General features: G+C 40.1%; 3 protein-coding genes and 2 long non-coding RNA genes across 7 annotated transcripts in view; 3 read left to right on the top strand and 2 right to left on the bottom strand.

The window, feature by feature from the left end:
* The window catches only part of LOC111947643 (nuclear factor 7, ovary-like), a 1,681-nt gene extending 416 nt beyond the window's left edge, over positions 1-1,265 (top strand). The window contains exon 1 of the mRNA XM_023956401.1: positions 1-1,265. This exon is cut by the window's left edge and continues 416 nt beyond it. Within this exon, the coding sequence (XP_023812169.1) occupies positions 1-932 (932 nt within the window). The 3' untranslated portion in view covers positions 933-1,265.
* A 9,589-nt stretch (positions 1,266-10,854) lies between these two features.
* LOC105354329 (nuclear factor 7, brain) lies at positions 10,855-13,908 on the top strand. Its single transcript, XM_011476813.2, has 2 exons — positions 10,855-11,183; positions 11,416-13,908. The coding sequence occupies exons 1-2, from the start codon at positions 10,920-10,922 to the stop codon at positions 12,658-12,660; spliced, it is 1,509 nt and encodes a 502-aa protein (XP_011475115.1). The 5' UTR covers positions 10,855-10,919; the 3' UTR covers positions 12,661-13,908.
* Positions 13,909-25,059: 11,151 nt separating this feature from the next.
* On the top strand, positions 25,060-53,224 carry slco4a1 (solute carrier organic anion transporter family member 4A1). Of its 3 annotated transcripts, none has more exons than XM_020704464.1 (12): positions 25,060-25,215; positions 37,024-38,108; positions 40,100-40,190; positions 40,449-40,570; positions 40,655-40,766; positions 42,248-42,402; positions 43,685-43,943; positions 45,337-45,499; positions 46,735-46,910; positions 47,254-47,318; positions 47,403-47,551; positions 49,338-53,224. In XM_020704464.1, exons 2-12 carry the CDS (start codon positions 37,253-37,255, stop codon positions 49,506-49,508), a joined length of 2,319 nt encoding a protein of 772 aa, XP_020560123.1. In that variant the 5' UTR covers positions 25,060-25,215; positions 37,024-37,252; the 3' UTR covers positions 49,509-53,224. The 3 variants fall into 3 exon arrangements, with proteins under 3 accessions (XP_020560123.1, XP_011475116.1, XP_020560122.1); XM_011476814.2 differs by lacking the exon at positions 25,060-25,215 and adding an exon at positions 25,297-25,691; XM_020704463.2 differs by lacking the exon at positions 25,060-25,215 and adding an exon at positions 34,937-35,197.
* On the bottom strand, positions 32,274-40,514 carry LOC111947644. Its single transcript, XR_002873507.1, has 3 exons — positions 40,431-40,514; positions 35,408-35,465; positions 32,274-33,636 (listed from the first exon to the last, which is right to left on the bottom strand). It is a non-coding gene; the product is annotated as an uncharacterized LOC111947644 (long non-coding RNA).
* Positions 47,460-55,814, bottom strand: LOC110015331. The gene is made up of 3 exons (XR_002290511.2): positions 55,739-55,814; positions 55,349-55,415; positions 47,460-47,544 (listed from the first exon to the last, which is right to left on the bottom strand). It is a non-coding gene; the product is annotated as an uncharacterized LOC110015331 (long non-coding RNA).
* Between the last annotated feature and the right edge of the window lie 16,275 nt (positions 55,815-72,089).

A 72,089-nucleotide genomic window follows, 5' to 3' on the forward strand; every position in this document is an offset into this window, starting at 1 on the left:
AGAAATCTCAGAAGCTGATGAGCCAAATCAGCAGCCAGTTTCAGGAGATGCACGAGTTCTTGCAGAAGAGAGAAGCTGAGATAAAGAATGAACTTAGACTTAAAGAGAATGAGGAAGTCGAGAAAATGAACCAGAGCGCCAGTGAAATAGAAAAAGTTTTATCAACTAAGACAGAAATAAAGGAAAAGATTGAATCTGCTCTGGAAGTAACTAACACAGAGAGATTTCTGAAATTGTGCACTGAGGGAGAATCTCTACTTAAAACCAAAGATTCTATTAAAAAGAAAAAGTCAAATCTCCCGGTTGTGAATTCCTGTCTGTCCTTGGGTCCATATGAAAGCCACCTGCAGTTCTTTGTGTGGAAGGAGATGCTTCAGGTCATCAAACCAAAACCAGAGCAGCTGTCTCTCACAAGTCAAAGTGCAGATGCTATTATATCCCAGGATGGACGGAGTCTACGCTCTGCTTGTCAACAATGCAAGAGGTATCAAAGAAACCATCTATCATACAGTTGTACTTTATACAGTTATGGTAATGAACAGCAGAGTGCATATCCACTACAGCATTCGTACAGTCCAAGACCCGTAACTGCACTCAGCAAAGATCTGTTCACCTCAGGGCAGCATTACTGGGAGGTCGATGTTGGACAGAATAATTCCTGGCAACTGGGCCTCCAAGGTAATTTCATGAAATATACTGGTGGCAAATACACTATTTCCACAAACAATGTTGAGAAGAACATTAAACTCACAGGACAAATTAAGAAATTAGGAAGTTATTTGAACTGCTTCACAAAAAAGCTTTCCTTTTATGATGCAAACCACGTGAAGCTCATAGAGACCATCACCTACCAAAGCTCAAAACCAGGTGCTGCATATTTTCATATTGAGGATACAGGAGATCAGTTTCCTCTGACAGTGTGCTGGTACTGAACAGGGAAGGCCCTGAATGAAACCTGCGGGGATTTTCTTTTGTGATGTTAGGACATAAAAACCAAGTTTTCAAAATAATAAGTTCTACTCTGACTCTGTTGTAATGTAACTACTTGGTGATTTTCTGGAACGTTGGGGAGTTTTTTGATCATATTTGTGTTTTTTGCTGTTCTTTTTGTGTATGTTTAAATTTAAAATATTTGTTTCTTTCAGTTGCATGCAGTTTGTTGCTTCAACACTTAATTTGTCATTAGAAAAAATCACTAACATATCTGTGAAATTGATTTGTTTCAAACCTAAAAACAGTACATCTTTTGAATATTGTGAAAAATAAAGACTGTAATTATATAACATTTTGTAAAAAGAGGAATAAAGTGTTTTTTTTGTTTTTTTACTCTGAATTTTTCTTTTTTACATTTTGTGGCACTGAATGTCAAAATTTGCATGATGTGGGATTGTATCTCTATTGTTTGTACATTATCATACAATTATCCTTGTAATAAAGGCTAATTAATGAGATTTTCTTTTCCTCTTCTAAAAGTAAAACTCTATGATGATAATGAAGCAGAATTTGACATTACTTGTTATTAGTCATTATTTGATGTTGAATAATGCAGAAAATGCATCCAACTCTGTCAGATGATGTTGAATCTGTATCATCTAACACAGTGTTTTTCAACCAGTGTGCTGCGGCACACTAGTGAATAGACCTTTTTCGCAAAAACCGGAAGTACGTCATCAACGTGTAAACCTAGTTCCGGTTTGTGCTTCGCTGGCGGAGGAATGGCAGAGCCTAGAGTGTTTTCGAAGAGCCTGAGCTGTGTTCCGAAGTTCACCAGCACCGATGTGATGAAGAGTGTGAAGATGCAATCGTCCACTAAAGGAAACAAATTGGACATGGGATATAAATTCGTCCACGAAGAGTTTATCCACCATTACCAAGGTAAGCTTCAGCTAGCTTTAGCCATAGCCGCATCACCGGTAACTCTGCGTGTTTACGTCAACTGTAAATCCTGGTGTTATTAATTTGTAATATAAGGCATCGCAGTGAATATGTTGTGTGTATGTTTAAGTGAAAAGGCATGAGATTAACATAACACCCAAAAATTTGGTGAAGCTGTAAATAAGAAATGTTAAGTTGCCCGTATGCGTGTTCATTTTGCTGCGGTTGCGGCACTTTCTTCACTTACTAGTATTATTTTTCTGAAAGTATGGTGAGCAGAAGTCCTCTTTTCCTGGACATGTCCTCTCTTTTGATACTTATATAATAAAATAACATTGAACATAGATGAAATGTAATTATATTTGCTTCATGTATGCAGCTCTGAACACCAATTACTCTCGATGAAATATCTCACAAACTCACTTCACTCCTCTTTTTTACAAACTCAAATCTGGTCACCCTATTGACAGTTATAGTTTCATGTCATTCTGAACATTGATGTAGCAACATAAGTATGTCCTAATTTTAACCTATATAATTTATTGTGTCTAGATATCACTGGACGCAGAAAGTGCCAACCTGAAAGCTTTCGTCTGCAGTTGTGTGGCTGCTAAAGGATTTTGCAATCACATAGTTGCCATCCTGTTCCAGACCGCACATTATTCACAGCTGGGTCTGCAGGCTGCTCCACCCCCCTGGCCTGCACGAGTGGCTTGCAAAGATGGCACAGGTGGGTTTGTGATCATATTGTCATTATTTTTTAAGAACGTATGTGTATCCATAACAACTCTAAATTATTATAAAAACACCCCAAGTAGTTACTACAGACTTTAATTGCTTTCTGCCTTTTACTTATAAGGGAATCCATCCTGAACCGGTTAGTGAGCTGATGGTGCAAAAACCCAAAACAGTTGGCAGGGACGGTCAGAGGTCCACACTGTACAAGGCATATACAGGTAATTAACTTTTTGTTGCTTTGTGAGCAAGTTAAGTTTTTTTTTTTTTAATCTTATGACTAACCAAATTATGGTTACAGCAGATATAATGAATTAAATTGAAATGTAGTTATGCACTTATGTCTAACTTTTGTGTGTTGTGTTTCTCTTGTGTAGGACCACAGCCAGATCCATATGATGGCATCTGGAAGCAGATTATGCCAGGTGCAGCCCCAACCTCTCATGGTTGTGTTGGATGGGTTTCTGAGATGGAATGAAAGAGAACTTGGATATATATTGTGGCAAATGCATGAATGCATACCTTAAATTACACTTATCTTGTCTTTAACAATCAGTTCAGCCTTCTGTCTTACTGTTGATCTGTAATGTTATTTTTTATTGTAAATGTTTGATGTTATTTGCATACCAAAAAATTAAACGAGGCACAATTTTGACCAAAATTGTTTTATTTGTTCATCTAATTTTTTTGTGTAGTCAGTCACATTTCAACAGAAAAACATTACGAATATAACAATTATATTTAATTAGATTTTAAGAATATGTGGAAACACTAAATTTTTCCATACTATTTGCACATTATACATTATTTACATACCAAACATTAATTCACTCTTCAAAACAAAAAAGTCCATGATAATTTGCCAAAACACGGCAGTTAAGCCAGATCTGATTCACACTGCCCATCAGTGTGAGCGGCACAGAGAGTTCCTGATGTGAAAGGACTTTATCCTACTGATCACTCTTTCCACCATAATTCTGAGGCGGGTGATGGCTGCGGTTTGTTCTGTTTCCTCCTTGCTGAATTGAGTTGAAAGCTTAAAAGGTGGAATGATGATCTTAGATCCAATGTCAGTTAGGAGGTCTTGAACGAGGAACTTTTGTCCGCCATGACATCGTCTCCTGGCTCCAGCAAAGGAACTTGGCTTCTAAGTCATGGATGTAATCCAAAGCCTCATCCAGAGCACCTGTGAAGATAAAGAAATTAAAAATCAGTCTTAATATATTAATGCTACCTTTCAACACAACACAGTAATCATGTTTTGAAAAGTATGTTAAGTATTTAATTACAAATACATTTCATTTATTTTTGTTAAGGAAATTACAAAATGACAAAATGCTCAAAAGTGATTAAATACATGTAATTAAAATAGGTGAGAGCATGAACATCTTTTATTATAAATATTAATTTGTTCAGGTAGAAATGCATGTATCCAATAACGGTACACATAGTTGACTAACGTTAACCAAACACATTATGAACAACCTTACCTGCAGGTGGGTGTGTCACGTAGTCGTGATCCATCTTTACTGTCTTAGCTTAGCCACCATGTCGCTAGTATCTTCACAGCTTAGCTGCATAGCCTGACGTTTGAAGTTCTGTCATATTCTGACTCCCTTCTCAAAGGATCAGTAAAGTTGTTCCAAGGGAAAATACTCGGGGCAACACCACTCTTCAGGCGACGAACGACGCAGCCGCACCACAATCCCGGAGCGAAGTTAGTAAGTGCCGACAGCAGAGGGTGCTACCTGTGTTTACATTAAAACTATGCCCTTCATCTCTTCGGATCGCCTATATCCATTTGGGTTTCAGGTTTGGATCCACAGGAAAATAATGAAATGAAAGGTAAGGCTGTTTTTGGTTGGAAGACGAACAGCCTGGAACGCAACAGAGACTGCAACTCTTCGACTCTGCCATTCTTCATATCTGCTGCTACGCTAACAGGAAGTTGTTTTACACGTCATTGACGTATTTCCGGTCGAAAAATGCGGAAGTGTGAAAAAGGTCTATTGCCCTCATTACCTGATCTAAAAGCAATTCCCATCTCCAGGAAATCAGCTCTGTGTTCATCCAAACAGGCCCTGATAAAACACTGAGAAGTTAAGAATATGACATATCATAAAATTATTTTTTCTTTGTGTTTATATGATTCTATTAAAGATATTTTGATAAGAATAACGGGATACCGCGATTTAGCTGCAGCTATAAGTGTGTAAGGAAAAGTCCCGTTGCTTTAACTGTCTCCACCAATCATTCTTGAAGGCTTAATCACATGTCATCAGTCTGACCAATCAGAAGTGGTTAAAGTATTCACTTCCTTGTTTCGATTTAGCGCAAAAAAGTCTCTCTGTTCTAACAAAAATACCAGCTAAAGCTCGTCTTTAGCGGTGTAGCTTTCCACAGAATCTGGTATCAGACTGGAACAAGTGAACAAAACCATGAAGCTCAAAGACGCTGGTCTTTCTGCGGTCGGCTGATTACGGGCACTAAATCTCCCATGATGCAGTAAAGTGACTGTCTTAGCGCACAATGAGTCTCTCCTCTTAACGTCTTAAAACAACGAAAACACATCAAACAGTTTTTGAATCTTTTGACTTAATTTTTAATACATCTTTTAGAAAAAACAGCTGCAGCTTCCAGCGTTTTCTGCAACAATTATCACAAAAATGCATGTGAGATTGCAGAGCGGCTGTAGATCAATACAGACTGAGCTTTGTTTTTTTTTTTTTTTTTTTTTTTTATCTATTTTTTTGGATGCTGGTGTGCCGCGGGATTTTTGTCAAGGTTAAAGTGTGCCGTGGCTCAAAAAAGGTTGAAAAACACTGATCTAATGCATCTTTGACAGTAATCCTCAGTCTCCCATTCTTGCAAAAGAATGTAATTATCCTCAAAGCTGCTCTCCTAATGTTGGCCTTCGTTGTACCCATATTCTCCCTTCACCCACACATTCACACACTGGTTGCAGCTCTGCTGCTGAACACTGGACCAACCTTCCAACAGAGGCAAGGTGGGGTTCAGTGTCTTTGACACATGGGCGGGCTTTCTGAAAATGTGCACTGAGGGAGAATCTCTACTTAAAACCAAAGGTTCTATTCAACAGAAAACCAAAAAGCTCCCAGTTGTGAATTCCTGTCTGTCCTTGGGTCCATATGAAAGCCACCTGCAGTTCTTTGTGTGGAAGGAGATGCTTCAGGTCATCAAACCAAAACCAGAGCAGCTGTCTCTCACAAGTCAAAGTGCAGACGCTATTATATCTCAGGATGGACGGAGTCTACGCTCTGCATGTCAACAATGCAAGATATATCAACAAAACCAATCTCACTTTTTGTGACCCTTTCGGTTATCGTGATAAACAAAGTGTCCACAATATACAACGTTTGGTGTACAATCCACAACAGAGGGCATTCAATCCACAACAGAGTGTGTACAATCCACAACCAGTTACTGCACTCAGCAAAGATCTGTTCACCTCAGGCCAGCATTACTGGGAGGTCGATGTTGGACAGAATAATTCTTGGCAACTGGGCCTCCAAGGTAATTTCATGAAATATAATGGTGGCAAATACACTATTTCCACAAACAATGTTGAGAAGAATGTTAGACTCACAGGACAAATTAAGAAATTAGGCATTTATTTGAACTGCTCCACAAAACAGCTTTCCTTTAACAATGCCGACAACATGAAGCTCATAAGGACCATAACCTACCAAACCTTAAAGCCAGGGGCTGCATATTTTAATATTGGGGATATGGAAGGTCAGTTTCCTCTGACAGTGTGCTGGTACTGAACAGAGAAATCCCTGAATGAAACCTGCAGGGATTTTTTTGTGTTATAACTTAGGACATAAAACATAGTTTGAAAATAATAAGTTCTACTTTTGAGTTTTGATAAACACAAGTTAATATTTTGTTAAATCAGTGGACTGAAGAATGGCTTAGAATTTTCTGGCATCATCAAAATAGTAATTATGCTCACTGAAAAAAAAATTGAATCACAATAGAATAGAAATAGAATAAATTTTGATCAGATTTGGTTTTTTTAGCAGTTATTTTTCTGTATGTTTTAAATTTTGATTATTTGTTTGTTAATCTTTTAAGTGCATGCAGTTTGTTGCCACAACATTTCATTTGTCATAAGTATTCCACTGTAACATATCTGTAAAAATGTATTTGTTTCAAGCCAAAAAAATTGTAACATCTTCTGAATATCATGAATTATAAAGACTGTAATTATATAACATTTTGTAAAAAGAGGAATGGAATCTTTGTTTTTTTCCTCTGATTTTTTCATTTTACATTTTGTGGTACTCAATGTAAAAATCTTTATGATGTGGTTTTTTTATATCTCAATTGTTCATAAATTATAGTTCAACACTAATAATACAATTATTCTTGTAATAGAGAGAAGTTAGTTTTCAGAAGTAAGAGTTCTGTCTCCCCCCCTCCAGAGTTATAGCCACACTACAGCTCCCAGCATCCCCAGCACACACTTCCTGGATGCTTCACGCCTGACTTTCATTCATTCATCAACCACAGCATACTTTTTTTTTTGTCCTGTTCAACAGCTGGGCAGGCAGATGAGAACTGAGGGCCTCCTGTGTTGGACATATTTTACTTTAACAACAGCATACTTAAGCACTGCACTGAGTGAAGATCAGGGTGAAGTATTGTTAATGCTACTATGCATGGCCGGCCCCCCCTATACACCAATTACGCAGCCGCGTAGGGCCCCCGTCACCACCAGGGCCCCGAAGTGGCGAAAAAAAAAAAAAAAAAAAAGACCCAAATCTGGCAACCCATTTCATAGAACTTTCTTACCAACGTGTGCTCTAAATGTTGTGCAAGAGAATGTTGCCTGCACTTTAATGATCCTCACTTCAACACACCTGAACCAATCTGGCAACCCAAATAATGACGTTACGACTCTCTTAGCAACGATTGGTCAAGATCATTGCATCCGAGGCTGGCACAGTGTGCATTTATGAGCGCATTTTCTCACATGGATCAAAGCGACATCAAGAGAACATCATCATGCTAAAGAGACTTTATCCATCAGGCGCTGAAAAAAGATGAAGAACTTAAACATCAATCACAAGGTAAGTTTGGAGGATGTTGGGGCCGTATTTTTTACATTATCCTGCCTTTCTGCAGCTGCGCGATTTACGTAAATACTAATGGATTCGAGGTCAAGTTTGCACATCTGACCCCGTTTGTCGTAATTTCCAATGGAAAACCCGAAAATAATTCTGATACCCAAGTTTCCAAGACGAGGTCGGACATGACCTTCCAAAACGACAGTGGCTCAGGCGGTTGAGCGGGTCGTCCAATGATTGAAGCGTCGGCGGTTCAATCCCCGCTCCCACCAGCCAAATGTCATTGTGTCCTTGGGCAAGACACTTCACCCTCCTTACCTCCACTGTGGCTCCACTGGTGTGTGAATGTGTATGAATGTCCCGGTGATGGTCAGAGGGGCCGTAGGCGCGAACTGGCAGACACGCCTCTGTCAGTCTGCCCCAGGGCAGCTGTGGCTACATCAGTAGCTTAACATCACCAAGTATGAATGAGGAGTGAATGAATAATGGACACAATGTAAGAACTTTGAGTGTCTGGAAAAGCGCAGAAAAATCCAATCCAATATTATTATTATTAAAATGGCTGAGAGCAGAGAAAAGTAAATAATGATGATGGTGTGGTGGCTGATAAATGTTTATCGCATTGTTTTATTGTTTTGCTACACATATTTAGTGCGTTCTGCATTTTCCGGTTTATGTCAGTATAAAAACTGCTGTAACTCTATTATAGACAGTCAGGTAGTCTGGCTTTTTCAACAATGGTCGTCTTAAAAACTTGCATTGGAATATGGAGAATCAAAACTGCCAAATACAAATAGGAAATAAAGGTTCTCATTTATAAATGACAAAATAAATGTACTAATTTAAAAATTATGAGCATACAAAATAATAGATAAAGAAGTGTATAAATCCTTGTATTTCCATTTATACTCAAATTATTGTTCTCATTTAATATTTATAAATGGGTACATTTATTTCTTATTTGTATTTTGCAGTTTTGGTTTTACATAATGATGTTTTGCACGGTTCTTCCTGAGCAGACAGTTTCTTCTGCTCTCAAGAAAGTATTGGAGGTGGAGGAGCGTCCACATCCCAAGATGTTCCTGCCAAAGAATTTAAAATAATTAATCCATGGATCGCAAGTGAGGACGCTGGAAAAGCAACTCAGACAAGACAAGAAGATGCAGCAGCTGAGTTTCCGCAGAAACAAGGCAACCTCGCCTTGTTTCTGTGTTGGAAGATCGACTCAAGGCTGAGCGCAGCAACTTCCAGCAGATGACAATGAAAAGCTGTCCATCCTGCGCTCCTTTTACTGAGACGCAGTGAGTTACGCCTCACTTTTGGACTGTAGGACTTAAACTTGGGCTGATGCGTCTGTTTGTTCTTTGTGGCCGTACGGCAACGAGACAGACTGATGATGAGGAAAGGGAAGCTGGCGTGTTTGATAGAAATGTAGCCCAGCTGTTCATTTCAGATACAGAAGATGAGGACTTTGATGGATTTTTGGATGCTGATTGATGACTGAAAAAATACAAAATAAATCACAACCAACTCAGTTTTGCGGTCACTGCGTTTTTAAAACACACACCAGCATGCATGTTTTACCGGTATGTGTGTTAACGATAAATACAGAAAAAAACACCCATAACTGAAACGCCATCGTTTATCCAGTGCTGTTGTATTGTAAGGAGAGGAGTGTGTTATGGGAAATAATATGGCTATAATAATGTGTTTGTGTGTGTGTCTGGCAGGTCAGTGCGTGGTGTGGCTCTTTGACTATCACATTTAAAAATTTTGTATATCTGGCCCTTTGAGGACAACCACTATGCGGATGTGGCCCTCGGTGAAAATGAGTTTGAACCCCCTGCCTTAAGCGGTTTTCTGAAATATTAACCCCATTTAACCTTGTTGAATTGGTGAACAGCGACTAGTTAGGCCAGATCTCACAAGTCCAAGTTCCTTCACTGTCATGCGTCTTTAGTTCAATTCAATTTTATTTGTATAGCCCAAATTCACAATAATAGTCGTCTCGATGGGCTTTGTAACGGTAATTGAAAAAGTGAAACATAAAGTCAAAAGGATCAACATGATCAACTCATGTTATTTTGATTTTAGGATATGTACACTACTGCTTTCACAGTTTTTTTGGTTTTGTTTTTATTTTTGAAGAAAAAAAAACAGCCATTTTTATTTTTGGCTACAGGAACAACAAAGGCAGACTGAACAAAACTGTGATGTGTCGGTTGAAAACAAAATGTGTCTTATCTCATATTTTGCACTAGAAAATTGAAGACTAGAAAAGATTATCTTCTTTTTTCCGCCTCTGAATTCCCTTCTTCTGCTCATTGGACGAACACACCACCCTCCTCTTCCTCAGCCTGTTCACAGACGCAGCAAGTGAATGAGCAGGATGTCATTTATGTTATAAATGAACCTATGAGATGATCGCACTGTTGGAAAAGTATAAACACAGCCAGAAGTTCATTGCAGTTCTGGCAGACAGTCTCAGGAAATCCAAACGAGCTAAACGCGCGACTGTGGATGCGATAACCTTTGAAGTATATACCAGGCTTTAAAACAAATGACAAGATCTGGCTTCTTCCTGGGAACCTTTTTTTTTAACTGTCTTTCTTACTTATTTTTCTCTTCAAGCTCAGAAATGGTCAATGTGAATGGCTGAGGGGGGGGGGGGGGGGGGGGGGTTGGAGAAAGCGTGTTACACGCACAGCAGTGTAGCAGCGGTTGAACAGAGTAGAGCGTCAGGTGCAAACAGGTGCAAAACTAAAAAAGACATCATCAACACAAAAATGTACAGAAATAAGTGACACTGGAAAAAGACGTAAACTCTGGAACTACTTCACTTTAACTGATAATGTGAAAACTGTGAAAAGAGAGTTTAGAGTCTGCAAGAAAACAATTCCATCTAGAACCAGCTCCACAACCAACCTACACCTGAAAACTGAGAGAATTCTCAAAGCTAAGACACTTAGTATTTTTAAATTTACTGTGATGAAAAATCACTTACAGTGGGCGTGCCCTTAACAAGTTTAACTCCGCCCAAGCTGAGGCACGCCTCTGTCTGTCTGCAGACTGCAGCCAGGGGCTTCTCGGAAAAACCATCACTGATGGAAAGATCGGGAAGCTTAAAGGCAGGAAGTGGGAGTGACTTTTCCAGTAAACAGAAAGCTACAGTTTGAGAGCACCAACTCCAGAAGCTCGTCAAGCTCAAAGCGAACAATGGCGTCTTTTTCTTACTCTCAAGATCTGACTTGCTCCGTGTGTCTCAGCCTCTTTACAGATCCGGTGATTCTGCTCTGTGGACATTCTTTCTGCAGAGAATGTATCAGCAGTTTTCTGAGCTCACAGCAGAGCTGTCCACAATGCAGGTCAGACGTTTCTCTGGAGAAAACACCTCTGACTACCAACCACGCTCTGAAGAGTCTCGCTGAAAGAGCCAAAGAGAACGAGAGGATCAAGAAAGAATGTGGAACAGACAGTCAGGTACGTTGTTGACCATTCTTTTAGGTTTTAAACCTGGAAAACCCATGAAGTCAAATTTGGCAGCTTTTTAGAAATCTTTTTTTTCTTTTTTGGTTGCTGTTAATTGTTGCTCAATTGTCAAAGTAACTTAAAGCCCAGAAGAAATGGCTTCTTGGGTTCTCCAGGGTTAAGCAAACATATAGTTGTAGTTGAATTCACTGCTTATCTGACATCCTTTTATCTGGTTTCAAAGGTTAATGAGTCGTTGTGCTCCGAGCAGGAAGAAAAGCTGAAGCTGTTCTGCGTCACGGATCAGCAGTTAGTTTGCATCATATGCAGAGACGGAGAGAAACACGAAGGACACAAGTTCAAACCAGTGAAAGAAGCAGCTGAGTCTATGAAAAAGGACTATCAGGCTTTTCTGCAAACCATTTCTGCTGAAATATCTGCTGCAGAGGAAAGAGCCAAAACACAAAATGAGGAAATGACTAAAACTAAAGAGAAATCTCAGAAGCTGATGAGCCAAATCAGCAGCCAGTTTCAGGAGATGCACGAGTTCTTGCAGAAGAGAGAAGCTGAGATAAAGAATGAGCTTAGACTTAAAGAGAACGAGGAAGTCGAGAAAATGAACCAGAGCGCCAGTGAAATAGAAAAAGTTTTATCAACTAAGACAGAAATGAAGGAAAAGACTGAATCTGTTCTGGAAATAACTGACACAGTGGGATTTCTGAAAATGTGCACTGAGGGAGAATCTCTACTTAAAACCAAAGGTTCTATTCAACAGAAAACCAAAAAGCTCCCAGTTGTGAATTCCTGTCTGTCCTTGGGTCCATATGAAAGCCACCTGCAGTTCTTTGTGTGGAAGGAGATGCTTCAGGTCATCAATCCAAAACCAGAGCAGCTGTCTCTCACAAGTCAAAGTGCAGATGCTATTATATCCCAGGATGGACGGAGTCTACGCTCTGCATGTCAACAATGCAAGATATATCAACAAAACCAATTATTCATGCATTACATATACAGTTCTTTTGATCACAGACAACAGACAATGTACAATCCACAACATAGTGTTTACAATCCACAACAGAGGGCATTCAATCCACAACAGAGGGCATTCAATCCACAACAGAGTGTATACAATCCACAACCAGTTACTGCACTCAGCAAAGATCTGTTCACCTCAGGCCAGCATTACTGGGAGGTCGATGTTGGACAGAATAATTCCTGGCAACTGGGCCTCCAAGGTAATTTCATGAAATATAATGGTGGCAAATACACTATTTCCACAAACAATGTTGAGAAGAATGTTAGTCTTACAGGACAAATTAAGAAATTTGGCATTTATTTGAACTGCTCCGCAAAAGAGCTTTCCTTTTACGACGCTGACTACATGAAGCTCATAAGGACCATAACCTACCGAAACTCAAAGCCAGGGGCTGCATATTTTAATATTGGGGATATGGAAGGTCAGTTTTCTCTGACAGTGTGCTGGTACTGAACAGGGACGTCCCTGAATCCTGCAGGAAATTTCTTTTGTTCGAATCTAGGACATAAAAAAATGGTTTGAAATAATAATTTCTATTCTTGAGTCTTGAGAAACACAAGTTAATATTTTGTTGAATCAGTGGACTGAAGAATGGCTTAGAATTTTCTGGAATCAACTTTCAAAATAGTGATGATGCTCACTGAAAAAAAATTAAAATACAAAAAATAATCAGAACAGAATAGAAATAGAATAGAGCAGAGCAAAAATAATTTGAATATTCTTACAGAGAAGTGAATTAGTCTCTTAATTTGTTAATTTGCCCTTAAAATAAAAATAAAACTATGATGATGATGATGAAACAGACTTGGACATTACATTTGTTATTAGCCATCATATGACGTTAAATGATGCAGAAAATGCTTGTTTCCTTTTGATCACTTCTCACATCTTTCCAACTCTGTCAGATGATGGTGAATCTTTATCATCTACTGCATCTTTGACAGTACTCAGCAGTGGAGTCTGCCTTTCTTGCAGAAGAATGTAATTGACCTCTAAGCTGCTCTCCTAATGTTGGCCCTTGTGGTAACCATATTCTAGTTTGGTCTCATTGGCTTTCCAGACGCCGTCTGAGTGGAAGGCCTTTTTTACAATTGCCGTAATGAGTGGATGGGGGCTGTCTGCTGGCAAAAAAACCTAGGGGGCAGACAGGTGACCTGCTGGAAATTGCAAGATTGTAGACCACTTGGTGAACCTGTCGAGTAAAAATGTTATTGGACATTTTTTGTCTTTGGGTATGCTGAGGCCAACAGGTCCTAGTGAACACTCAAGGGTACGTAAGGGCAAATATGCTAACACAAATCTGTACGGCTATTTAGAATTGATATTGCCCTCCATTTTTGCTGCAATGCTAATATTAGCTTGGGGTTGTAAGGGGCTATGAACTACTGCTGCTCTGCAGAAACTTTATATTGCAAACAGGATAATCATAATTTACAGCTTACTGGGAATGCTCTGAAAATGTATAATCATGGGCCAGTTGTTCAAAAAGTTTAATCTGGATCAAAATGATCCGGATTTGGAAATCACATTTTTTCCCATGCAGGATCAGGTAATCCGTCTTACTTTTATGCCGGTTTTTCAAAGCAATATTGGACTGGATCACCCTGATCCAGATACACAGTTTTCAAGATTACCAAATCCAGATTACCTGTGCTCTAAATGGGACAACATATCACAACACGGGCTACCAGCTATGTAAAGAACAGGTAGAAGAGCCAACATGGGGTCACTGTAAGAGTTTGTTATTTTGAGACAAAACACAAAAATAACAAACATCCACTTCCATTCAAAATTTTTGTTATGACCCCTCATCTGAGTCTCAAAAAAATATATATACCGTATTTTCCAGACTATAAGTCGCCCTTTTTTTCATAGTTTGGCAAGGGGTGCAACTTATACTCCGCAGCGACTTATATTATAACTAAATTGAAATAAATACATTGTTAACCCTCCTGTTATGTTCATTTGTGAGGAACAGAGATGATGTTCCTGGGTCAATTTGATGTATGAGGTATGTTAAGTGTTAAGAGTATGTTAAGTCAGTGTTTTTCAACCTTTTTTGAGCCACGGCACACTTTAACCTTGACAAAAATCCCGCGGCACACCAGCATCCAAAAAAAAAAAAAAAACAGAGATTCATGGTCTGTAGTGATCGACAGCCCCCCCGCAATCTCACGTGCATTTTTGTGATAATTGTGGCCGGAAAAGCAGGAAGTTGCGGCTGTTTTTTCTAAGAGATGAAATGAAAGTTAAATTAGAAAATTTAGAAACTGTTTGTTTGTTGTTGTTTCAAGGCGTTTCGCAAGGACAACTCATTGTGCGCTGGGACACTGCGCTGGGACACCTTTAAGCCAATGCATCATGGGAGATGTAGTGTGAAAACTGCCGAAAACTTGCAGAAAGACTCGCGTCTCTGAGCTTCATTGTATTGTCCACTTGTTTCACGGTCTGACACCGGACTCTGTGGAAAGCTACACCGCTAAAGAAGAGCTTTAGCTGGCATTTTTGTTAGAACTGAGCGACTTTATCAGCAGAATTAAGAACAAGGAAGTGAAGACTTTAAGCACTTCTGATTGGTCAGACTGATGACATGTGATTAAGCCTTCAAGAATGATTGGTGGAGACAGTTAAAGGGACTGGACTTTTCCGCAAACTGTCATAGCTGCAGGGAAATCGCGGTAGCGTCATTCTTATCAAAATTTCTTTAATAGAATTAAATAAACACAAAGAAAAAGTAATTTTAAGATATTTTATATTCCTAACTACTCAGTGTTTTATCAGGGCCTGTTTGGATGAACAAAGAGCTGATTTCCTGGAGATGGTAATTGCTTTTAGATCAGTTAATGAGGGCAATTTCTCCACGGCACACTTGACCATCTCCCACGGCACACTAGTGTGCCGCGGCACACTGGTTGAAAAACACTGTGTTAAGTGACTCAGAGAATCATCAAACTTTTTTTTACAGTAAGATCTTGAAGGCTAACAACATAATATTCTATTTTCCAATGATTTCATTTATTCAGAAATGCAATAAAAATGACAACTGTTTCTACAAATACAGGAGGAAAACAGAGTATTAGTTGGCTAATGATGCTTCATGAAAGGAATAAATAAATAAGTAATCGAAAGAATTACTGTGAAATTATGAGATAAACAGTCTGCTATGATTGTGTCATATGAGTTTGTGCAAGTTATTAGTTCATGGTCTCAGATTATGTCAAATAAATTTCCCATCAAAATGCGACTTATAGTCCAGTGCGACTTGTCTGTGTTTTTTTCTACTTTATAATGCATTTATGGGCAGTGGCTAGTTCTAGCTTGGAGCTAGACTAGAATGGAGTAGTAAGGCGTCTCCTTCCCTCCACTAGCCTGGGTGTGCACCTCGGGCAAGTGCTAGTACACCCTTAGCCTCCCTCATCAGGGTAACGATAAATCTTTCAATCCCAGAAATGTCTGCATGGGATCCATCGATTTCTGGTCGGCATCATGTTTCTGTGGCATGTGCCACTGGGCGTATGAACCTCATCCTGAGGTCACCGGCCAACATATTTCTCGCGCCTCCGAGGAAGGTTTTTGAGCCAGAGGCTAGGACACGGACAGTCTGATATAAAACCTACGATCCGTGGACCTCGCTGTCACCGTCCCAGCTTGCTAGGCCACGACAGACGAACCACGGGTGTAAAGGGTGGGGCCAGTACCGCGCACACTGCACTTCACCTTAAAATCCCACTGCGCAGGCTCGAAGGACAAGTCCACGTCCATGTGCCACTTACTCCTCAAGTCCTGTAGCGATGGGAAAGGGGCAAAAACGGCAGGTGGAAGATGCCACTGGCAGCCGCAGCTCCAATCCTGCATGCAGGCGGTTCAGGATACTGGTCGCTTGTTGCTGAAGCAAGGAGATGACGGCAACACTCGGCAACACCCTGAACGACCAAGCAGCCTTTTTTAGGGACGCACTGCTTGCTCCACATGGAGAGGGGCCTAGAAAAGGTGGCCTAAACAAAGCTCATCTCCTCCCATACCCTGTTGGCTAGCCGCGGTCAACGGGCATCTTCGAAGCGGTCGAACATCAAGGAAAAAAAGGTTCCCACCTACCTCAAAAGGTGTAAAAGGTTTAAAAGTGGCATGTTGGAACATCAGAACCATGCTGGATGCAGGCAGTCGTCCCGAACGTCGTTCTGCTCTCATCGCGCATGAGCTATCAAGACTCTCCATCGATATTGCAGCCCTAATGCATTTTTGGGCTGGTGCGACTTATACTCCGGAGCGACTTATAGTCCGGAAAATACGGTATATACATTAACAAATACATTGTGGATATTTTGAAAACGTCTTAAAAAAATGGCTAAATGTCCAATAGTTAACAAAATAAAGAATGTTCAGGGAGTTTTTTAATCTGAGGAGGAGAGACCAGCATTTCCAAGCTCTGCTTTTAGGAGGCGGATCAGTTTTGCTTTGGTTTGCTGCAGTTTGGTCAGCTTGATTTGTGCCTCTGCCAGGAGTATCTGTGCTTCTGCTCTTTCAGTCTCTCGTTTAGAAGTAATTCATGGGCATCATAATTTTTTTTTCGGCAAAGGATGCTTAAAAGGTCTTTTCTGAGCTCCTGTGACTGCTGGCTCTACCAGTGAGGGTCCAGGTTGAATTTCAATAACAGGGCTGAGATCCAGAATGAATGTTTCCTCTGCATTAGAAGGAACAGGCTCACTTTCCTCTACAATCGCAGGCTCACCATCCCCTACAACACCTTGAATCCTGTGTAGAGCTTTAGAGTTCTCACCTCCAATAATGTCCAGAACCACATCTGTGTATTCACCTTTCTTAAAGGGTTTGTTGCCTGTTTTGGGGTTTTTGGCTTCAGCAAGGTCCTTTGTTGTACTGGCCCTCAGATTCTTCCATCTAAATTTCACTTGCTCCAAGGTCCCTTTCTTGCCAGACCCCATTGCATTCACATTCTGGGTGATTTCAACCCAAATGTCTTTCTTCCTTTTGTTAGTCACCAATCCACCCGCAACAGAGCTTCCTACTATTGAGGCATAATGGCACTTAACACCCTCCAGCAGTGCATGGGTTTCTGCAACAGTGAAATTAGGTCCTTTTGAGTCCATGGTTCCACCTCATCTGTTGCAGTGAACGCAGTATTTATAGGCCTGGGGCATGATTGATTTAATTGAACACAAGCCACAGCACGTCAGCCAATTGGTGTGTGGGAAATTGACAGCCATCTTATATTCAGCCTTTCTCAGAGGACTTAGAGAGAGGCACTGACATGGCAGGTATTGTCCATCGCTACCACGGTTTTGATGGAAGAGGATACCATCAAAGGGTGTATGTTGAGCGTGCACAACCACTGGAGCAGTACACCACTGAAGAACTGTATGCTCACTTTCACTTTGGGAATGCTGATATTAAGTACATTGCAGACCTTGTCATGCCAAAACTTCAACGGAGAACCCGAAGGAGTCACAGTCTGTCTTTGGAACAACAGGTCCTCATTGGTCTGCGCTTTTATGCATCTGGGACTTTCTACCAAGCAGTTAGTGACAATATAGGAGTGAACAAATCAACTGTGAGTGATGTAGTGAAAGCTGTGTCAATTGCTTTGGCCAGCCTGGTGAATCCGTTTGTATCATTTCCAAATGATGTCCAGATTGCCCAGACCAAGCACAAGTTCTTTACTCTGGGGAACATGCCCAATACTATTGGGGTTATTGACTGCACTCATGTGCATATCCAAGCACCTCATGAGAGGGATTGGGAGTACATCAACCGAAAGGGCAGGCGCAGCATCAACATCCAACTTGTGGGCGATGCTGACCTCATCATCACAAACTGTGTCGTGAAGTGGCCTGGGTCTGTTCATGATGCACGTATCCTGAGAGAGAGTGCTTTATACAGAGAGCTCCAAACCAACCGACCGGATGGCATAATATTAGGAGACAGTGCCTACCCACTCCTGCCATGGCTGATAACTCCTTTTCTTGCAGCATCCACACCAGCGCAGGCACGCTTCAACACTGCTCATTGCAAAACAATATGTGCAATTGAGCGTTTAAATGGAGTTCTAAAGAGGCGCTTTGCATGCCTTAACTACTTGCGAGTGGAACCACAGGGAGCATGCAACATAATACTAGCATGTATCGTCCTGCACAACATCATTACCAGGCGCAATGTCCCTCTCTGTGATGATGTTTATGATGCACCTGAGCCATTTGAAGAACCAGACCAACGTCTGGCATTCTGTCAGAATGAGGGACTGAGTGGACATATAGTAAGGGATGTATCGTTAGACATTATTTTTGACAGGCTTATCTTTGATGATTGTTTCTTTGAAATTAATATACGGTGATGAATTGAATATATTACTTTTGTTTGTTATTGAAATCTGTTTTGGGGATTATTTAATATTTCGTTGTTTTTACTTTACTGAATAGCTTAATTGGTAGTCTATGTCTACTACATCTACTTCATCACTGTTACAACGGTTACACAAGTCAAGTGCAAAATATGAATAAAAGTATAAACACTAAATGAAACAAATTTATTATTTGACAAATTTTAAAGTTTTTCTACATTTCCCTCCTGGAATCCACGTTTAAATCCTACCCCCTGTCAGGATCAGGATAATCCAGTTTTTTTGGATCAAAGTTATCCAAATCCTACTGACAAGTTTTGAACAACACAAACTGAAGGTTTGATCCAGATTAGAACTAGGATTGGATTCTGTGATCTAATCTGATTTCAGATTCCTTCTTTCCCTTTTGAACAACCCATTTTCAAGATTTGATCCAATCCAATCAGTTTACCTTTGAACAACTGGCCCGAGATGATTGGAGTGGGACTTTACCAGATACACAACAATCATAGGTTATAATTGTGTCTGTTTGACAGCAAAGCAGGAAGTGAATAAATGAAGCACAAGAATCCTGTTTTCATGGCATGTTGTTTATTGTGTCTGTACTGATATAATTTGTTGCTGCTTGTTTCTTCATTTTTATGAATTCCTCTTCTACCCTGCTCAATAAAAACCTGCTAGAAATGTATTTTATTATTTTTATTGAATGTCTTAGTTGTAACACTACTGTTGTTGATACTTCCTGTATACAATTTTAAATCAAAGTCTGGATGACTAAACCAGTTGTTCACTAATCACTCGTTTAAATTTAGTTTGATTTTAGCAGAATACAGAAAATATTTACCCTTATGGTTAGTTTTTTCTGACCGTTAGGTAATCAGATTACATCAGAGCTGAATCACTCTTTTATTTGCTCCCTGCTGCCTCTCAGTGGCCAGAGCGCGTCAGTGAAGCTGCTCTAGTGTAGTGGTTGATGTACAAAACAAAAAATACATGAACACAGTTAATATTTATACTTTTTGTCTGTGGCAAAAAAAATATTAACAAGTGGGAAAACACCAAGTTGACCTTAAGAGACAAAGACATCACATGAAATCTGCAATTCGGAACCACTGAAAGAAAATTTACAGAAAACACTGACAACAGTGGTAGCTAATGGTGGGTGTATTTCTCTAAGTATCAATACTATCGATACCAAGGTAAGTATTATTAAAAGTGTGATGATATTGATACTTCTGATACTTTCTTCACAGTTTTTCTTCAATACATACAGTGAAGTACTTATTTTTTCCCACCCAGTTCATGCAAGCAGTGTCTCTTTCTCAGTTTATTCAGAATCAATCCTCAATCTAGCACGAGCTCTGCCTCCAGCTCTAAGCAACTCCTGCAACTACTTGCCGTCTCCCTGCAGGAGCTTCTACATCAGCTGCAACAAAAGGCAGGATATGGACAGAATTTGACACTTAAATCCTCAAATTGCAGAAGCCTGGAGCAGCAGGCACTGATGTCACCATTGAAATGCACTGATACACAGAAGAGAATTCTATGGAAGGAAGACCTACATCATTAGTGCAAAAATTAATGAACCATTATAAATATACCCTCAGGGCTCCAGACTGCGAGCAATTGGTCGCATTTTGCGACCAAAATTTGAGAGTGTGCGACTGAATTTTACATCCAGTCGCACATGCGCGACCAGTAAATTTGCCTCCCCCACCTTTCGTATTTTTTATACATTAAACGTGGAAGGGGCACGTCAATGATCAATGAAATAATTAATGAGACGCAAGCGCACACGGACGCAGGCAGACACACACACTCGCGCACATACTCATGAAACGCGAGCACGTACACTCTCGCGTGATGCCTGTGTGCGAGGCGGCCACTGCGTGTGAGAAGAATAGGGACAGCCACTGTGAGTGGCCAAAATGCGTGTAGAGGGAGGGGCCTAGAGATAATCGAGTGCGCGTAAACATCTGTGGGAAGGAAACGGAGAGACAAATATCAAAACCTGATATGTGCGTCTGAGCTATGAGCAAGCGAACTATTGATTCGTTCTTCCCACCTGCGGCTAGTGTACCAGTGCCAGAGTGTACAGCAGGGGTCTCAAACTCGCGGCCCACAGGCTATTTGCGGCCCCCAAGATGATATTTTGCGGTCCCCGCCTTAATATGAAGGTTTAATGTTACTGCAGCCCGCCAGTTTTAATGAATGACACTTTTTCATTGTCGTGCGCGAAGCTGACCAACCAATCACAGTGGGGTAAATGACTCTTGGGGGCGGGACAATGACAGGGCTTGAAAGCAGGAAACCTGACAGCTCCCTCCCCGGACCACATTAAGGAGTTCCTTACTTTCCTTTAGAACGTATTTATTCGCTCGTAATTTTCTAAATACATGCAGTCCGTGCTGAACTTTTCTCTGGGCCGCACAGAACCGGAGGAAGGTTTAGGTTTTGGTTACGGTTACGGCGGCGCAGAAAACGGTCCTGCGCGGTTGTTACGGCAGCACACCGACGTGACGTGTTTGAGATGAACCAGCGGCTCGCCTAGATCGTTGGGGAGACCGGGGGGGGGGGGGGGGGGGGGGCTGTGAGATGAAAGCGAATCTGCAGCAAGACTGAAGGAGAACAGGAAATTGGAATTGTCCTTAACATTCAATTTAGTTTTAATATTCTTCTCCCCCTTAGTATGATCTGTGTTATTATATATTTTATGATTATTTTAATGTTTTGTGATGTATGTAGCCTTTTTTTAATGAATTGGTATTTTAAATTATTTTAATTAATCACTCCACTACAAATACCATCAGGACACATGTCCCATAATGCATTGTTTTGTAGTCTGTAGAGCAGCTTTCAGTCAGTTCAGTTTCCAGCTGTGTCCGGGTAGGTTTGCCCCTTGCTCCCACCCCTTTCTCGATTGATGTTGGAGCAAAAACAAAAATATATGTCACACACCAGGTGATCTGCGCAGCGTTGAGTTCACCTGGGTGATCTCAAACACGCTTATTGTGCATCTTGGCTGCACCTATTTGGTGTCACAAAGATAAATTTGTACTGTCATGACAGCGATGCTTTTGTTTTGTTGCATCTTCAAAAGTGCAGAATAAAATGTGACACTGAATTTGAAACAGCACATTGTAATTTCTGCATCTATTATTAAAGTATTTATTAGTAATACAGTGGAAATTAGTAGATTTGGTTAGAATGTTGATTTACGGTATGCGTCCCTAAATTTTCTGGTTGCGCCCCTAAAATCTTCAGTTAGGGGCCACTGTGCTCCTAGTGAAAAAAGTTAGTCTGGAGCCCTGACCCTTACATGGCTTAATATTTGATGTATCTTCAGTTTAGGTTGTTATACTAAGTTAAACATTTTTATGAAAGTCTTTTCCTGTTTTTTTATAGTACACATTATTGACAAAAAAGGGGGTGGGAGTGGGGGGGACAGGCAGCAGGTGAATCGCGCAGGGATTGTAAAAACGGAAAACCCGCTGCCTGTCACTCACTGCAGTGTGTGAGTGTGTGTTTGGCTCCGCGTCTGCACGTGATCAGTCTTTGGCTACGTTCACACTGCAGGCTGAAACGACCCAATTCCGAATTTTTTGCCCCTAAGCGGCCCAATTCCGATCTTTTCATGCCAGTCTGAATGACACAGATCCGATCTTTTCAATTGCGACCCAGGCCCCGTGGGTTTGCCGTCCTGATTCCGAATTGTAGCCGTTCTTTTCAATTGCGACCGCCGTCTGACCGGCCAGGTGGCTTGATTCCGAATCGTACGTCATCGACCCGCAACAAACGTCATCATTTTGCGTTGAAGTTGGCGGGAACGAGAACGTAAACATCAACCATGGTGGACGATGCTGCTGAGATCAGTCAGTGGAAGGGAAGAGAGGTCACTGATTGGATTAATATTTGGGGTGATCGCTCTTTTCAGGCCAAACTCCAGGGCTCTTATTGCAACTGGGCGGTTTTTGAAAAAATTTCCAGATAAATGGCAGAGCGTAGCGTTGAACCTTTCCCGCGATGACTTTTTTTTCTTTCTCCCCTTTCCGACTGTGCTCAGAAGTGCGGGGGACCCGAGGTGATCCTCCTCCTCCTCCCTGTTCTGATCCTTAGATTCTCCAGAACGGGTTAATAAAGAGTCCATGGCATTTATTCTGGGGGAAACCTTCTTTTTTTACCGTCCTCCGTAACACACAACATGTATGCGCGCCCACACTGACCCCCCCCCCCCCCCCCTTTGTCTATCGCGGCACGCGCTTGCACACACGCGGGGGCGCGGCCCCAACACATTCACATTCCTATTCCACTACAGTGGGTACAGACGATCCCGACTCCAATGCCTTCTTAAAATGAGAAGATTGTAATTGTGCTGCTCCTTCGTGAAAATAAATTTAATATTCCAAAAAGAGCTCCGCTTTTGACAACACTGTTGTTGACATCCATTGTTAACGTTGGCTCCCCAAACAACAAGTGACGTCGTTCACCGTTGAGTATTCTTCTGGCTTCTGCGCATGCGCGTCTCGTTTGGGTCGTGTCACGGTCACACTGGAGATCACAAAAGTTCGTATTTACTTGGAAATGTGAACGGTCTAGCAAATAATTCGGATTTTAAAAAAAAATCCGAATTAAAAGAGGTTAAGTCTCCGAAATTACATTTAAAAATATGTGGCGTTTATGGCTCTCTCGGCCAAAAAGGTCCCGACCCCTGAGCTAGTAGCTAGTATCACCAACATCGATACTTCCTTTGAATTACTTGGTATCAGATTGATACCCTAATTTCCATATTACCCACATAAAGTGAAAACGCTCAAATTTAAACAGTTATGATAAAGTAGAAAAGCTGAACACAATTACGAATAAAAAATAACAAAATAGTTGACAAGGTTTACAAAATTGAAACATTTGAAATAAAAATGAAAATGACAGTCATAAGAATAATCAACGTTTTCAACAAAATTTATTCATTCATTCATTCATTTTCTTAACCGTTTTTTTCCCTTTCGGGGTCACGGGGCTGCCGGAGCCTATCCCGGCCACTTGTGGGTGAAGGCAGGGGACACCCTGGACAGGTTGCCAGTCTGTCGCAGGGTAGAATGTCCACAAACACACATCCATTCACTCTCACACTCACACCTATGGACAATTTAACCTATGAAGCATGTTTTTGAAAGGGGGGAGGAAGACGGAGACCCTGGAGAAAACCGACGCATACACGGGGAGAACATGCAAACTCTACACAGAAAGGTCCCCCATTGATGTTCTGTTTCAGGTCCCATAGCCAGGACTTGAACCGGAGGCCTTCTTGCTGTGAGGCAAGAGCGCTAACCACTGCGCCACCGTGCAGCCCTTTTCACAAGAAAATATTATTTATGATCACACCATCATCAATAGTTTAAGTCAGTTGCATCGTTTTTCCTTTTTTTTCTATAGGTTTCTAATTTTAGCACTAAACAACAAATCGTAACTAACTATACAATTTTTTGAACCTCTTTAAATATTTGTTTATTTATTATTGTTATTTATTCATTTATTTATATTTGCTTTAATTATAGAAGTAAAACAAAACTATTCAAAAAGTGTTTTCGGCGTTTTTTTGTTGCCTCCATTCTAAAACCTTTAAGACTGAATTGATTAAATTTGGGCATCAAGTGCCCTTCTGGGTACCGGATGTTCTCGGGTTGCCGGATGTTCTCGGGGTCCTTCCAATGAGTTATATCACTAGAGGAGACATCACGTGGTTCCCCATGGGAGGAGAGCACCGCCATCTTGGTGAGGTCAAGTTTTGAAGACCAAACCACTTTTTATAACATTTAATAAAGAGCTCTGTTTTTACTTTCAATCACTTCATTATATGAAAAAGAAGAATGGCTTGAAATTGCTTAGTTTTGTTCAGAAATACAAACTTCACGAGTACCCACAACTTAACTAGTATTAGACTATTTAGATTTTTTCTATGTTCCTTTACTTTATTTTACTTATGTTTTTATTTATTTGTGTGTTATTTTCATTGTTTCTTTTTTCCCCTCTATTCTTTGTTTTCTATGTTAATATGTTATGTTTGGCAATGGTGACTGATCTTCGAAGCAATATTCATTACATTGTTATTGTTCGTTGTTAATGTTACTGTCATTGTTAATGTATGATACTGCAATTGTCAATAAAGTTTTTTTTAAAAAACTTAGCGACGTTAACTCATTGGTCGTTGCAACTTACAGCCAATCAAATAGTGTGATGTCATCATTGGTCGAAGGACCCCGAAGGACCCCGAGAACATCTGGCAACCCGAGAACATCCGGTACCCACACCCTCCATACTACTGCTCCAAATTACAGCTAGTTTTCCTCTTGGGAATTTACACCCCAAGGGAATTAAGAATTATAATTATTGATTATTATTATTTAAGTTTTCTGAATGACCCCCCCCCCCCCTCTTTTTTTAAACGTGTATAAAAAAAAAAACTGACTTGATTTTGTGACCAATCGCACTCCATACTGAGCGCCTGCAGGCAGCTACAGATGCACCGCTGATGCAAAAGGGGATTTACCCCGCAACGTGGAGACAAGAAGAGGAAAAAATCTGCATCTTTTGTCTTTTATCTTGCGGAAGGACAGCTGCGTCCGTGAGAACAGGAGGATAAAGGCGCTTTTTTGACGGTAAGGCTGATAGATGTGATGCGTGTCTGATGGATGCTCCGCCGTCTGCTGCTCAGCATCCACTAATACTTTAATCTGCTTACTTTTCACTGAACGTAAAGTCAATTTGGGAGAAATTCCGATCATTATTTATGCATTTGTGAGAGCCAACCAGCGGCCTGTCGTCCTCTGCGTGAATTCGCCTCATATTATGTTCCACGCAGTCACGCGGCGAGGCACCACCGACCGAGTGGAAAATCTTTTGGCTCCTCGTGACATTTGCGCTGAAACAACAGCATCCGCATAGAAAGAGCATCGCGCGTGGACCCGGATGAGACAGCTTTGCCTCCGTCGCTGCATTTGCATTTACAAACCGCAGCAGACTGACACGCGCGTTCATGTAGTCCTGCGTGGCGCAGACTCGGCTTCCTGCTGCTCTAACGGCTGCGTGAGAGGACCACGCACAAACGCAAACACGAGCGGAGACGCGCTTTCAGGTACAGCCTTAAACTTGACCTTTTTCTGTTTTTATTTCTGCGCCTCCTGGAGGAAGCCCGTCATTTTCGGAGCACTACAAGTTTATCAGGCGATTCACCTGTTTGGTTTTCTGTTTTCCTCCGAGCAGAGCTGCTCCTACTTTTCTACTCAGAAAATCCAATTTATGACCTTAAAGCATCTGTTAGCAGGATGAGGGTCTGGAGGCTTCCTTCATCTCACGTTGATTTCAGGAGCATACAAATACAGAGCCAACCTGGTCAACTAGAGTCACCCCTTATTATAATACTGCCCCCTCCGACTGTTTTAATGTTGTTGAGCTGCAATTTAGTTTTCAGGGGAGATTATTTGTGTCATTCCTTCTTTCCGTGTCGGTCTAATGTAGGCAATGCCAGCATCAGTTTAAACTATCAGCTTGAACTCACGTGAACTCTGACCTCATGTTTGTGACACATTTAAATTCAAAGTCAACTTTATTAGTGTAGCACTTTTCCTGCTACAAAGCATTTCAAAGTGCTTCACATAGTAAAGTTGATATAAGATTAAAAAAATAAAATAGTAAATATTGAAAAAATACTACTGCTACTATTAATAATAATAAAATAAATAAAAACACATAAGAGGCCAACACATACACATCCCAAAAGTACAATAAAATCCAATTGAATTTATTGTTAATAAGATTTATAAAATCAAACAAAAAACATGTGGACAAGTAAAAACGACATGAAGGCTTCACTAAAAAGACGAGTTTTAAGTTTTTTCTTAAAAACCTCCACAGCGAGTGAAGGCAGCACTTCCACAGGCTGTTCCACAGGCCCACAGTGAGGCCTCCTCGTGGGTTTTTGTTCTGACTTTTGGGACCGCCTGCAGAACTGAGGGCTCTGGGAGGCTCATAAAGAAATGAGGGTCTGATAGAAATGAGGGGCCAGTTCCATTCTAACATTTGTAAACTGATAAAGAACCTTAAAATCGATCCTAAAGCTGACTGGGATCCTAAAGCCAGTGCAAAGATTTCAAAATCAGAGTCATGTGCTTCTTCTTTCTGGTTCTAGTAAAAAGGCGTGCAGCCGAGTTTTTAAAAGTCAGGTAGAAAATCATCATCCAGAAGTCAGCACTGGCTGTTTTGCTGTGGGAGGGGCATATGAATGTAGCATTAGCATGTTACAAAAGCATGCAACTCCTGGTGGTCTCTACCTTTTCTTAGGGTTAGAGTTGCTAATGTCACATTCAGAACTTTTAGTTTTTGTTCAGATAATAACTTACAGATGAGGAACATGGCGAGCAAAAATTGAACATCTAGTTTAAACTCTGTTAAAAGTTAAACAGACTTTTTGAATGAATAAAAACCGGCAGAAGGTTTTTAGCATCAAGAATAAAGTGCTCCAGTTGATTCCACCTTTGGGGAGCTCAGAGCAGCAGAAACCACTAGTGTCTGCAGTTGTGAGACTTGGAATGACTGACAGAGTTGATGACTCTGGACTCTACCGTCTGTCTCTACTCTTGGCGATATTCCTTGGGTTGAGGTAAATTTCAATGAGCTTAGAATCCAGCCTCAAAGTGGGTACGCTTGTTAAAATAAGGCAGCACAAAACTCTGAGGCAACACTGTCTCCATTCTAATGCGTGACACCACAACCGCCGCCGTCCTCCAGACTATTATCAACAGATGCATTTATGATGTCACTCTCTGACCAAACACCAGAGTTTGGCAACACTGCAGTTCCGCTCCTTATGGTTGGAACTGCAGCTGCGGCTGTATTAAAAAGTACAACCTGCAATAAATCAGCATTTAGGGCTAGACGGTGCAGAACGGAGTAGGGCTTCTGGGTGAGCGGCTTACAGATGTGTACGACGGCTATGAAAGCGACGCATCTAAACAGTGATCTGACGTCTCCTTTATGGTTGATTAAAGGTGAAACATCCAGCAGAATTTGGGATAGTCAAATTCTGAATCATTGCACAAATTGCCAAATCATTCAGGGTGTGTACGCAGTGAGTGTTGATTAATGTCACTCATAGAAAACAGTTCACTTCCTGCTCTACTGAAACCAGGTCATATCAGTCGCCCTTTTTTCACAATACGGATGTTGCCATGTTGGAGCCAGAGGTGCTCAGCAGACAGTAATTGGTCAGAGTAGGTCTGAGTTTCCATGGCAACCACTTATGCTTGAGTGTGTTTAAAGTTCACACCCCTGCCACTGAAAGCAGGCTATACAAAATCTGTCAAACATTTTGAACGTTGGACGTGGGGGCCAGCAGGCACCACCTGCTTTTATTGAAGGCGTCTGATTGGCCAGTTTATAACTGGATTAACTCGCACTACAGAAGAAAATATCCTGGGGAAAAAATAGGATTACCAAGGACTGCTTCATGGAGCCAGCGGTGATTCCTTTTGGAACGACAGGGAGGAGGATCGCTCAGTCCAGTTCTCATACACCATCAACAGGTGTACTCCACCTTTGCCAAGCAGTGGATAGAATAGGCTCCAGCAACCCCAACCTTGAAACCAATTAAGCCGATTTAGAAAATGTATAAAAATGGATGGAGCTCCTTCATTAAATGGGAAACATCACCAAATTGCCTCCACTAGCAACCGAAATGAGGCCTATTGAGATAATTGTTTTCTGTGTGACGTCACCTCTGATTTTTGGTGAGGCGCCATCTTCAGGCCAAAGTTTGACATTACTTAACTCATTTTTAAGTCAAAAATCCTACAAACCCTCCCTGAATTTTTTCTGTAGTACTGTCACTTAAGATATGGATTATGAAAGTTTGTTGAAAACATTTCCATTACTTCCCAAATACAGTTTTCAAACTTTTACAAAAAGAAAAGAATAATACTGAAGTCAGTTTAGTTGTCTGTTGTAAAAATGTACGTCTTTGATGTCATTTTTGAAATGTTATTGATGTTGTGTGCAAAGGACGCCATTTAAAGCTAAAACTGTAAATAACTAATCAAAACAGATTTTTACCTTCTTTTTTAAAGCACAATTTAACATTTCAGTTCAAATAGAGGTTGGTGGATACTTTATCATTTTGTGAACACAATTTATCAGGCGGACACTGAGTCAGCATGAGGTTACAGATATGCATTGTTGAGTCAAGTGGCTAAATTAAGAAAGACGTAACTGATGTGGGGTTCCTGGAAGAGCCTGATGAGAGTTACTCATTTTCCTTCCGCTCTTATCGAAGACGGTGGCTGTTGGAAAATAACAGAGATATAAACTAGCAGGAGAGTCACTAAAATAGAAGAAAAAACAAAGATGTAAAGAAACGTCTGTTTACTCACAGCAACAATACATTTCTGTTTTTTTCCGCTGTTCAGACTGTTTTTGTTTCTATTATTATTTATTATTTTGAACATTAGATAATCCTGTCATTAATCGGTCAACAAAAGAAAGATATGCTCTAATAAACGGAAAGTTTTGATGTGTTTTTGCTTGACATGAAGCTTTTCTGAAGTATTGCAAAATAGCTCAGTGGAGTTTTACACGAGTAACTTGGTTCTGGTTTGGAGACTGAATCCTTAACTTTTTTCTTTAGTCGTGATTAAGTTGATCATTTCTGAAATGATCAACTTTTAAGTACCGGGACCTTGCTGAGTAAGCCCGCCCCATTTTCATTGCTCTCTCAATAGCTTACAGCCCTTCACAACCCCAATCTAACATTCCCAGTTTAACAAAAATGGTGAGCAAAATCTGAGCTATCCAGCCTTACAGTTTTGAGTCAGATTCCAGCTCAGATGAGGAAAACAAAGACGTACTTGGATTTATTTGTCTACATGTGGATGCATCAGAGTGGAGTGGAGCAAGGAGCTTGTGGCCCGCCGTAGTAACTTGTGTTGCAGCTACAAGCTTTTTCCAACTGCTTTTTTCATCTGCTCCTGATTCACAAGGATTTGAATTCAGATAATACTCAGAAAAGCAGTTTTAAGCTGAATTTTCTTCATACATGCCCTCCATTCTAAAAAAAAAAAAATGCTACAAGAACTTGTTAAAAACACCCAAAATACCATTTGTCTTAAACTTAGAGAAGCTTTGAAATTATTGCGCAGTTTTACTATTAGATAAGGTGGCTGAACACTGCAGGAAAAAGGGTTACCTGCATCTGTTTGCTGTATCTGTCCCAGCTTTTGAGGAATTTTGCTAAAACATATAAAGCAGCCATAATGAAATCCTGACCCCCTGTTCTTTTTTTTACTAAAATTGCTGAGTTTACATGATTGTGGGACTCTTTGCATAGGTGTACTGGTTTGGATCCTGTGGTTCCCATTTAGACACGTTCAGTCCCTAGCGTGACCTCATGCTGACTCATTTTCCACATAGAAACCGGAATCCAACCCCATCTTCACCTTAACACAGCTGCAAGAAATGAATGCTTTATTGGCGCTTTAATCAGCCATGTGTGGAGTAAAACTACAGGGAGTACTTAGCACAGAACGCCACGCTACCTTCAGTCTTCCCCTGTGATTTTCACGGTGTGATAATGAGCGCTCCGCAGAAATAATGCGCTTTCATTTGAGGACATTCTCTGACCCAATTCACAGAAACACATGGAGCCAGAGCACGTTAACCCCTTCCTGAAATGTTCATGCTCAGGAAATCACTGAGGGCCTAACAAAATCATTACCAGGTGAAACTGAATCTGAATCTGGGAGGAAAAAAATAAAAATAAAAAAGCAGATTGTAAAAAAGGCCATATGATATTTTTAGTGATTATGGACTTATGCACACTTTTTTTAGATGATTGTTTTTTTCCTTTTTCCATTTAAAAAACAAAAAATACTGTCCTGTTAGGTAGAAAAAGAGACTTAAAAAAAAGAAAACTCCTAGAGCTTTAAAATAGTCACATTTTGGCAGCTCTTTGTCATCTGCATCTTTTCTTTGACCAAGAAATAAACCTTTTTGTATTTGATGTCAGCCTATTCACTTCAGTTCAGTTTTATTTATATAGCCCAATATTACAACAACAGTCATCTCAATGGGCTTCATACCGATAACTGTACAAGAGCATGAAGTCGTAAAAAATAATTCAGCAAAGAATTCAAATTCAGCCTAGACAATAACCCCCTTCATTCTGCTCCCCGGTTTAAATAGTATGGATGGTTTATTACAGCCTAGATTCTTTACAAATAGAAATATTTTAAATCTTTTCCTTCACACAAAGTCACTCTAGACAGAGGCAAATGTTTTCATCTGACAGAGAGGACATTTGATGCACTTTATTATTATTATTATCTGTAACAACAAATCACTTAAGGTAACTGTACGTTCAGAGCTGGGCAGTGAGAGAATGTTTTTGTCCTATAAGGATGTTCGTCACAGTCATGGAATCAGCAGCAGGTTAGCGTTTATCAGCAACAAACAAATCAATATTTGTTTTCTGGCTCACGGCTGGTGGTGTTATGTGTGGCGTGACCTCAGCATGGGGAGCTTTTATTTTGAAGGAGTGCTGACCGATTTGAGGTTTTGGCCCAAACCTTTCTAAGGGATGTTATTGTATAGTTTGTGTGCAGACGGTGATATTTCAGATCTGCTTGGGTTGTTTTGAGCAGAAACACGTGGATCACTATCGTGTCTCTGAGATGCACTTAGACTTTTTACAAACAGCACAGTTAAAAACCCTTGAAAACCCCTAAAAGTACTACCTGGAGGAATTGTCGGCTTTTATCCCGTTAGTGCAAGCCAAGCAGAGGAACGTTGTTGGTTCCCCGCCTGTGGCATCCCCTTTCATTAAAGTCCCACAGAGCCACAGGGGCCCCGAAGGGCTGCCCCGCTCACAGCAGAGGGACGTCAGACTGCTCTGGGACGCTCGCATTACAACAAGATTTTCTGCTCCATTTTACATCAGTTCTGCCATTTTTAGCATTAGCATGACATTTTATACAATTAATTCCCACTGAAGTGATGCTTAAAACCTCATGGACAAAGACTTAATTATTTAAAATATTTTTAAAAGTTCTTGTTAATTGATTTTAAAACTTTGCTAAAATCTAATTCTGCATTTAAAACTTCCTTCAATGAAAATCGATAATGTTTATGATTTTGTTATATACATCATAACATCCAGGATGTTGGCAAACCTTTTAGTTTTATTCAATTTTCAACAGAGTTATGGCTGTCGAGATAATTTTCCCATCATGGGATCAATACCATTCTAAAAAGTTCTATTTTAGTTTAATTAATAAACGGAACAATCCATGTTTCAGGGACTCTATGTAAATGCCTGCGATCCCGTGACGTGTTTTTGAGGGTTAACAACTTAATAAATACGTTTCTTTTTGAAAGATTCCTTTCCCCACAGAGGAAATCTATTAAGATAATGAAGCTCAAACTTGCATTTCTGAATCCTTCTATATTGAAATTGTTATGAATCAGGAGGAGATGGAAAATGCTGTTTGAAAAAGATCACATTTGTGACGTAGAAAATACACTGAACACAAGCTCCCTGCTTTGATCTTTCAGCAAAGAGGGAGGGGAAAGGGGGCGGGATTGATTGTCAAAAAATGCCTTTATCATAATAAAAAAAAAAACACTGGGAAAGCATTGAAAATAGATCATAAGATGATCGTTGCTGGATTTTTAAAAGTACAACAAACTTTAAATTTAACTAATTTAGTCCATGAAAAATTTCTTACACTTTGCAATGGAAGTAATATTTGACAGTTTTTCTCTCCTGAAGTGTGATTTTTTTTGGATCTGATGACAAACATTTGCAGGTTAACAAACTAAGGGAATGGTAGTTCTTCTTGTGGGCCCATAATTTTTGTTTTTTCCGTTGTTACTTTTGCAAAGCTTGTAAAGATCAGGTGTGGGAATCTGAGGGAATTTCTATTACTAGTTGAAATTGCATAAAGAGATAGTGAAGCAAGTTTTACTTCCTGTTAGGTGTTTAAATTCAGTAAAACAAACATATTAACTAAAAAAAAAAAATCAAATGGATGTGTTTCTGGTGCTGCATAAGATTATTGTGAGGTTCCATGGGTACGGATGTAATTCTGAAACTATTCATTAAGCAAGCTGCTAGAGGGGAAGTACTTTCAGTGCATGTATGGTTAAAAAGAAGCTGCAAAAAGAAGCAGAAACAGAAGCTGCAGGTCTTCTCTTGGATTTGCTGGGTTTATGTTCATGATGATGCTGCAGCTGCGAAGCTTTGAAGCAGGTCAGTGGGTGGAGCCTGATCAGGCCACCACTGCCGACCAATCGGCTGAGAGTGGGCTTTTTTCAAAAAGAGTTTTATATATTTACATGTCAAACGTGTTCAGTCTAGAACAGATTAAAAAACGAGACAGAACCTTTTTTTTTTTACAAAGTCCCAGGCAGGAGTTTATCTGTGCATCGTAATTAAAGATGCAGGCAACTGTTTAAGAAGCTCTCATGTGTTTAACAGACAGTAAAGATACACGTGGTTGAAAATAACCTTCAGCCTAACGGACAGAATCTTAGCGCTGCTTTGCCCTCATTTCAACAAAAGGTTTGGTTTCTTCTTCCTGTGTCGAGTTGAGTCTTCCTGTGACATTGTGTGACGGCGAGTGGTTCCTGTTCTTAGTGGACTTAACGCTGCATGGTAAATCTAAGTTCAGTAGATCAGAAATGATCTGAAAAACCACTTGGGACAGTTTTCAAAGGCCTTCGTTTTTAACAGGAAAAAAAAAACCTCCTCCTTTCCAAAGCAAATAACTTTCTTCTTTGAGGATCAAGGAGCTTATTAATATCACAACTCCTCACTCTGATCCCACTTTGAAAAGAGGACCGAAAGAAGGCAGGACAGAGAATTATAAAGCAGAACTTCTGCATTTTTAGCCCCAGAACAACAAACAGCTGCACAGGAAGGTGAAGTCTCACTGTGGTTCATTGTTAACAGAACGGCTCCACTTTCAAGGCACTTCCACCACCCAACACTTCCTTACCTGACGCTGGGCGCTCGCTCCGTGTTCACCCTTTTCCTGAAAAGAGAACAGAAGGATTCAGTCATGAAAGGAATCAAAAAGTTGCCTCAATTTGACGTCTGTGCAAAATAAATACATTTATGATGAATCTTTTTTCTATTTAACGGAGTTTATTTGTAGAATAAACGTCTTTTTTGCCTCTACTTTTTAGGGTTATTTGACCTAAAACTGTGTAGCTGCAACAAAATAGCCTTGTTTTAACTTCGTGTTCCCAGTGGTCTTTTTAAATTATGATTATGCTGTTTTTAGACAAAACCAAGAAACATGTCGTCTTTTTTAGGACATAGTTTCTGTAGAGCGGCATGAATTAATAAGAAATTCACCTTTGCGTTTGGGGCAGGACTGTTGGCGTGGAGAAACCCACCGCCTCTTCCCCTCCTCATTGCTGAGAGCTCTCTGTTCACACGCTTTCCCACTAGCTTACAGCCCCTCACAACTAAAACACATTACTGGTGCAACACAAATGGCGAGCAATTCAGCTGTACAGTTTTGATCCAGATTCCAGCTCAGACGAGGAAAACAAAGACGCTCATGGATCTATTTCTCTGTCAGTGGATGCATCAGAATGGAGCGGAGCGGGGAGCTCAGCGTATTTTCTAGGCTACAAAAAAGGTATTTTTCTAATTCACATTTTTTCCCCATCTATTTCTGTCTCACAACTATTTGAATAAAGAAATACTCAGAAATGCATTTTTAATCTTAATTGTCTTTATAAATGTCCTCCATCAGAAAAATGCCACAAGAACATTTTAAAAACACCAAAAACACACTTTGTTTTTTACTGAGTGGATCTTTTAGATTAGACTTTTGTCGACTAGTATTCTTTATCAAACCGGGGCCAAATGAAAAAAAAACAGTCACAGACAAATTTTGTAAAACACCTTTTCACACACATCTTAAAGCTAATTTCTATTTAGTACATTAAATGATTCACAGCAAAAGCAGCCTCCTACAATGAAGTCAAAAAAATCTTTAAATTGTGAGTTTTCTTTGAATAAGCACAAAAATCTGCCCATGGGGAAAGAAAAATGGTTTTACCAAGAGTTTCTATATCAGCAACATTTCTAGTCACAGACCTTTCCTTAAACTAAGATTATTTTTTCCTTGTACAACTTTTTTGACAAGATTGTTTTTCTTGTAAAACAGAAAATAATACATTTTGTCTTGAAAGAAGGGTCTCTTTACTTTAGGATTCCCTTTTTGCAGTGTTGAAACACAAAAGCTGTTTTAAGTGACACTAAAGTGTAAGATTACAAGCAAAAAACCCTAAGGATGTATCCTCTTTCCTTTTTCATTCTTGCCAGACTTGCACAGGTCAGACCTGAGCTCAGGTGAGCAACTGTCTCAGGTGGATTATGTGGGCTGGACGCTTCCTCCTTCCCTCCAGCGGTGGGGAGGGTTGGCCGTTGTGCTGCTTCAGCGTTAGACTATAAGAGGCTTTGACAGACAGGCTTAAGGCGCAGTGTGGAATCCTTTCACTCCTCTATTCAAGTCTCTTCCTCCATCTGTGTGAAGTCTTTGTTTTTCTACCGACTGCTTGTTAAATCCAGGAATGAAGGTAGGAGGCTCCATCGATTTTGATAAAACTTCAAGTGCTGCCAACTGTAGAGATTGTAGTAAAACTTGTGTTGAGCCTCCCTCTCAACTTCAACTCTGATTTTTTTTTATTAAAGGGCTTGAACACAGTGAACGTCAGGCTTTTAGGAAGACTTGACTGTTTGTCTTCATTAGTTTTGTGTGTACACAAAAGAAAAAGTCAACGAAGAACCTGTTTGAATTGGATGAGATGGTCAGGTTCACGCTGTGAGAAGACGAGTCTCCCGACCCTGAAAAGAAAAAGCAGTAAAGGCTGAAAAAGGCGGAAAATCCCCAGAAAACAGGACAGATTCAACCAGGAAACAGGAGCTACAGGTGTAAATGTTCAGCAAACATGGGCATGCAGACGAGGAAACCTCTTCATCTAATTAAACTGTTTTGGTTTTCTTAAAGCCAACTATGCATTTCATGACTTTTTTTTTTTTTTTTTTTTTTACAGTCGAGTTCAAACGTTGTACATTTTAAACTTGTCATGAACTCACAGAGCTCAGGCTTATGGTGATACTGATGGTTTACTTGATAGGCAGGTTTAAACCCCAAGCGCTATGAATATTGTAAAACGGTTTCCCCTTTACTGATGTGTACTGCAGTGGAATATAAAAACACCTGAAGATTTTTTCATTTCTTTGCTTTTTTTCTTTTTTAAATTTGGAATTTGAGCCGTTGTTCTTGTAACATTTTCCTTTAACCTCAATTCTGGTTTAAACCCCCCCCAAAAGTCAAATGTTCAGTTTTCTTGCATCATCTCTGTAGGTTTTGTTTTTACAAAACTTCACTGTTTCCAGAAAATTACGCATTGGTCATTCCATAGTCATCATGAGTCCTTCAGCCTATTTTTGAAAAAGTGGTAGTGATGTCTTACAGTAACATGGATATTGCAACTCCAATTTACAGGCACAATATTACCTCAATAGAAATTCATGCCACGATTTATTTTAACATTGACCGATACCTGCAAAGGTTAGTTGATGTCGAGGTGGGGGGTCGTTTAACGACCCACTTCGATAAAAATTGGTTTTTTAACATGTTCTTGGGGCATTTTTAAAGTTATGGAAGACAAAGAAAATTAATCTCAAAATTGAATTTCGTAATATTTTGTTATTCAAATTGTTGTGAATCCAGAGCAAACGAAAAATATAAATATTTATTCTTTATTTTGCTATATTCAGATGCATCCAATAGTAAACGACTCACTAGAACCATTTACGTCTTTTTTTTCATGTTGCACCGGAAATGTTAGGTTTGGGTTGTGAGGGGCTGTAAGCTGGCAGGGGAGCATGTAAACAGAGAGCTCTCAGCAATGGGGAGGGGAAGGCGGGGCGCGGTTGCTCTGCACCAATGATCCTGCCCATAATTCAGAGGTGAATTTCGAATGAACTGCTGCTCTGCAGAAACTATGTCCTAGAAAATGATTTTTTGAAGTTATTTTGCTTAAAAATAGCATCATCCTAATTAAAAGACCTCTGAGAACACTTTGAGAATAGATCAAAAGATCAGAGTGGGACTTCAATGTTGAGGATTGTTAGTTCGTTGATTCACCTTCTGACCAAAGGCCTGTAAAATGTAGTCAGACTCCTACATGCTGTTCTGCACAAAGGTAGCGCCTTTAACTAGCTTTGCAATTATCTGTTTAAGTTCTTATGTTAAACGCATGCTGCAGTTTTTGCCAAAGGGTTGAAAGTCAAATGGCTATGATTCCATATTGTCCTTTTCCTTTGCTTTGATATTTAATTTCATTTGTAAGTTCAGTTTAATATTTATGGATTTTTCGCTCTTCTCTTTTCACAGAAAATCACTGCCGCTGCAGAGACTGTTTTTTCTGTTTTTCCACCACATTCCACAGATAAGCAGGAGCTATAAAATCTGAGCACTCATAAGAATTCCTAAGCCGTCGCATTCAGGACAGGATTTTTCAATCATTAGACTGACCCTGAACCACAGTTTTTCCTTTGTTTTTTGGTTTTTTTTTTTTGTGGTCACTTGCACATCTTTTCTCCCAAACCCATCTGAGAACTGTATGCCACACCCCCTCAGAGGGGTAATGCCAGTCTTGTTAAATGCCAGCGCCTCTTTTAGCTCCAAACAGGAGCTTCTGGACTTACAGGACTGTCCTCTTAATGGGGGTCTGTCTCTGGAGACCACTAGTCCAGTGGATTCCCCAACAGGGAGCCCTGTTGGTTCTGACCCAAGAAGTCCTAGTAGCTTTAGAACTAATGGCTCCACCCCCCAGATTTTCACTGGGGTTTCTTTACTCCCTGGGCAGCTTTATGGCCCACAACCTAATGAAGAGACTGGGCTCAAGCACATGTCCGTTGACTTGGATCAACTTTGTGGCTGGGGGGCTCTGACGCCCAAAGTCCTCCAGGTCTTCAACACCCCTCGTTGGGTGCTGTTCTTCCTTTGTGTGGCCTCTTTCCTTCAGGGGATGATAATCAACGGCTTCATTAACACAGTGGTCACATCCATCGAGCGGCGCTTTGAGCTGCACAGCTATCAGGCCGGACTCATCGCCAGCTCCTACGACATCGCGGCGTGCCTCTGTCTGGCCTTCGTTAGTTACTTCGGTGGGATCGGGCACAAGCCCCGCTGGCTGGGATGGGGAGTACTTGTGATGGCGTTGGGTTCCCTGGTGTTCGCCTTGCCTCATTTCACCACACCACCCTACGTGGTCAGTCTACCCGAGCAAACGGGGATGTGCTCAGCCAATCGCACCAGCCCGTGCAAGGACAAGGAGGAACGAGGGCTGTCCAGTTACAGCTTCGTCTTCATGCTGGGACAGTTTCTACACGGAATGGGCGCCACTCCTCTCTACACATTAGGCGTCACGTATCTGGATGAGAACGTCAGCTCCAACTACGCTCCTGTTTATATAGGTGAGACTCATCACCAATTCACTACATCTTACCTAACGTTAACAAAAGTATCAGAACACTTATGACAGGAAAACAGTTGGGTAAAAAGGAGAAACCACAGAATTTAAGTCTGTCGTTTGAAGGCAGAAGCAAAAAGTCATTGCCAAAATAGGTCCTACAGGTTTTATTACAGTTTTTTGTTTAAAAATTAACATGTTTCAAAACGAGGCATGTTTTTAATTGTAGGTTATCCTGTGTTTTGTTTGAGCCAAAACATAAGAAATGTGGTGCTCATGTAATGAAAAAATTAAGTAATGGGAAACGCGAGACAAAACAGGTTGGTAATCAGTTGGATTTATGTTCTAATTTAGCATTGAAGGCAACGTTAACTCCCATCAGGTTCATTAGCATATGTCACAGGTCGACCCTGAGGAAATTCGTTACGTTTGTTAATTCTAAAGTAAACTCAAAAGTGATGCATTTGAAACAGACAAAAAAAAAAAAGAAATTTGGTGTTCAAAGGTTTGCATAAACCTAGTTTGTTATGCTGTTGTTGGATTATCTATGACACATTGAGTGGGTAATCTGTGAGTTTTTCTTTGCCTCCCAGGAAGTAGTTGAATAAATTGTTGTCCCCACATTTTCACCAGATTTTATCCTATATCAGTCAAGTCTTTAGACAATTCATTGATTTTCAATGTGACTTAAAATCCAGCAAATTTACTTTAACTTGAAGTTCCACTCCGGTCCTTTTTTTGAGCTATTATAAAAGTGTTCCCAGTAGTCTTTATTAGGATTAGGCCATTTTATCCAATTAAAAAAAATAAAAAAGCTGTCATTATCTTGGACATAGTTTCTGCAGAGCAGCAGGACTTCATTAGACATTCACCTCTGAGTTGGCTTCAGAACGACCCCATTTCCTCTCCCCATTGCTGATGGCTCAGAGCAGGGAGGCTGGCCGGCCCAGTGTAGTTTCTACATGACAATCGAGTTCTTTTTCAAATCGACTTAGACATGGAAAACTTTTTGTGTCAGATTTTAAAATGATCAGCCAAACTTAAAATTGTATTTAGATCAGGGCTGCTGGTTGGTTTAAGACTTTTACAAAATGGTAAAATAAAAATAAATAGGTTTGATAGTTAAAAAGAACCTTGATCGTACATCAAACTCTATATGACAACAATGTTTAAAATTATAAAATATTTTCACAAAAGGTACATTTAATAAATGTTAGCAGAGTGTGAAAACTCACATAAAAGCATGAAATAAAGTTAAAAGTGCTGTTTGTGCAGCTCAGTGGCCTTGTGGTACAGTGTCTGCAACCCACCTCAGTGTGTGACAGATAGTGGGACTGTAACTTTAACAGCCCATATTGTTGAGACTTGCAAATAGCAACTGAGAGTATGGTCACCATCTTTACAAATGGCCACCATTTTGGATTTTTCGCGTGGCAAATGTGCTTTTCTAGAAGAAGGGATCCCAAAGTTCATTCATGCTAAATTTAGTACTTGTACCACAAAATGCACGATTTGTTAAAATATTAAAACTAGCAGGCACCGCTCTTAAGGTAGGCTTTGACATAGCCCATGTATTCCATTTTTATAGGTTTGTTCACTATGCTGAATCGTGTTTAGACCCAATGTAAAATGCAGTCTGTCTTGTGTTTTACATGCAAAGTAGATCGTGTTCAGTTTTACTGAAAAATATCTTGACTTAATCATGTTATTCTCCAGACTAACCATTTTAATCGCTGAAATTCATGTTGCCTAACATCCTCAACATTCCACATTTACTCTGATTCACACAAAGTGAAGTCCAGTAGATAAATGCTTCATATATGAAAATTTTTTTTCTCATGCAACAAACTTTTTTTTGAAACCACAAAGCTCATGCAGAAAACAATGAATCCCTTTAAACCTGCAGGACAGGAATTTGATAGGAAACAGGAAGTCAGTGCTAAAATCATTGAGCCAACACACCCCAGCTCTGTTTCTGTGTCTCCTCCCCCCCAGGGATCTTCTACACAGCAGCTATTTTAGGCCCAGCAGCTGGCTACCTGTTGGGAGGATACTTCCTCAACATGTACACAGAAATACACCTGACGTGAGTGAACTTTGAAGTTGAAATAACTATACTGCAAAAGATGTATGTGAACATTACCTTGTTGGTGTGTACCTGAATATAAACCCCCCAGTTTCAGAAAAACATTTAGGTCTTCTGAATTAATAAGCAAACAAACTACTTCTTCTTGGTGTATTTTAGGTGTAACACAGTGGGGTCACTGAGTTTGTGTTGACATAAGTCAAACTGGGTAGCTTGAGGATAAAAGAAAGTTAATTGAACCTTTTCCTCGTGTCAAAGGACAGAGATGACTCCAGATAACCCCCACTGGGTTGGCGCTTGGTGGATTGGCTTTTTAGCCGGAGGTGCTGCAGCTCTGCTGGTAGCGTTTCCCATCCTCGGTTACCCTCGACAGCTGCCAGGTATCAAACCGTCTACTGGACAACGAGAGCCCCATTCAGTTTATATCCCAGCACTCCAGCATTTTTTATCTTTGTGCTCTCCAGGCTCCCAGGAGCACGTGGCGATGAGGGTGTCTGAGGCCCACCAGCTGAAGGATGGAAGCCATGTTACAGCCGCAGACCCGCTCTTTGGAAAGACTGTCAAAGATATGCCAAGGTAAACACAAGATGGAGGGAAATACGGAACAGGTTGAGATAATACAAACTTTGTTATACCCTGAATTCTGAGTGTCAATGAAACAAAATAGATAAGTTGATCCTGTTGTTTGTCAGCTTCTCAGCATATTAGAGACACCTTTGGTCTTCGGAAAGAGCAGAGAATAAAAAAGCAGAGTAAGCATCTTTATTTAGCTCTTTACCATCCTGAGTTACCTTGTATGTTTGAGTTTTCTAAGATAGCTTTAAGGAAAAAAAAAAACTCATCAAATTTCAACGCAATGATTCCCATCAACACCTCCCTAATTGATGTGACTGTTGTCACATTTCTGTAGACATTTTTCGAGAAAAGTGGCTTTGCAGGGAATGTTTCCAAAGCCGATATGGAACACATTATTAACGCAAGTGTTGCATAACAGCACAAGGCTGCTTTTCTCTGCGACAGACTTAGCTGAATTGATTGTGTAAACATTGCTAGAAAGTATAATCTCAGCGCAAAGCTGCTTTTCTCTGATTCAGTGTGCGCTGGAATTACATGAAATGCATACAGTATTCAAAAGAATGAAAACACTTTCCTGGATGGACTTACAAAAAAAAAAAAAAAGGGAAGCTGACCAGATGTTCATAGCTCCTCGACTCGCTCCGAGCGTCTCTGAAGCTTTGTCTATTAAAGTTATACCCCAACAGTACTTGCCTTCATCAGACGGGATTCATTTCATTTTAACTCAAATCGGTGCACGGTCAATCACTAACTGTATACAAGAACTGGACAGAGTAACTCCTCCCCTCTAGTTTATTTTTGTATTTCATGTTATTCTAGACAAACTGACCAATCAGAGGTCTCAATAACAGTAGGTAGAGCCTGCTGGTTCCCACGTCCAACAAACAACTTAGCCATTTTCTATGGGTGAGATCACACTCACTCAGTCCAGTTCTCATAAACAGTCAATGTGGACAATGTGGAGCTATTAGCTTCACAAAATCCTCGTAGCTGCTTTGTCATACTTTGGCACAGAAGGGCAAAGTAGAGGAGAGGCTTTTAGGAATTAGTTTACTTTAAGGACCAAACATTTTCAGTCTTACTTGGACAGATCCATGTGACAGCAGCTTTAGATTTAAAACTAATCAGGTTGTGCAAGAAGTGCAGAGATAAGTGCTGTGTACACACTCAAGAGTTTAGAGTAATCACCATGTGGTTATCTTAAGTACTAACCAGCTCAGCCTAACCCTCATTAGAACACTGGTGAGTGCAAAAGGGGAAATGCTGGACCTTATGGTCCACAACTGCGTTTACTGTACTCATGGTCACAGCATGACGTCACCCCCCACAGCGCGTTATGCAACATAGTGATATCTTTGGATCTGGTTGAGTTTATCTGGACGGGTTTTCTTAACAGCCAGATTGCCTTAGACTGCTTTAAGAACTTGACTTCACTCTGTCGCAGCAGCAACAGACTGCTGACCTCGGATGTCTTTTTACAGATCTGTGCTGCTTCTCTTGAAGAACCCAACGTTCCTCTTCCTGTGCTTAGCCGGAGCCACTGAGGCCACGCTCATCGCTGGCGTGTCCACCTTTGGCCCAAAGTTCTTGGAGTCACAGTTTAGTCTCAGTGCATCAGAAGCTGCCACGTGGTTTGGTGAGTGAGCAAAGAAAGTGTGAAAGTCATGCAGAAAAATAGTTTTTTAGATGTCTGTATTAAGCGGATTAACGAAAGTTAAAGTTTAGACTCTGAAATCTCACTTGATGTTTTCCATTGTATTTGGATTGCATTAAGTTGGATACTTGTCTTTAATTAGCAAATACATCCAACTTGGAGCTGCAAAAATATCACCATGAGGATTTTTCCCTTCTGGGGAAAGACTCCCTGGTTTCTACCAAAGATAGAGGACAAAACCCCTTCATTCTGTTCACTTCACTTGTTCAACCACCCAGTGGTTAGTTAGTGAACTGATTTGGCTCCATTCATTTTGTTGTGCAAACCAACCCCAAGGAGCAAGTATAAATGTTAAACCCATGGGTTGCAATGGGGGGTCGTGTATTAAAGATGGACGAAATCAAATTGGAATTTCCTTTATTTTTTTAAACAAAAGTAAGCTTAAATAAGTAATCCTTAACAGTCACAACTGCCCTTACGGGTGGACACAGGCTGTCAGCAGGCAAAAAAAGAGCAAACCTGCAAACGCAGGTGTCCCACATAAAATAGCAAAGTTGTAGATCGCTCAGTGAGTCCTTAGAGTGAAAATATTTGTTCATGTTTTTTTTTATTGGGCATTCTGCTTGCGACAGGTCGTAGTAAACAATTAAACAAAATGCAAGGGTAAAGTAAGAGGGAAGTAGGTGAGATGCAGGTATGTCGTACATATTTTTCTCTTTGACTTTAAGAGATTCTGTAGACTGTGCAACACTAGTGGGCCATCCTTGCATGTAGCGTGACTGTTAAAAATGAGGAAATTAGGCAATCAGCTTTGTAGTCATCCTACGGCCGTCTTCCGGCCACTTACGCAACACCACACACCCCATAACTCATTGCGAGTCATTGCTCACACCTTACCAATGAATAGAATTTGACGCACCACAGCGTCACCCGCAGGGCATAAGTGTGTGTAACTTAGTCAATACACTTACTACACGGCGGACAATGGTATGTTCCATTTTCATTATGTCTCTTGAGGTGGCCTTAAAAGCCACAAGGAAACTGCAAGACACACCTGTGCTCCCCTGCAGATGCTCCCCTCTGTGACCCTCCATCAGCCTATAAGGCAAACCGGCTGGAGGCCGTTCCTTAGGGCTGGATTTGGGCACCCCTGCTTCAGACTAATCAATTAATCAGTTCACGGCTGTTTTTTTTTAGAGATGCTGTTACTTCCCATTTTCCCCCATCAGACCTTGACTTCACCAGTTTTGTCTCCCCCATTCAGGGTACATGGTGGTACCTGCAGGAGGAGGTGGCACCTTCCTGGGTGGCTACATAGTGAAGAGTTTGAACTTGCGCTGTCGAGGCATCATTCGTTTCTGCATGATGTGCGCCACGGTCAGTCTGCTCGCCATCTTCATCTTCCTTACCCACTGTCCCAACGTGCCTATGGCTGGCGTCACCGCCCCGTACGGGTCGCCGGCGGAGCAGCATCAACTGGAGAAATACAAAGGCTTGTACGACATTCCAGAGCATTTAAACAGGTATGAAGAAGGAATGAGGCCATCTGTTACCTTCAGGTTTGACCTGTAGCATTTGCAGAATGGAGTTTTCTTTATGTCATTTGTCTATTTGTCATTGTCAAAGTGACATTTAGCCTTTTGTTTTGGAAATTCAAGTTCCTCTCCCATTGCAGCCACAGTAACTTCTGCAGAAATCACTTTGTTTTACTTTTATAATTCAATATATAGATATAAATATCTATATATTTGTATTCAAAATTAATTATTTTGTGCAAGTTATGCTTTTAAAAAAAGTACAAATATATCCAACAATGACCATGTTGACATGAAAAGACATGCATGTCTTTAACAAAAGCGGTTTCCGTGTGTTTTTGTAACGATGTGCTTTTGTGCTGCTCTAAACACGGGTCACAGGTCATTTGGAGGTCAACTCCTGACTGGATCGGAATAATTGCTTCCTGCTTTTGGGTGAAATTAGGCTACAACAGTCACAAAAAGTGACAGAAATGGACCCTAACTGGCAGCAATCTTTCCTTGATACTGTTGTAAAAATGCTGCTAAGCTCCCGAATGAATCTGAGGAGAAAACCCAGGAGGCATGTAGTTTACACACATCCCACATATATTCCCAGATTAACTTTTTCTTTTTAAAAGGGAACCCAATCCTACAACCAGTCTGTCTTGTGCTGAAAATAATTTCCAATAAACTACTATTGTTTTGTATGCCTTACAAAAAGTTTGATATTTTTCAATGTATTATAAGCTGAATTTAAAATAGTGCGACACATTTTTAGACTCATAAATGTAAGTTATGTTTTATTTTTTATTGAATTTCTTAGTAAAAGAAAGGGATTAATAATAGTTTTTAAATGTAATTTATTCAGAATTTTCCAAAAAATAATGCACTTCATTTTATTTTGCTTCTTTTCCCATTTTTTTTCTTTGAATAGTCAAGCCTGTTATGTGAAGTTGCATCTTTTCTGTGTAGATTTTTTGGTTATCTTATGGTTAATTTTGGAGGATTTGTCCTCTGGAATAAACAGCCTTTAAACAGATATAATGCTAAAGCTGACATTCACCCGATTAACACTTGCATTATCTTAGATGACCCCACCCTTACATTGACGTGTTATTCCTACCATGACAAAGGTGGATAAAGGTGGAAAGATTTCATGTAATCCATGGACACCAGTAAAGATCACAAATCATTGAAGAAAAAAGGTTCAGAGCACTGTCTAGTGGGTCTAGATGACCCAACTCCCAATGTTAAAGTGCCTAGGATAGCACAAAGGGTTAAACTGCTCCATCTGCAGCTGCTTCTTCCCAGTCACCTTAAATCAGCAACACTACATGTTTATGCGTGCGTAAAACAAGCCAAATCTAACAGCATTTCTTGTTTTTTTCTCTCCCTGCAGCTCTTCAATAGATGAAAGTCTAACTGTGGGTTGTAATGCTGCCTGTAACTGTGTCAGGGAGGTGTACAACCCCGTGTGCGGCTCAAATGATGTCATGTACTACTCCCCCTGTCACGCCGGCTGCACATCCATCAACCACACAGAGGAGGCCACGGGGAAACAGGTACACATTTAGACACAAGACATCTCAGAAATGGAAAAACAGATTTGATGATGACTCTACATGAAAAATGAGTCCGGACCATTGCAATTTGCATAAATATAATGTTAATGCAGAAAGATTTGCTGGTTAATTAGCAAAACGTATGGTTGGGTTCAAAAAAGCAACTGTAAAAACAAATTGTTGTTATAATGGGTTTATTCTCAATGTGACATTTGTCATGTGATTAGGAAAGTTTAGTACCATTTTATTTTTTTTAAATCCTTAATACTATAACTTGTGTAATAAATTTAACATTTAAAATGCAATTCAGTGTTTCATTTAAAAAAAATGGTTATTTTTTTTAGAATTTAACTTCAACTTAATTAAATTTGATTGCTTTTATGGGTTTTAGATTTTAATTTTTAAATATTTTTTGGTTTCATACCATTTTTAATTAATATATTTTAATCTTTGAATTTTATTTTTTTACTAGTACATTTTTTGTTTTATGTTTAGTTTCAGATGTATGAAAATGCAAACAGTTGAGCACTTGCCTTTCCTTTGGAATACTATTTTATTCTATTTTATAAACCCTGGGGAACCCACAGAGTCACATTTGGCACTCCATTTATTTATCTTTGTAATTCAATTACTTTTAAATTATCTTTGGGACATTTAGACTTTTTGTCTTTTTTCCAATTTTAAAAGCATTTAAGCAGAGCTAAAACATTTTTTTTGTTTTTTGCGGCATTAGTCGCATTTTGTTCAGCCTAAACATTTTCAGCTTTTTTTTAATCAATTAATTCATCCTCTGAGCTGATATTACAATATTTTTGGTTCTATTTTTTGATTGTATTTTTGTTGTTTATTTAAATTTCATTTTCAATTCCTTTTGTTTTTATTTAATTTTCCTTTGGACTTGTTTGTGATCTTATACTTCTTTAGACATACTTGGCCTGTATGATTTTAAGTTTTACCTTTTCTTGAATTTGATAAATGTTTTCTATTAAATTTACTGTTCATAAATTATTTTAGCATTAAGGATTGCTTGACGTTTTCATCCTGTTTTACTTTTTTAGTCATTTTTATTTTATTTTTAACAAAGCTTCTGAATGGATGGATAAAAAAAAGTTTGATATTTTATTAAACATTTGTTTGTGTTGCTGGCCTTCATTTAGGTTGTTAAATGTCATTAAGCTCATGCAGTTTTTTTCTGGAAGATATAACAGTTTTTTTCCTCTATGGTTGTGTTTCAGGTGTTTTCTGGTTGTAGCTGTGTCGTCGGTAACACATCCTGGGGTAAAGAGGGGTTTGCCATTGCAGGAAAGTGTGGGAGCACCTGCCACCACATGAGCATCTTCCTCTCCTTTTTCTTCGTCGTCATTGGCTTCACCTTCCTGTGCAGCATCCCGGCGCTCACCGCCACCCTCAGGTGGGTGGAGAACTCTTTGTTTTTTTTTTTTTAAATTCAACTAATTTTAAGCTTTGAGAATGAATAAAATACAGTCCTGGAGTCGAGGCTAATTTGACGTGGGGGTGGGGCTTGAGCCGGTTGGCTACCGGGACATGATTGACATGGGGTGACATCATTTCCGCTCCAGAACAGCATCAGTTTTTTGGCATCCCTCCTCTGATGTGGGGAACAGTAGTGATGATGCTCACGCCCCATCAGAGGAGTTACAACATTATTTGAGAAGCTCTTTGAAGTGGGAAAGGTTGCTGTTTATTTCCTCTTTAATTTTCAATCGTGTCTTTTTCCACACCCTCCTGCTTAGATGTGTTCCGGACAGCCAGCGATCCTTTGCTCTGGGCATCCAGTGGATCGTCGTCCGCACGCTTGGTAGAGATCCCCTTCCATCCTCAAATGTCTATTTCTGTTCCAACTTGAGAAGTTTTAAATCTTCACTCTCCTGTTCTGCTCCAGGTGGCGTTCCAGGACCCATAGCCTTTGGCTCAGTGATCGACATCTCCTGCGTCCTGTGGCAGGATCAGTGTGGCGAGCCGGGCTCCTGCTACCTCTACCACAACGCAGCCATGAGCCGGTACACGCTGGTCGCGGGAATAATCTACAAGGTAATGCGTTTCACACATGGCAGGCAGATTCATTCAGCTCAAAGACTTATTTTCATCACAATATTTCTATAAAAAAATATAAAACCCACAAGTTGCAAAACGCTTTACATAAAAAAAAAAATATCTTAATGTGAAAATGTCAAATTGCACCATGGTTCTGGTGAATGCTCGATTCTGATTGGCTGCAGGGTGTCGGAGACCTAAAAAAGAAGTTCTGCTCAAATAGGCTAAATTTTCTATTTCGTTGCGCTAAACACCAGTCGGTTACCGGCGCAACAGAAACCTAGTTTCCATGTTGGTTTCCATTTCTATCTACTTTTATTCATGAGTCCTTTTATGTATATTTTTGTTAGGTGCTGGGGGGTGCTGAGGGCATTCTGTGTGTTTTATCATTTTACAGAGTTTTAAACCTGTAAAGCACGTTTTGCTGCTGCAGCATGAAAAGTGCTTTAGAAATAAAGTTAAAATTTGAACAGGTTGATGCAGTGGTCAGAGTCCACATATGTTCAATCTCTATTCTTTAAATGGCTCTATGATGGACATGCCAGTATCTCCATTGAATTTGACCTTAATGTTTACCGTAATGTTGACTTTAATTCCAAATTGTTTACCTTATTGGTTAATATGGACTAAGTACGCGTTTCTACGTATCTTTTTAATTAATGACATAAATGATATGTTGATACAAATTTAGTAATCATAGTTAATGGTGCATATTTCTTCAATAAAAGCGACATTATTTGTGGACTTTGAAGCAAACTTTTGTTTTATCCTCTGGACAAAAACAAGTGGTTGAGGGTTGAACTTTCCCACCGAAATGATGCTTTGGATCACTCGTCATGACTTATCTGAAGGCCGTGTCACACAGCCACCACGTATATTTTGCGCATATTGACTGGATGGAAATTGGTCATGCGTGAGAAAAAGTGAGAAAAGTTGTGGTTCTTTATATGAAGTTTTCACAGACGTATAACAAATGAGCCACATTAAAACCACGGAAGAAGAACGAATAAAACACGCGAAGAACACGGAAATCAACATAAAGTCAGTCGATTATGTAATTTTAACGTGTTGTGTGCTCCGTGTATGTGATATTAAAGTTATACACGCGTGAAAAGTCTGTTAGAGAAATGCGGAACAGTCATGGAAACTCACAAATCTGTGTATTTGTCTCACAAAAATCACACGCAATTTCTCAAGATTTACATAATAATTGCATATAAACTACGTAAAATACGCGTTAATTGTAATTCTTGATCAAAAATGTTGAACAGCCAAAACTGAATTCACGTAAAGACCCCTGGGCTGAAACTCTCGATGGTCATCTGCAAATGATGAACACAAGAAACACTTATGAATTACGTATTTCAAGCATTTATCAAAAAAGACCGAAATGTCATATGTGGAAAAAGTCCAAAATGTACAAAGTAGCTTTGTGACACGGCCCTTATATGGCCCTTTCCTGGGCTGCAGCAGAGTGAGGTCGATGCTGGCTTGGTAGCGCGTCACACTGTATCAGTTGATCCTCTTGCAAAAAAAGGATTTAAACGTTAAAAGATTCAAGTACAAATAATTGATTTAAATTTTCTTTGGTAAGTAAGTAAATAAGCCCTTTGAGGCGTCCAATATCAGACATTTATGGACGTTTGCATCGGACGGTTCACACGTTCACGTCATCCAATAATTTTTAATAAAGGACACCTCGCCAGAAGTTACATAATTGTAGACTCATAATGTATAGAAGGAAAAGTATCTTTGTTTGACATTTGAATGAACTCTACTTTAGGCTTTGGGGGCAATCTTTTTCCTGCTGGCCAGTGTCCTGTATCAGCCCCCGCCAGAGTCGCCTCAGAGCAGCTGTGAGAGCACCGACCAAGGAATCGGACTCAGGAGCGACCTGCCCATCAAAGAGCTGCCTGAGGACGGCGTCATCGTCAACCTGCACGCCAGGTCATGACATCACAAGCGAGTCTCGTTTTTTTAAAGGATGGAACGACAACGCCGGAAAGCCTTTACGCGCACATTTCCACACACGATGAATTCTAGCTGCTGCTCTCTTAGGAGAAAATTGCACTCCGACCCGTGTGCCTCTGGTCGGGCGCCACTTTATGTTTCCTGCTGTCAACACGTACGTCTTCCTTTAAAAGCCAAAAACGTGGGATGGATGAAGTTAACTGCACATTTAAAAATAAGGAAAAAAATCAGAATGACTCAGCTGCTCTGTTAGACCCAGAGAATTACTGCAAGTCATTGCAAAGCCAGCACAAATGTAGCCGACAAACTGAGTATAAACCATTTCAGGCGCTCTGTAGTGGTCAGAGCTGGTCAATGGTCAAACACATCACTGTTCTTCGATGTTTTTCTACCAACGTGAGCTTCAAAACACAAATGAAATTCGAGTTTGGTCACAAACTTGAGGTCTCTCTGCAGATTTTCTATGAGGTTGTGTCATTCGTTTCCCTTCACTCCTGTCTTGGCTGAATGTTTGTGAGTGGCTATGATACAAAAAAAGGAAGCGAATGTCTTCAGATTTTGATTTTTAAATAAACCTCTGATAAAAGAAAAAACACCGGTTTAAGTGAATAAACAGTCGTGAACTTTCATTTCTTTGTAATTGCATAAAAGAGCAGAAAGAGGAAAACGTTTGTGTTTAAAGGATCTATGGACGGTTATAGTGGGCAAATTATTTTACCCCATTAGCAAGAGTGCTGGTCAAAGACACGCAAGTTTGGGATTTTGAAGCCTTTATGGCATAAAGAAGGAGAGGCAATTGATTTTTTTTGGCAAATGTTTGTATTTTTAATGAAACGTATAGAAATTCCCTGCGTTAAAATGCGCTAATGAAAACCTGACTGATATTTAAGTAGTTTTTGGTCCCCATTTGTTATTCCCTTAGAATGATGCTACCCCCACCGTGCTTTACAATGGGAATTTTTATTGGCCAATGATTGGTGCACAGATAAAGCTTGACATTTGGTAGATCTGAAATGTTTGAGAACAGCTTGAAAATTGCAGTCTTTGTGCCTTTTTGCATTTTTTTTCACCACCTCCTGCACCAGAAAGACCTGAAAGGAACAACGGAAACTCTAGAAACGACTCCATCCTTTTACAAATGCCTCACCCAAACTTTACCTGTGCCGTTTTTATCCCACGTTTGCAACGTCAGCTGCAAACGACTTTGCTAAATGTTAAGCCTCACCCTGTGTTGGTTGATTATTGGTGAAGTAATCACTGTACTTACACTGCGTTTCATATTATACCATTAAGTAAAAAACAACATTAATGCAGAAAATCGGAGGGAATCTTTAAATTTAGCCCATATGTGGATCTGCACATCCGCCTCATGTCCAAAAACAGATTTAAATGAAGTCATTTCTGTGTTGTGACTGACAGATCTGCACACACGTTTAGTTATGGTGCCTTTCTGTAAGGAGAATGGTATAAGTGCACTTTAAAATACAGCATTTCTTAAGGCTAGTCAAAGTAGTTGGTAAAGAAAAAATGAATGAGAATCTACATAAACAAAAATGACCAACATTTAGACAAATGCTGCAATCATATTTTGCCAAATGTTTAATTCAGGTGGCACTCGTGTTTCCGAAAAAACTTTTAATTTTCAGCCAAACAGAAACAAAACTTTAAATAAACTCTGACACGAGGGATTCTTTTAACTGGAACTTCTTTAAGTCTCTGCAGGTCTTTAGAGGACGCCTGATCTTGATTTAGGACGGTTTTATGCTTTTTATGCATTTAAAAACACAAATCAAATGTTATTGATCAAGTTAAAGAAAAACACTGTTCAACTGTAATTTACGAAAAAAGTGACATTCTTGTAGGTATAACTATTATAATTAATAAATCCATAAAGCAGAGCTTTTTTAGCTTTAATGAAAGAAAAAAGAATTTCAAAATTTTAAAATACTGCTGCTAAAAATCACCAGTTCACAAAATTGAGATCAGATCTGTTTGTGTCTGGATTATTAGCAGTGATGTTGGGGAAAGAGGTCGGAAAAGGCGGTGAGTTTATGCTGTCAGGCTAGTTTGGGACGATCAGAACGGGAAAGTTCTTTATCTTTAGGTGTTAATGCCGTCATAGAAATGTGCGTCACTGCTAGAATACAAATGAGCCAAAGATTCACGAAAAGCAACAAATCGGACAACGTTTAGTTAACCGGATGAAGATTTTTTTGTTTTTGCAAAGCAGCTGACGGTCTTTTATATTTATTGATATACTGTAATACTGTAGGTTCTCCCTGAAGCTGAAATCTCAGCTTTTCTGGAAAATGCCATTAGATTCCCAAAGCGGATAAAATGTTATTCAGAAGCAGCCAGAGAATTAGCAAAAGAATCTGTTCTTGTTCTCTGAAGTCAGTTTCTGATTGTGGCTTTTTCATTGGTTGTTATTTTTGAAGCTGTTTTTCAGGAGTTTGAGCTGCTAAAAGTGAAAAGATCCAGCGCTTTTGTTTAGGATTCATCCAGTCAGTACTGCAGCTCTGCAGACGTGGCTTCACTTATTAATGACAAACTTTATTTATAAATCCTATTTATTGTATTTTGCACTTTTTCCAATATATTGCAGATTGTTTGATGTTAGCAGAACAAACATTTTAGGGCCACTTTTGATGAAAAAATGAAAAGTTGAGAATGAAGCTAAAAGAAGATTAGAGCAGGCAAATATCCTATCAAGTTAAAAACAAGTCTTAAACATTTATTATTATCGTGTCATTTTTGACAATGGAGTTAAATTTCACCTATACAATTTAAATCTTGAAATAGTTTTTTCTGGATTGATGTAGACTATAGGCGAAACATTATTTCAGAATTAATTTACAATTTTATTTTTAAAGAAAAAATGAAAGTGTAAAATCTTTTTTTAGAAAAGATGAGTGTCTTCAGGAAAATATACAAACCCCTTAAAAACAAAAACAAAAAATAGCTTTAAGAAAAACAAGATGTTATGAGGATAAAGTTGACTTGTTATACGATTGACAGAATATTTGCTTTTGTCAAAAATGTTATTTTGGTTTCAAAATACAATTCAACTGAAATTTTGAGGCTAAAGTCATCAATTTCTTTAAAAACTGCAATGACCAAATATTTATTTTATTATTTATTTGTCATAAATGTGATTTAAATTAGTAATATTGGAAATACCGTATTTATATATTGGACTTTTTTTTTTATAAGAAACAAAATGATGTAATTTATTTTCAACACTTTGCAATGGTTGTGAATAAAAAACCCTTTGGTTCACGATGAGAACTGTGACATTTTGAGTTTGGCTCACATCTGATCCAGAAATGTTCAGAAGAAGAAGAACGTGAAGAATGTGAAGTTTTATATGTTTTCTCTCCATGTCAGTTTTTCTTTTTGAAAACGAGTGTTTTATTCATGATGTTGACTGTATTTTTGTAAAATGAGGTCATTGTGGAAGCTTAGCGGAGGCTGGCCTTGAAGCGCCGCCGTTTTTGCCATTTATGGTCTGTTGTGTTTTGCCCCGAATCATTTCTGTACAATAATGTGATGATGTGTTCCTGTCGACGTGTTTTTTCCATCACTTCTCACCTGTTCAGACCGATTTTACTTTCAGTCTTTTGTAATGAAAGCACCAAAAGTAAAATCTTAGCTTTTCTAAGACTTTTCTAATTAAACAGATTTCAACAACAAAAAATACATTGTGTGTCTGTTTGTTTGTTTTTCCACAAATATGAAATAACCTTTTCTGTGCATCATTGAGAAAAACTTGGAGGATTTCACTGTAAACGTTCTATAACTTTAGTGGAAGAGCAAAATTAGGAAACTTGAACATTTTTAATGCGATTTTCTTTTTTTTTTGTTATTCTTTCATTTTCGTGGGTTTGTTTGTTAAAGGGAAAACTGTTTTGGTTTTTCACAATTATGTCCCACCATAGAATGAGAAAAAAATATAACCGCAATTTATCTTGTCATGGTGTAAATGGAGATACAGATGAGGACATTACAGGAGAATTTTCTTTGCCTATTTCAACTGGTTGCAGTTTGTGGCCTCGCCACTAGGTGTCACTGCAGGGCAGAGAAGGGGGTCAACATAGGCAGATGGAGCCAAGGCTGTTCACTTTGTGCCTTCTTATAAAGAGAAATCAATTTTTGAAGGAAAATTGTACTACATGATAGAACAAACTAGAAAAAGCATTTTTAAACAAATAGACAATACAAAAAGAGAGTGCGTTGTGGATTTAAACAGTTCAGACGTGTTATGCCTGTTTTTTGTCTTAATTTTTAAATTAGCTGTTTTTCAGTTTGTCCTTTTGCCTGTAACAGAAATCAGAGTTTTCCTCAATTTTGGAAAATAAGTGAACTGTGTGTGGTTTAAATATGAGACTAAATGCACAAACCTCCAGGCGGCCCCCATAACGTTTAAGATTGTCCCTCAGTGTGGCCATTGAGCGAAAAGTTCATCTTCACGTTTAACGGACATGCTGCGAGCGACAGGTCAAAGCGAACACTTAACAGGATAAGTGAGGCCATGCGTTTTTAATTATTTTGCTTCCACCCCCAAAATTGTGCAGACTTTGCAAACTTTCATGAATTTACATTATCTTTACAAATACTTCCCTATACATTTACCACATGCACAACATTGGTACTTTCCATTTTCATGACGTCCCTTAAGCCTTAAGGTTAGAGACTCAAGAGAACCGACAGACATGCGCTCCATTTAAGATCCACAGGAATCTCTTCCTGTAGGTGGAGCCACAGCACCTTCAGTGATGCCTTCAAGAAGAGAAAGTTCAGCTCTAGAATGAAAGTTACAGATAAAATGTTTAAATACAAATTCTATTCAGGTCATTAAAACATAAAAAGATTCTCTGTTTGGCTGTACTCTTAAATCTATTTTCTCTCAGCTCTGAGTCTGGAGTTTGGATGCTGGGTGTTTAACTAAGCATGACGCACTACCAACAAAATAAATCTTTATGCTTTTACACTATTTCTGTTGGCTGCATATACAAAGTTATGAAACTGAAGTGTGCACCTCCCATAAAGAGGAGTAACTTCTAAATCTTTTTTGTCCATAAGTTTTTTGTTCAAAGACCCACTGTGATCAACTTTTGATCTATTTTCAAAGCGTTCCCAGTGGTTTTATAATTATGATTACGCCATTTTTAGCCAAAAACGGAAAAAAATATTAGTCATTTTATAGCACATAGTTTCTACAGAGCGACTGTTCATTAGAAACTTCCCTCTAAGTTGTGGGCGGGACCGATGGACCAAAACAACTCTGCCCCCCTTCCCCTCCCTGTTGCTGAGAGCTCTTTGTTTATCACTCTCCCGGTAGCTTACAGTCCCTCACATCCCCAGTTTAACATTAGCGGTGCAACAAAAATGGAGAGCAATATTGGAGCTGCTATCCATCTGTATAGTTTTAATCCAGATTCCAGCTCAGACAAGGAAAACTAAGACGTACATGGATCCACTTGTGTGCAGGTCCAGCGTAATCTTTTTTCATCTGCTCCTGATTCACAACAATTTAATTAAGAAATACTCAAATGCAATTTAAACCAAATTTTCTTATATATTTCCTCCATCGCCAGAAAAATGTCACATGAACTTGCTAAAGACACCATTTTCAGTGTAGTGGGTCTTTAAGGGATAAAAAGAAGTCTGAGCAGAAAAGCAGAAGTACATTTGTTTTTTTTTGTTTTTTGTGAAGATGAAACCCAAACTGAAACTTGTTGAGTTTTTACTTTTTCTGTTTAAAATTAGTTTTTGTTTTTTGGTCCAAGTTTCTTCTTAATCCATAGAGTGTTTGTTACTGACCTCTCCTGTCAGTCTTCTCCTGGTTTCAGTCAAGCCTTTTTGCAGCAGCTGCTTGTTTGTCGTCATCCTACAGGATTGGAGTTCATCAAACTGTTGTCTGATCATGTAGTTTATTCACTTTCATGTATTTCTTGCTTTTGAAATTATTTGAGTTTTGTAGAAAAAATAATTTCCCAATGACAGTCTGTGATGTCAAATCTTCTTTTGACCCCGTTGCACCCCACTTGAGGGTTGTTTTTCTTTTATTTTCTACAGCTTATTGTTGTTCACAGCTTATCCCTCCTTTCACTTAAAAAAAGTCTAAAGTGGGTGAAAAACCTCATACACATAATCCATTTACAGCATCTTCACAAAACCACACAAACACCTTAAGTGAAGCACACATCTTACCAGGAATCTTTTTTGGTTCAGGAGCTTTAGTTTCACACAGGACCCCATTTTTGCTGCTTGAACCATTGGTGGCAGTGGAGTCTGCCTGATTTCAGACACAAACCACCTGTTTCCACACCTGATTGCAGATTGCAGTGGAAGCTGAATGATTGGGGAGAACCAGTAAAATCCAGAGTAGAACACGAACAACTCTGTAGTTGAAAATCCCTAAATTGGGTTATTTTTCACCCAACACTTAAACACCTAAGCTAACTCAGAAAAATATTGAGAGAGAGAAAGCATATGTTGTGTTAAAATTTTACAGTGGTAATGGTTTTGGTTTAGCACTGTAAACCAAAAACGTGGTGTTGCTCCAAAAAGTAACCAAAAACTGAATGACCCAAGAGTTGGGTTGAGGAAATATCCCAAGTGTTTAAAGAGTGAAGCAACAGAAATGAGCCTCCTTCACAGAGCGTCTCCTGTGGAGGTTTGAAGACACTTGATCATCCAGGAGGAGCTCAGCTGGTCTGGAGATGTTTCCATGTTCCCCCTAAAAAGACTGCAGAGTTACTGAAGCTACGGCATGTGTGACTGGAACACTAGTGGTGGTAAGTAATGAAGGGATGGTTTACATTTGAAGACCCACTCCAATCACCTTTTGATCTATTTTCAAAGCGTCCTCAGTGGTCTATTAATTATGATTATGCCGTTTTTAGCCAAAAATAAAAAATCCTGTGTCATTTTCGAGAACATAGTTTCTGCAGAGCGGAAGTAATTCATTAGAAATTCACCTCTGAGTTGTGGGCAGGTTGTTGATGTAGTGTCAGCCTGCCTTAATCTCCCATCATCCGTTTGTTTAGATGCTCTTCCACTATCTTACAGCTCCTCACAGCCCCAAACCTAACATCATCGCTGCAACAAAAAGGGAAATTAACAGTTTTGGGTCAGACGGCAGCTCAACCGAGGAAAACAAAGACGTACATGGATCTAGTCCTCTGCAGGCGTTGGAATGGAGCGGAGCAGGGAGCAGGTGGCCCGCCAATTGTAGCATCAATGTCACAGCTACAAGCTTTCTCCAACGGCATCTTTGCATCTGCTCCTGATTCACAAGGAGCTGAATAAAGAAATACTCAAATCATGAGAAAAATGATACAAAAACATCATAAAAACACCAAAAACACAATTTTCATCTGACTAAGTCTTTAAAAATCCTCTTGGAATTTGTGCATAATGTACATGTGAAAGCAGCTAAACACATCAGCAGCGTAAAATAGAACAGAAAAATCCTCAAACAGGTGAAAATCGATGGCAGCAAACAAAGAAAAAGAATCACCTGGATGGGTTTTGAACACAAAGGAGACCTTAAAGGTCTTTGTGCACATGCCTTCAGTAAAACTATACAAGCTTCAATGCAGCTCTTCATCTAAATGTGATTGTGTGTGCATGCGTGTGTGTTTGTGTATGTGTGTATGGGGGGGTCTGACATGCTCAACTCTCCTGGTTCTAACAGAGACTCAAGTAAAGAAAATCGTCATCGCGCCACATCTACAGAAAATCATTCAGATGAGAAGGAAACCTCTGAAAGGGCCTCAGATCAAAGTGAAGACAAGCAAAAGCAGGAAAGATGATGAAAACTGTAGTATGGGGGGAAGAATTCCAAGCTTCAAATAACTCCAACAATAAGGGACAATCATGAAAGCCCCCCCTCCACCCCTCTTCAAACACAAATTGGAGGTACATTTTTGGAGACTCTTAGTGAAACAATAAAAAAATGACTGTGATTATTCATTTCATTTCTCTGCTGCATCACTGTGGGTTTACTGAGACTGATGGACGTGCGAGGACCTGGGAGGGGGGGCAAAGTCACACACTTCAAAGGTACATTCAGTTACTTTCTGTCAAAGAAGATGAGTGGAGGAGGAGGAGGAGGAGGAGGGTGTCACTGTCAAAGGGAGCAGCAAATAGAGGAAGGACATAATGTGCACGCTCAGCACTTTTAAGATAAACCCTCTCAGTCACGGATAATTATTTTATTTTGAAAGTGTCGATAATGAACAGAGATGAAGGGTCTTATCTGTTGCTGTGAAATAAAACAGCAGGACACGAACACCAAAGTCAAAATGAGGAGTAAATCTAACTATTTTTTGGTTTATGTGAGCTTCGAGTCGCTCATAGCATCCGTCACATGGACACATTTAACATTCAGAAGATCAACTTGTGTTGCTTCAGCTTTAAAAGAGGGCTTCAAATCCAGAATTTCAAAAGCAACATCGAAGCCTTGTGGAAGCACGGTGAGCCTTTATCACCGCGTCATAACATTTTTAATGAAATTTAACCAAAAACACCAAAGAGACCAGGTTATGCTCACGGGAATTAGGAGTTAGGAAAAACATATTAAAAAGATGTATAATTAAATTACAATTTACATTTTAAGAGACTTGGAAAAAAACAGCAAGATAAAAGGAAAATGCGATAAAACAGGCAATTTTTCTGTTTTTCTTCTCTCATTATATGTATAGTATTTATTAGGACAACAGTTACTGAAGTGAAAAATTACATGTGTTTAACGTTGCACACATTGACTGTATGAGAACAGGACTGAGTGACCCCGCCTCCCTGCCGTTCCAAACAGGAAGTAGCTACTGGCACCGATAGGCCAAAAATCCCATATAGAGAAATAAACAGCTATTAATTACCCAGTCATTCTGTTTGTCAGAATAACCATTCTTGCTCTGATACCTTTTTTATTTAACATGCTCTTGCTAATCGTATTCTGTAGTCCAAGTTGCAAACTGGCAAATCAGAGCCTCAATAAAAGAAGTTGGAGCCTGCTGGCCCCCACATCCAACGTGTAACCCTTGTGCTATCTTAGGCACTTTAACATTGGGAGTTGGGTCATCTAGACCCACTAGACAGTGCGCTGAACCTTTTTCGTTCAATGATTTGTGATCTTCACTGGGTTCCATGGTTTACATGAAATCTTTCCACCTTTATCCACCTTTGTCATGGTAGGGAGAACACATCAATGCAAGGGTGGGCTCATAGGATAGCACAAGGCACCTTTTGATGGTGATGCCCAAATCACGGCGCAAGACTCAAATTGCGCTTCAGCTGGACTGATGTGCCATGCCTGATGCTCAAATCACGCTGCAGGAAGACTGGTTGCGTCTGGACCTTTGACTTAACATTGAAAATGCTCAGCTCTGCCACACGAATCGTGCTCGGTGTGAACGCAGCTTCAGTACATCTACAAGTGAGTAGAGTTCATTTATGGTCAGACTGTTCTTTGTTTTAGATTTTTTTACAGGCTAATGATGAATGTGGGGGTTTCTTTTAATGACTTTTGAAATCCTAAAGTTTAAGACAGTAGTGTAAAGCATCATTCAACACTGGAGAACCCAAGAGCAATTTTTTACAGGGCTTTTAACACTAATTTCACAAATGTTTTTGTTCAATTTGGGAAGCAGCAATTAACAGTGGGCAAAAAAAAAATCAAAATAAATATAAAAAATAAAATGAAATCACAAAAAAAAACAGTGACAATTTTGAGCCGGTGGGTTCTCCAGGGTAAAACTGTGGTTTTATGTGTGTATTTAATGGGTATTAATTATCACAACTGTAATAATGTTTCTGGTGTTCTATTTTAGTTATGATGCATTTTTAAGAGCATTCTACTCATAATAGTTGCCATGGCAGCTGCAGCCTCATGGGAGATTTTATTTGTGGATTGGTTTTAACGTTTTTCTCTGTCTTACACATGTTTACCTACAGGCCAAAGCTGAACATTTTAAATATGTTTTCTTATGTCCTCAAGATATCTTTGGAACCACTTATGAAAAGAATTTTGTTCAGAGAATAGTGGCTGTCAATAAAACCACTGAACCCTCTGAAATTACATTTCTGGCTGGATGGCTATTTTACATGAAAACTACGACAAACCCAGGGAGATTATTTTGTGGTTTCCATTTGCTTTCAGCCACTGAAGCATGGTGAGGTAATTATCCCAGTGGACTCATTTTTCTCCAACTTTAAAAGCATTAAAGTAGTCGGACGTCATCTTGCAAAGCGTGGATGCAGGGTCAGACATTCATGTCTCGAGTTTGTGACTAGGGCTGCACGATATGAAGAAAACTTGCGATATGCGATATGAGGGATTAATATTGCGATAACGATATAATTTGCGGTATATAAACAAATAGGGAAACAACCAAAAACATCATTCCCATTTTATTGCAACAGTTTAAGAATTGTACTCCAAATGACCCTCGTTGACATAGGATGGAACATCTAACATAAAAGGGCTCCATCTGATTGGTCAACAACGTTAAAGAGTCTATCCGATTGGTCAAATGCATAAAGGGATTTATTTGATTCGTTAAATAATTTAAGCTGCCATAAGATTGTTTTAGCACATTTAAGGTTACCATTTATTGCAATTTTTGCTGTGTTTTGCGATATGCATATTGCACAGCTTGATCTTGCGATAACGATAAATTTGCGGTATACTGTGCAGGCCTATTTGTGACTCATAAAAACTACAAAAGAAATGAATTTCATCCATTCATCTTCTGCTTATCCTGAGCTGGGGTGTAGGGGGCAGCAGCCCCAAAGATGCACAGAAATGTCCTCCAGTTCTGATGGAGGAACTGGGGTCTCTCAGGTGCCTAGTGGGACATGCCTCGTACACCTCCCAAAAGAAGGGACCAACTGCCCCTTCAACTGACTCTTCTCAGTGTTTCATAATGTTCATTCCCCATTCAACCCCAAAGCGGTATTTTGATCCATTCACGCATTTCTGAGAGTTCCTCTTAAAATCTGCGCTCTGAGCACCAGCCCCTCCCAATCCACAAAGACGAGTGAGTTATCACATTATGACGCCACAAAGTGAGGAACAGCTAGGAAGAGTCTGCACTGCCAGCCCCGCCCCCAGGCTAACACACACACACACACCTTCTCAGTGGAACTAGGATTGATCAGCAAAACGCCTCCATTTTATATGCACAATATTCACATTCATATTTGCAAAATGGGCGGCACCGGCAAGGGGTTAACGGCGGTGCCTCAGATCGAGTCGTCCTACTTTTGGGTTGGAAAAGAACTTGGAAAAATAACTAATTTTTAAATAAAAAATTGTTCTTAAGTGTGCTTGAGTAAAGCATGACACAGAACCTTTAAACTCCTCCACTTGCCTCGAGAAGAGGAACTATCTTTTTCCAGTTCAGACGCATGGCCTGCGCCTTGCAGCTGCTAATTCTCCTTCAACCAGGTTCACATTGGACCGCAAATCGCTGCAGTACAGATTGACGGTCCTGGTTTGAGAGGCCAACAGGACAACATCATTTGCAAAAAGCAAAGATGAAATGCTGTTGTTTAAAATCAGACGTCCTCTCAATCCTCGCAGCATCGAGAAATTCGGTGAAAATAAAAACTGATGACCAGAATGGAGAACAAAGGCATCCCTCCTGGAGGCCAACATGCATGGGGAAGTGGTTCAACTTACTCAAAGAAACACAAACCAAAGTCCTGCTCTGGTTGTACAGAAAATGGAGTCCATTTTCCATCCAGACCAACATCACTGCCAGCAAGCAACAGATGTCCTCCTAGCACCCTACCCGCCAATTTTAACCGCACCTTAGACATTTAGGGCCCCTTGGTGGGGAGGGTGAGGGGACGTCACTGTGAGTAATCAGGAGATGTCCCCTTAGTGCCCTACTCGCCAATTTTAACTGCACCGCCCTTAGTACACACACCCCTCCCCCCTCAATATATACATCCCAACATAAACACACACACATCCACACACACACACCCTCAAACACACATGCACGCACACACATTTTGCAAGGAAGGTGGGACCTAGGACCATCTGTCCCCTACCTCTTCCCTGGTGAGGGGTACGGGCCCCTTTGCAACGGCGGCCGTCTCCCCGGGGTACCGGCTTCCTGGGCCCGGCGGTGCTCTCTCCGCGCGGTGGGGGGGTTCACATTACATCTGAGTCGGGGGTGTTCGTGTCCCTGGGGGGTGGGTTCTGGTCCCTGCTCCTGAGCGCTGGGCCCCGCCAAATTTCCAACTGTGGCCGAGCCTTGTCGGGCAATATTTACAACACCCCTTGTGGGCCCTCTTTTTCCCCGGGGTTCCCCCTCCTGGGCGGAGGCGGCGGGCCCCTGCGTTGCTCCTCCCTGGACCAACCGTGGGCCGGGCGGATGGCTGCCTGGAGTGCGGAGCGGGTCTCCCTTGGGGGGTCCTGGCTCGTACCTGGGGTTGGGGCGGGGGGATGCCCGGAACTCCTGGGTGGTGGTGGGGTGCTCGTCTGGGGCTGTGGGCGTCCTTCTCCGGTGGGGCCCTGCGTTGGGCGCTCCCGGCGCGGCGGGGGGGCTGCTCTCCTGGTTGGGCTGGGGCGGCGCTCTCTTTCCCTCCGTGCCTCCCTGCTCTCTGGCTCTGGGGGCCTTGCGGCGGTCCTGCTGGCCCTGGCCTGGGTGGCGGGCTTGGTCGCCCGGGCGGCAGTTGTTCCCTGCCGGTTCCCGTGTGGCGTTGGGGGGATTCCGGCTGCCGCTGCTGCTGCGGTGGGGGTCTTGGGGTGGGGATGGCTGGGCACCCTCCCTCCTTCTTGTCACGTTCCACCATCCATTCTAGAAGAACATAAACACTCACCTGAGCACAGGTGTTAGTTCACCTTTGCACTAACAGTTTGCATGATTGAATGACTGAAAAATTTCACACTAGTTGGTTTTAAGGCATAAGTATGCGTGTGTGAACACTATCTGTTTTGTGTACATGTCGACAGGTGGACATTTTTGCAGCTAGCAGGTGTGTTTATAACATTTGAGTGTGTGTGTGGATAGGCCCCGCCCTTTTTGTACTACATTTGAACCTTACCATAATGATTAACAACCAGTAAACTTGTTGCTTTATACTGCTTCATGGTCTTACCCCCCTTCCCCTCCTATTATCACCCTCCTACCCCCCCCCCCCCCCCCTCTCTCTCTAACGTCCCTCTCTCTTCTTCCCCTCTTTCCTTTTCCGTCCGGTCCAACACCAAAGATTTTCAAACGTGATTGAAATTAATAAAGTTTGGCCTCAATTACAAAAGTGGTTTATTCAGACATACCTCTGGTTTGTCTGAAGATTAATAACCCCTCTTGTTAAAGTAAAATATGTCCAACACAAGAGGCCCTCAGCTCTCATCTGTCTGCCTAGCTGTTGGACAGGACAAGTTAAAAAAAAGAAAAAGAAAGAAAATGGAGTCCATGTTTCCCAAAACAACTCTCACAGAACACTGCAAGGGACCAAGTCAAACACTTTTTTTCAAATGTACAAAACACACGTGGATTGGAGGGGTGAGCTCCCATGAACCTTCAAACATTTGTCTAAAATGCAGACTGTTCTACAACCAGAATGAAAATCTTTCTGAATCAGAGGTTTAGCTATTTGGCAGGGTCTCCTCTCCAATACACTAGAAGAAACTCTGCAGAGGAGACTGAGTGGTATGACCCCCCACAGAGAAAGAGCACTTCTATTTCTAGTGAAATTCCATGCATGAATGCAAAATCCCACAATGCCAGATTTATTAGTAGACTTAACACTGGGGGCGCACAGATGAATCAATTTATCCAACCAGATGACGCTGAGGCAAGTTGTTAATTGAATTATACAATTAACAAATAGTTTTAAAATGAAATAACGTATCTTTGAAACTACAATTTGGTATGAGGCACTTTGTTTTACCATAACGCTGAAACAACCAAGTGTCCAGAACTGGTAGTGTTTGAGCCCAAAATGCAGGAAACCAGGCTCAGTGGTGGAAAGTCAAACATTTAATAAATAAACTGAAAAACCATGCAGAGCAGACGACTTGACACTGAACTTGAAGAACTGAAAACCAGACATTTATATGCACTGAGGGTGATTCACTAAATGAAGACCAGCTGTGGATGATCAGCCTGAACCTGGTAAGACTGACGAGGAAAACAGAACATGATAAAAAAACACCAAAAAAATACCAAGAAAAGAATCCTCACCCCAAGTTTATTATAGCAGACAACACACACGTGATGCAGCAAAAAATGATCAACCGTTATTCCAGTCTAATGTATGGAAACTCTTTGAATTTAGCAAAGTGTGATCATGCAGAAAACAACAGTGGACTGAACTTCAGGAAACTAAAATGTAAATGGATTTGTCAATCATTCTTGTTTATTTATTTGTTTGTTTACATATTCAAGCTACACCTTTCATCTTGCAAGAAATTCAAGTAATCTGGAAAACTTTACCTTCACTGTTCAGTAGCAGGTATTTAATTTCTCTCTGAGTCACACTGATTGAATAAATATGTCCTGGATCCATTTAGGTCAGTGAATCGGATCGTTCAAAATGAACCAAAATTGCCTATGAATCGTCAACCACTAATTATGTTATGAATCGGATTGTTGTTAAAATGAATTGTGACACTCTCAGTTTACACTGCCACACTAACTACAGCAGTTAAATAGGCATAAAAAAACAGACATATCAAACTAGGATAATTAGTCACTAATTGGTTAGAAAACATACAAGATTTAAAAGTAAAAGAAGATGAAAAAATACAAACATATATCAATATTTATTTGTATATAAATACACACATACATCTCCGTGTCTATATTGTTTAGTTTTTGTTGGTATCAGGGCTACAGGTTTGTTATTCATTTTATTACATTTCTGTCACCCTTGTGCTATCCTAGACACTTTAACATTGGGAGTTGGGTCATGTAGACCCACTAGACAGTGTGCTGAACCTTTTTTCTTCAATGATATGTGATCTTCACTGGTGTACATGAAATCCTCTCCACCTTTATCCACCTTTGTCATCTGGACCCCAAAGGATAGTACAAGGGTGAAGATAGCACTGCAAGAACAAAACATCTTGAAATGTTATATTTTTGGAAAGGAATTATCAGAACAAATTACTAGAAACTTAAGCCGTAAAACAAAAGAACCAAATTGATGCAGATGGACAGTCAGACGCTAAAACCTAAAGAGGTTTAAGGGCAGGTTATGAAATGACCTGCACTATTAGGACAAATGTCAACCATTGAGGATACTACAGAAAAAATACAATAAAACCAAAAAAGGCAGGAAGAAGCTGTCAGTCTTTGAATTCCTCTGTAAAGCTGACAGACATTTTTGTTTGACTTCCGTCTTTGGTCCGGGGAAAAGACATGAGTGGATAAACAAGAAAACATGAAAGGAAGTGTCGAAGGCACCATACTGACCCCTGCTGTTCCTGCAAGCACACTGACATTAACTATTCATGCTCCTGACACTAAAGTTTGAAAATGCTAAGCTAATGATTTTTGTATTCTGGTCAACTTTAACAAGAGCAGAGGCTGATGAAAATACAGCAGAGTGATTACGGGAGAACGGAAGAAAAACTGAGTTGTTGCCCTACAAACTATTTGAATCTTGCAAAGATTTAAACCTTTTTTTAGACATTTAAGATAGTTTATGATGCAAGTTTTAAGTTGTTTTCATTTCTCTTTGCTGCACACCTTTCCAAGCTTTTCCCAAAAGCCAAGTTAAAAATATTTTGTCTCATTAAGATCTAGAATCTAAAAATAAGGAAATTATAATTAAAATGAGTCGAAATCTTTTTGCTTCAAACTCCTGACAAATAGAAAAACTTGATATAACCCTTGTGCTATCCTAGGCACTTAAACATAGGGAGTTGGGTCATCTAGACCCACTAGACAGTAGTCTGAACCTTTTTTCTTCAATGATTTGTGATCTTCTCTGGTGTCCATGGATTACATGAAATCTTTCCACATTTATCCACCTTTGTCATGGTAGGGAGAACACGTCAATGTAAGGGTGGGGTTATCTAAGATAGCACAAGGGTTAAGACTTAAAAAGAACCTCTAAATGTTCTATAATTTTTGGGTTCAATTTTAAAGTTCAATAAGTGTTGACAATTTAGACTAAGGGTGTATTCAGACTGGGAAAATCATTGAGAACAAACTATCCTTCTCATGGGGCTGTCTGAAATTCAATTTGAAGTAATTGTATCTAACAGTTAGTTATTAAGCTTATTTTTTTTACTGAATGCTTGTGTGGAACTCCTCATTTCTAGATTTTGATATTTTATAAGATTTCTTGTTAAAAAAAAACTTGCTGCACAAACAGATCATTTTACAATTTGCTGGTGATTTTCTTCCTAAGATCCGTGTTCTTTTGCTATTATTAGGCTCTTTTTGCAATGTGAGAGGGAAAGTGACAGAAACATGAAAAGTGTTTTTTTTATTTGTTAGATTTTGAAACGGTAAAGGCGGATCTTTAAAGTAAAAGCTTTTCCAAAAAAACAGAGAATTTTGTGCAAACCTCTGGGAAAGCTGGAGTCAATTCCAGCAGGTTTTAAACTTTTCATTTCTGTTTTCATCCTCATGAGTTAGTGAGCAATAATTCCATCCCTGATGGAAAACAGAGGCATTGGACATGCACAGTCACAGAACGTCGAGTTGGAAGATTATCCCAAAACCTGCTTTACTGAGGAAATATCACCACATCAGTGAATCAAAGAAGAAGCAAAGCTTTTGAACAGAGGCTCATGAATCAGGCTGTGTTTGTGTGCAGCAGCAGCAGAGACCAATGCTGCCTGATGGAAAGCTGCTCTGTTCAAAGAGCCAGGAGGAAACGATGGAATGAACACTGAAGCAACCTTGAGCCTTTTTCATTAGCCTTGCAGCAAAAGAAAACACGTGTGTCCATGGTTACAAACATCAAACACCAAGCGACTGTTCTTCCCAGGTTCTTTTGTCCAGATGCACTCCTTTTCCAACCTGGTTTTTGCACCTTTCACCTTAAATGGTTATCTCACATGAGGTTTTTTTCTTGTATTCATTTCAATCATTTTTGGAGTCTTTTCTGCTGGTCATAATTTTTTTCTTTTTTGGGCACACTATGGTGAAGCAAGTTTGAATTATCTTGAATCTTTGTCGTCCACATGGCCTGTGGCACGTCTATAAATACGCAACTCCGGCTCAGCTTCACAGTACCTGGAGAATTTACTTGTTCTATATTCCAAAACAAGTGAGAAGCCACCATTTGGTTTTTATCTGGTCGCAACAGCAAATATCAAACATCAATGTCTTTAACAACCACAAATAGTTTTTATTAACTGTTCTGTCCAGTGGCTGAGTAACAGGAGCTCACAGCCTCTCGTGTTTGACAGGTTTTTGTTGCATTAAGGATTACATCCAGATTCCAGTTGGCTCGTCTGTGCTCCTGTACCTGGCTGTGGACCTCACCTCTGGCTCATCTGTGCTCCTGCTCCTGTAATTGGCCGTAGACCTCGTCTAGCGCCCCCAGCTGTCCCCCATCTCATCTGTTTGAAGCCCATCTGCTGGACTATTCAAACATGTAGTTGTAGAGTTAGATAAGCGAACTCTTCTCCAAGAGTACTGGAACATCACCTCTCCGTCCTGGGGGAGGATCCCTCCTTTATGTGAACACCCCTGAGGTTTAATCTGTTTTTTCTGGAATCTGTTTTTTGAGGACGTTTTCCTCACCGAGAAGGAAGGTCTAAGGTCAGGATGCCCAGTTTAGCCTAGACTGTTTATTTTTTGTTTATCCATTACCTATTGAATTCTATTACTTCATGTTCTTTATGATTTCATTTTTATTATACAATTACCAGTACAAAGCTCATTGAAAAAACTATTGTCGTCATATTGGTCTATATAAAATAATTGAATTGAATTGAATCTACTCTTTTTCTGATAAAGCATCTGTAAAGACCAGGGAGAACGAAGAAACACAGGAGGATTAGGAAAGGAAAACGTCGAGGAAAGGGAAGAGTGGTTTGTCCTGTCACCCCAGTGTCCAGTGGTTTGTTCCGCTCTCATCTAAACCATCAAATGCCCTGTCCTTCCTGATTCCCTGTAAAATACCTGTTTTGTGCCATATATGATGTAATGTTTACAAACCTCCACAATTTCGTCATCCATGCTGGCATTATCCACAGTGTTAACATGCGTAATAGCGTGAGCACGTCACCGTAAATATGAAATTAAAATTTGCATCTTGAAACCCGGACCTGTTAGCAGTTTCCCGGCTTTTTACTACGAATGGAGGCGTCAACGGACTGGAAATAGACCTTCTGCGTTGCGGTGGGATGGACATGGACCGCAGACATGACGGAGGCAATGTAAACATTCTGATAGATTAATGAACTCTTTTCTTTTGTGTGTTAACGCAACGCAACAGAGACGCAACACAGATGAACCAGTGCAGATCAGCCTTTAGTTGCTTTAACTTTTGTAGATTTGTTTATACTCCTAATGCTCTTAGACCTTGTATTCTAGTCTGCTGAACAGTCGAACATTACATTTGACCATAAACTGAACTGTGTCTGTTGATTTATTTGACAGATAGAAATTGTTTGCTTTACAGAGCTAACAATCAGAAATGACATTTTTTTTGCGCACAAACATCTGGGGGAACAAACAGACACATCTTCTTGCAAATCTGTTCAAACTCAAGCTTACTCTCACATATGATCACTTCAAAACACACACAGCCATAAACACGTACATTTTTCATATAAGAAGCATTCCTACACGTACTGCTGTCTGCGCTCGTGCAGAGATGAGTGTTTGCTAGAAACGACAGCAATATTTCATTCTTGTCTGAGGCAGAAAAATGTCCCTATTGTAAACGTAAATGCCCAATTTACTTTAACGACCACTATTCACACTTGTTGAGCCCTCGTAGTTAACATGATTACGCTACATTACAGAAGATTCGGATGAGTTTTTTGATGAAACGAGTAACACAGGCTGTTCTTTTAGCTGATGTGTTTTCCTTCTTCCTCTAGTTTTCTTTCACTTTTCAGTGGAGGGTAAACTTGGGGAGTCTGTGGATTCACTGGAATTTATTTGTAACAGACCAGTGTTCTGTTGTTTGGTGGCATCGGAGGATAGGTGAGCTTTTTCACCTGGCAATCAGAGCAGACCACAAAAAAAAAACTCAGTTGTGATTTAAATGAGAAAAGAAAGTGTCTGTGTGAAAAAGTGTGTAAAAGATGTTAAAAAGAGTCAAATCTCCACATGTTCTCATCCTCTGCAGGAGCTGCAGTCATAGTCTTTACTCCACCCCACCCCCCACCCCCAATCCAAACCCATAATGTGACAGATTGTGATCAACAGCAATGGTCTGAGGGTTTGGGCCTCGTACAGGAGAAGAACAGGGATGAAATAAAGTAAAATGTTTGGTTTTTTGGAGGTGACATGGAACAGCAGTCACTGCATCATCAGATGCTCTACAGACCGGGGGGGGGGCGCAAGAAGATTTTCCATCCTCACACCTCAGAAAACAGTCCACAGGAGCACTTTGCATACGCTCATGAGTGAAAGCTGGAGCTGGAAGGAGGACTTCAAAGAATGTAGAAAAGGGTTTCTGCAGAGCTCCACTCAATGATGCCGACTATTGAATGGAAACAAAAAGCCTCAGAGAATGAAGAAGATGATGCAGACAGAAACAAGAATGAATAAATTAAGCAGAAATGTTTCTTCATATGCAAAATGTTGTGAGACGGTACTACCAGTTCCTGCTCTGCTGATACTCCTTACAGGTTTCACACCTGCTCCACTGCTGTTGTGCTGAGAACCAATAGCGGCGGTTCCATGTGCAAAATAATCTTTGATTGGGTGAAAGATCTGATTGGAATTGAACTGTTTACCTGGGTCCTGAAATACTTTATCCGGTTATATTAAACGTTTACATACGCCACAATTTCTATGGGAATAAATCACTTTGAAGTATTACGTAGAATAATACGAAGAATTAACTAAAATACCAGAAACGGCCATAGAAGAAGAAAAAGTGAGTTCCAAACAAAGCTGTGGCATAGAGCGAGATGATCTTCTCAACATGCTTTTATTATTTTTAAGTGCCTGTACGCTCATAATTATCTAAATTATTGGCCGCACACAACAGATAAGGTTAGTTTAATATGTGCCAACAACAACATTTAGCCTTGGACACATTTAAAATCAGTGCGGGCTATGTGCATCGTTTATACACATAAATATGTGGGCATAACATCAGCCTCTATTTTAATCTTTGTCTTTTTTTTGTCATTTTGACGTTCATTCAACCAGGAAGTTTCCTTTTCTTTCACTCCGCCAGCTCACACACCGTCCCAAAGCCGCTCCTCTGCTCGGTTCTCCTGGGTTCGGCAGCGTGCTCAAGAAGAGCAGCCATAACAGAGTTCCCTCCCCTGCCTACTAACACGAAGCTACGAGTCCGGCTGCTCGGCTCAGAGACATGCTTCGCTTCCGCTGAGCAGCCGGACGGTCCTGTCCGCGCTCCAAAGCCTCCTCTGGAGCGCCACAGCATCTATGCATTACGTAATCCAGCGCAGTGGTGACCCACAATCGGTATAAATTGTTTACGTGCACCACGATCGGATCAGCAATCGGCATAACCCACCTATCTCAATCAGAAGAAAATTTGGATCTGAATGAGTCTGATTGGGTCAGAGTATTTCGAATGTCGTGTTTACCCAACGCATTCTATTTGTTTTGATCTAAAAACTCATTAAAACGTCTTAACGGGTAAATATGTCTCACATTTGGTGACAAGGATTAGTAAAGATTAAGATGGAGGCCAATTGCACATGTTCTGCTGGGAAACAAGATATGAAGGAAAGAAGGGAGAGTAAATACACATACTTATGTACTTAATTAGTCATTTTTCATCTTTTTAAGAGTATGCAGAACACAGACAGACACTATATTTTAATGCTTCTGACGTTAAATGTGAGCATCTACTCATAAAATCCTTCCTTTCACTTGAGCATCTGCAGACAACCTTTGCATATTTAGAATTATAAAAGAGAACAACATGTGCAAGCAGGCTTTTGATGATACTACCATGAAACCATCAACATCATTTAAGTAGTTAAACTTTACTTCCCATTATTTTAAGGCATTGGGATGGTAATCAATTACCAAAGTATTTAAAGATGTTGCTTTTCATCACGTTTTCATTGAACTGCTGAATATTCTGCTGCCTTCCAAAAGTTTAGTTGAAATTTGAGTCAAATATCAGCGGTGTGTTATCGTGTGAAAGAAGAGGGCTCTATAAATGAAGGCTGATTAACCTGAAATGTTTTATAAATCGTCTTGTCCCTCAAACACAAGGGCGTTAATTTTCAATGTCTTTCATTTCTTGCAAGCGTCATTTCTCCGTACCCTAACAGGCACAAAGGCTTGGTTTGCAAAATTAAGAAATAGACATACCTAAAATGTCCAAGTTCTTGATTATAAGGAGTATTCAAATTTGTGTGTGTGAAGGCGTGCAAGAAGTGTGTTGTGCTGTATTGATTGGATCTTGTGTTCTCTGTGCATTGTGTTGATTGAATCCTCGGGTACGCGCTTGCGTCTTCAGGGTCTTCAATATCGTAGCTCGTAAACAATTTCTATGACTTAAATATGAAAATGTTGATGAAGGGATCGTCCGACAGAGAGGTGCAGCCATATATGTATGTATATATGCATATATATTTTAGGCTACAATGATGCTGCAACCTTGAACAAAATCTCTGTGACCTGAGGCTCCAAACTTGTGTTAAAATCCAAACAGTTTTACCCCTGAAGAATCAAACTAAATCGAAGCAAGGTACAATGTTTGTGTTTTTCAGCATCTCTCCCCCCCCGATCCTGCAGGCCTTTGTTTGTTTTTCCCATCAACCCTCCTCCAGCACAGCGACCGCATAACAGCAGATGCCGCTTACACTCCTATCTTCCCTTGATTGTGAGATACTGTAAATCGCCCCTCCATGAACTACGAGAACGCCCAGGAACCTGGCTGTCCTGGGCTCCAGCCCCGATCATAGACAGATGTTAGGTGATCCCAGTTGAGTCCAGCCTGGAGAGATGATGTGGGATCACTCCTCCATGGCCCCACAACCTCCAAGAAAGCTCAGGCCGGTGAAATGTGGTTTAGGTGGCAGTTGAAGGCAGGGCCTCGGCGGCTAAACATCTAAATCCTGAATACAAATGTAGAATCTAAATGTAAACCTCCTGCACAAAAAGGGAAGATGAAGTACATCATCATGGAGGGCATTTTCTGTCATCAACGTTTGCAGTAAAAACACATTTTTATTCTGGCCCAGCAAATAGCCGGTGATTCTGTCAAATATACTGTCATGTCTATAATATGTTTGAAACATCTGTGTGAAAACAAAGGGAAAAAAACTGTTATAGGTCCTTTTATAAGTAGAGCTGAGACTTTTTAAAGCACTTTTCACATCCAGAGCATAGAGAGCAGAGAGAATAAAGAGACAATTTTATTCATAAACTGTCAGCTGATGGAACGAGTCGCATTGTTGTCAGAG

Source organism: Oryzias latipes, chromosome 7 (assembly GCF_002234675.1).
Source record: "Oryzias latipes chromosome 7, ASM223467v1".
Classification (NCBI taxonomy): Eukaryota; Metazoa; Chordata; class Actinopteri; order Beloniformes; family Adrianichthyidae; genus Oryzias; species Oryzias latipes.

Excerpts from the sequence above, each read along its gene's own strand:
- LOC105354329 (XM_011476813.2), top strand. The coding sequence starts at position 10,920 with ATGGCGTCTTTTTCTTACTCTCAAGATCTGACTTGCTCCGTGTGTCTC. Across the intron at positions 11,184-11,415 it reads AATGTGGAACAGACAGTCAG|GTTAATGAGTCGTTGTGCTC; the intron begins GTACGTTGTTGA and ends CTGGTTTCAAAG.
- slco4a1 (XM_020704464.1), top strand. The coding sequence starts at position 37,253 with ATGCCACACCCCCTCAGAGGGGTAATGCCAGTCTTGTTAAATGCCAGC. Across the intron at positions 40,767-42,247 it reads ACTGTCAAAGATATGCCAAG|ATCTGTGCTGCTTCTCTTGA; the intron begins GTAAACACAAGA and ends GTCTTTTTACAG. Across the intron at positions 42,403-43,684 it reads AGAAGCTGCCACGTGGTTTG|GGTACATGGTGGTACCTGCA; the intron begins GTGAGTGAGCAA and ends TCCCCCATTCAG.